Raw genomic sequence first — 72,089 nt, forward strand, 5'->3', positions numbered from 1 at the left:
TACTTCATAAGGAAGAAAAGTGAGGTGATCAAGAAAATTGTGGAGTACAAGAACCTAGTGGAGACTCAGACGGGCCTAAAGCTAAAGGTCCTGAGATCCGACAATGGGGGAGAGTACGAAAATGGAGAAGTAACCGACTTTCTAAAAAGGCATGGCATAAAGCATCAGCTGACGATGGCCTATACGCCTGAACAGAATGGCGTAAGTGAAAGGGCGAACAGAACAATCGTTGAAAGAGCACGAGCGATGGTGAATGATGCTGGCCTAGAGAAAAGTTTTTGGGCAGAAGCTGTATCTACTGCAGTATACCTGAAAAACAGAACACCTACGGTGGCCGTGAAAGGGAAAACCCCCTTAGAGGCCTGGTCTGGGAAGAAGCCAGACATCAGTCATCTCCGTGTCTTTGGGAGCAGAGCTTATGCGCATATACCAAAGGAGAAAAGGAAGAAACTTGACCTAAAATCAAGACAGTGCATATTGCTAGGCTATTGTGAGGAGAGCAAAGGATACAGACTCTGGGATGCAGAGAACAGAAGTCTTCTGAAATCAAGAGATGTGATATTCCAAGAAACAGCATCACCCACAAAAGCAAAAGAACAAGAAAAGCAAGCACTAGTAGAGGTGTGTGAAATAGAAAGCATACCTGAAACAGAAAATACTGAAGAAGGAAGCGAACCAACGAACAGAGCTTCTATAAGGAGAAACAAGGGCATACCAGCTAGAAGATATGAGGAAGAATATGCGAATATTGCTTTCAGTGAACCTCAGAGTATTCGAGAAGCGAAAGCGTGCAGTGATTGGGAGAAATGGAAATCTGCAATAGACACAGAGCTATCAGCACTGAGAGAGAACGATACTTGGACCATAGTAGATAGGCCAAGCAATCGCAAGACAGTCAAGAACAAGTGGGTCTTCTGCAAGAAGTTAAATTCAGACGGAGAAGTTGCCCGTTACAAAACCCGCCATGTTGCTAAGGGATACACACAGAGATCCGGAATTGACTATGGGGAGATATACTCACCTGTTGCGAGGTATAACACTCTCAGGTTAGTAATTGCAGTCGCCACCTTACAAGACTTACTGCTATACCAACTAGACTTCGACTCAGCGTTCCTAAATGGAGAACTACTTGAAGAGATCTATATGGAATCGCCAGATCATTATAATGAGGATGAACTTCAGACAGAAAAGGTGTGTCTTCTGAAGAAATCCATATACGGCCTGAAGCAGAGTGGTCGTTGCTGGTACATAAAATTGGACACAGTACTACTTGAAATGAATTTTATTAGATCAGAGACTGACCACTGCCTTTATCACAAAACTCTGGGAGAAAAGTTGTTCATCATAGCAGTCTATGTGGATGATATACTTATAGCAGGTCACGAAGATCACATTACAAGTGTGAGAGATCAACTAAAGCAGAGATTCAAGTTGAAAGACTTAGGTCCAGCCAATCATCTGTTGGGAATGAGAATTGTTCAAAACTTGCAAAAGGGAACAGTCACAGTCGACCAACAAATGTACATCGAGGCAACAATCTTGAAGTATGGGATGGCGGACTCCAAGTCAGTAAATACACCAATTGACAAAAGCATCAAGATTACAAAAGGTATGTCACCAACCACACCAGAAGAAGCAGAGGAAATGCAAGATGTTCCTTACAAGAGCGTGGTTGGAAGTCTTATGTATGCAAGTATTGGAACCCGTCCAGACATTACTCATGCAGTCAGTCGGGTGAGCCAATTTGCAATAAATCCTGGAAGACAACACTGGATCGCAGTGAAGAGGATCCTGAGATACCTAAAAGGTACAAGTTCCTTGAAATTAAAATTCGCCAAGACAAGCAATTCAAATTTGAAAGTCTTCTGCGATGCCGACTGGGGAGCAGATGAAGATGATCGTCGTTCCCACACCGGTTACCTGTTCACACTGGCCGGAGCAGCAGTTAGTTGGGCGAGTAGAAAACAACCAACCGTTGCCCTCTCAACAACTGAGGCCGAATACATGGCTCTTACAGAGACATCAAAGGAAGCACTCTGGATCAAAGAGACTTTGTGTGAGTTAGGTCTACTTTATGAAGAAGAGACTATCAGTATCGCATGTGACAACAGGGGAGCAATAGATCTTTCCTGCACCACCAAGCATCATGGAAGGTCGAAGCACATTGCGATAAGACACCACTTCATCAGAGAACTAGTGGAGAACAAGTCCATCGATGTTGAATACATTGCAAGTGAACAGAATGTCGCTGACATGCTTACTAAAGGACTGTCGAGAAACTTGCTTATTAAGTTCGTGAAGGACTGTGGACTTGTCTAAGTTCAAAATGTTGATTTAAAGTTTTTGATGTTCTGAATGTCTCTTCTCTCTAACCATATTTTCGGTTACAGGTATCACAAAAGGACAAAGCATTGTATTAAGTTCTTTTATGTAGCCGAAGACAGCCTTGAGCGAGGGGGAGTGTTAGATTGTAGCGCTCAGCGCCTGTCTCCATACACTGTCTAGTGTAAGGCTCACAGTCTGCCTTGTCCCCTTGCAGCAACGTAGCTAGGCGTCACCCTGAGTGACAGCTCGCTTAAGCGAATAGCAGGGCAGAGACCCCTGACCCTGCTGGCAGCGTTCCCTTTCCTGTTAGGAGGTCCCCGCGTAGTGTGTGCCTCAGAGAGAGCGTGTGTGACTCCATCCATGCTGTTTGTAGCTCCACGTGCACCGGAGCGCGTAAGAGCAAGCCCCGCTGTAATCCCGTTACAAGCGTGACCTTTGCACAGGGAGATCCATCATCATTGGCAGCAGCGACGACTGGGAGAGATACCGCCAGCGTAAACCAGCTAATAGCCATTAACCCTGCATAAGCCAGACGCTACAGCTAAGTAACAACCAGACACTGTGATTGCCAATGTATCAGTTGTATTACTGCCTGAAGTTAACTGCATAAGTACTGTTGTATCCTACAAGCCTGCCACTTGAATAAATCCTTCAGTTGGTTATATCTTCGGAGTGTGTGTTTAACAACCACCCTGCACGTACTTATAGACACTCTGCCAATAGTTTTATCATATTATTGCCCATATATGAATTGGACCAATTGCTGAGGACAATTACCCCCAGTGTGTCTCCCTGTTTGTATACCCCTCTGTATGTGTATACCGGTACTAGAGCCCACGTATGCATAGATAATCTACATGTGCATGTTTTTTACATGAATTTTTTTATATTATTTTATTTAGGCAATTAATGCCTTTTAAAACTACCTATTATATTCCGTGTTTTGTGTTTTAATTAAAATACGCATGTACATTTAAATAAAAAATTATTATTCTTTCAAAGAGAAACTAATAGTGGTGATTGTATCAATATAGGAGATATATAACCTCGACAAACATTTCCAAAAGGTATACCCTTAGCGCAGAGTGTACACCGTAAGGTGACCCCCCCCGCTGTAAAATGAAAGTTTAAAGTACTACACAGCCCAGCAAGCACAGAGTGAATAAAAAAAAACACATGTGCACTGCCTAGCCAAAGTCTGTGTGTCTGAGTGAGAATGTGAGGTCATGCTGCACACCTGTCTGTGATACTATGCTGCTTCTGGTACTGGGTACACTCCTGTGAGCAGCATCAAATCCTCTGCTGGGACCTGTGGTGCTTCCAGATTGTTCTGCAGCAGCCCTGTTTCTAGAGAACAAAGCGGATCTTTTGAACGGATCCCATAAAAGGCTGAGGGAGCCGCCGATCCCAAAAAGGTCGTTCTTTTACTTTCAGTTTCATTTTTCATTACAATGCATTTGCCTGATCTCAGCACTGCCACCTGTGGCAGCTGAGATGTACTAACTGCGACTGCAAGTGAAAGAAAGAATAACAAGGCTGCTGCTGCTAGGGATGGCCATCGGTGCAAATGCCATCGATGGTTGCCATTGATGGCGATTCTGCACCCAGCCATCGGTCAGTTTTACTCGGTCATGTATGTTCTTATTTGTTCAGCTCACTGTTTAAATAAAAAATAATGGAAAAAAATGATTGTAAAACAAATTATGCTTCTTTATTATCAAATAGCTGATCCCCCGGCGTTGCCCGGAAAAACCTTTTTTTTTTTTTCAAAATTGCTGTAAAATGTTGTCTTAAAGGCTCAAGACTGTAATTTATTAAAACCTCCACCATAATGTTAGAATGTGATTGCATTGATACTCAATGCCAGCAATGAAATCAGGGCTTCATAGCTTGTATGTGTGGAATGAATTCCACATCCACTCCTGAGATTTAGCACCTATGATGCATTTATTTTTGTGTGTTTGTGTGCGTGTTGTACTGTTTTTGTGTGTAGTAGTGTATGTGGGTGTGTGGTGTGTTGTGTTGTATTGTATCTGTCCAATGTGTAAGTGCATCAATATGACTACGAATTGCCGTATTTTCGGGATAGTAAATGTAAAAAATAAGTGTATTTCTGGATACAAATACACCTATTTTTTTTACAAATTTCCTTTAGTAAATTTCCCCCATAGTGGCCAGAGGCCAGAATTCACAACCCTAGCTACCATCTTTGGGCATCCCAAGAGTTGAAGGAAAATAACTTGAAAATGTATCCTCCTATGGACTAACCTCTGGACAATCTGGACAATTTTAAATTGTCTGGTCGCACTATATGTCTTTTTGTTGCTTTTTATTGTTGTTTTTATAATATATGCCAATTGTGTCATTAAATTTCCTTTTTTCTGATATGAAAACTCTATATATTTGAACATGGCGCAGTCATACCTCTTCCCATTTTTCTTGCTCCATTGTATTGGGACCGAATATCCCTTTTTCTTGATTGCTGCTAGGCCAAGCACACTCATACCAAAGCGCCCAGTGATATATTTTATATATCCTACCACTACCTAAAATTCACAATATGCCACATGGCAGGGTAACGCATGGACAGAGACGTTGGGGTGATACAGGGACAGAGATGGTGGGGTGATGCAGGGACAAAGAAGGTGTGGTGATACAAGGACAGAGATGGCGGGGTGATGCAGGGACAGAGATGGCGGGGTGATGCAGGGACAGAGATGGCAGGTAATGCAGGGACAGAGATGGTGGGGTGATGCAGGGACAGAGAAGGTGGGGTGATGCAGGGACAGAGAAGGTGGGGTGATACAGGGACAGAGATGGCGGGGTGATGAAGGGACAGAGATGGTGGGGTGATGCAGGGACAGAGATGGCGGGTGATGCAGGGCCAGAGATGGCGGGGGGATACAGGGACAGAGATGGCGGGGTGACGCAGGGACAGAGATGGCGGGGTGACGCAGGGACAGAGATGGCGGGGTGACGCAGGGACATAGATGGCGGGGTGATGCAGAGACAGAGATGGCAGGTAATGCAGGGACAGAGATGGTGGGGTGATGCAGGGACAGAGATGGTGGGGTGATGCAGGGACAGAGAAGGTGGGGTGATGCAGGGACAGAGAAGGTGGAGTGATGCAGGGACAGAGAAGGTGGGGTGATGCAGGGACAGAGATGGCGGGGTAATGCAGGGACAGAGATGGTGGGGTGATACAGGGACAGAGATGGCGGTGTGATGCAGGGACAGAGATGGCGGGGTGATGCAGGGACAGAGATGGCGGTGTGATACAGGGACAGAGATGGCGGTGAGATACAGGGACAGAGATGGCGGGGTGACGCAGGGAAAGAGATGGCGGGTGATGCAGGGACAGAGATGGTGGGGTGATGCAGGGACAGAGAAGGTGGGGTGATACAGGAACAGAGATGGTGGGGTGATGCAGGGACAGAGATGGCGGGGTGATGCAGGGACAGAGATGGCGGGGTGATGCCGGGACAGATATGGCGGGGTGATGCAGGGACAGAGATGGCGGGGTGAGGCAGGGACAGAGAAGGTGGGGTGATGCCGGGACAGAGAAGGTGGGGTGATACAGGGACAGAGATGGCGGGGGGATGCAGGGACAGAGATGGTGGGGAGATACAGGGACAGAGATGGTGGGGAGATACAGGGACAGAGATGGTGTGGTGACACAGGGACAGAGATGGCGGGGTGATGCAGGGACTGAGATGGTGGGGTGATGCAGGGACAGAGATGGCGGGTGATGCAGGGACAGAGATGGTGGGGTGACGCAGGGGCAGAGATGGTGGGGAGATGCAGAGACAGAGATGGTGGGTGATGCAGGGACAGAGATGGTGGGGTGACACAGGGACAGAGATGGCGGGGTGATGCAGGGACAGAGATGGCGGGGTGATGCAGGGACAGAGATGGCGGGTGATGCAGGGACAGCGATGGTGGGGAGACACAGGGACAGAGATGGTGGGGTGATGCAGGGACAGAGATGGCGGGGTGATGCAGGGACAGAGATGGCGGGGTGATGCAGGGGCAGAGATGGCGGGGTGACGCAGGGACAGAGATGGCAGGGTGATGCAGGGACAGAGATGGTGGGGTGATGCAGGGACAGAGATGGCGGGGTGATGCAGGGGCAGAGATGGCGGGGTGACACAGGGACAGAGATGGCAGGTAATGCAGGGACAGAGATGGCGGGGTGACACAGGGACAGAGATGGCAGGGTGATGCAGGGACAGAGATGATGGGGTGATGCAGGGACAGAGATGGCAGGTAATGCAGGGACAGAGATGGCGGGGTGACGCAGGGACAGAGATGGTGGGGTGATGCAGGGACAGAGATGGTGGGGTGATGCAGGGACAGAGATGGCGGGGTGATGCAGGGGCAGAGATGGCGGGGTGACACAGGGACAGAGATGGCAGGTAATGCAGGGACAGAGATGGCGGGGTGACGCAGGGACAGAGATGGCAGGGTGATGCAGGGACAGAGATGGTGGGGTGATGCAGGGACAGAGATGGCGGGGTGATGCAGGGGCAGAGATGGCGGGGTGACACAGGGACAGAGATGGCAGGTAATGCAGGGACAGAGATGGCGGGGTGACACAGGGACAGAGATGGCAGGGTGATGCAGGGACAGAGATGATGGGGTGATGCAGGGACAGAGATGGCAGGTAATGCAGGGACAGAGATGGCGGGGTGACGCAGGGACAGAGATGGCAGGGTGATGCAGGGACAGAGATGGTGGGGTGATGCAGGGACAGAGATGGCGGGGTGATGCAGGGGCAGAGATGGCGGGGTGACACAGGATCAGAGATGGCAGGTAATGCAGGGACAGAGATGGTGGGGTGATGCAGGGACAGAGATGACGGGGTGATACAGGGACAGAGATGGCGGGGTGACACAGGATCAGAGATGGCGGGGTGACGCAGGGACAGAGATGGCAGGGTGATGCAGGGACAGAGATGGTGGGGTGATGCAGGGACAGAGATGGCGGGGTGATGCAGGGACAGAGATGGCGGGGTGATGCAGGGACATAGATGGCGGGGTGACGCAGGGACAGAGATGGCAGGGTGATGTAGGGACAGAGATGGTGGGGTGATGCAGGGACAGAGATGGCGGGGTGATGCAGGGACAGAGATGGCGGGGTGACGCAGGGACAGAGATGGCGGGGTGATGCAGGGACAGAGATGGCGGGGTGATACAGGGACAGAGATGGCGGGGTGATGCAGGTACAGAGATGGTAGGGTGATGCAGGGACAGATATGGCGGGGTGATACATGGACAGAGATGGCGGGGTGATGCAGGGACAGATATGGCAGGGTGATACAGGGACAGAGATGGCGGGGTGATGCAGGGACATAGATGGTGGGGTGATGCAGGGACAGAGATGGCAGGGTGACGCAGGGACAGAGATGGTGGGGTGACGCAGGGACAGAGATGGTGGGGTGATGCAGGGACAGAGATGGTGGGGTGATGCAGGGACAGAGATGGTGGGGTGATGCAGGCACAGGGATGGCTGGGTGGTGCAGGGACAGAGATGGAGGGGTGGTGCAGGGACAGAGATGGCGGGGTGACGCAGGGAAAGAGATGGCGGGGTGACGCAGGGACAGAGATGGCAGGTAATGCAGGGACAGAGATGGCGGGGTGACGCAGGGACAGAGATGGCGGGGTGATGCAGGGGCAGAGATGGCGGGGTGACACAGGGACAGAGATGGCAGGTAATGCAGGCACAGAGATGGCGGGGTGACGCAGGGACAGAGATGGCAGGGTGACGCAGGGACAGAGATGGCGGGGTGACGCAGGGACAGAGATGGCGGGGTGACGCAGGGACAGAGATGGCGGGGTGATGCAGGGACAGATATGGCAGGGTGATGCAGGGACAGAGAAGGTGGGGTGATGCAGGGACAGAGATGGCGGGGTGATGCAGGGACAGAGATGGTGGGGTGATGCAGGGACAGAGATGGCGGGTGATGCAGGGACAGAGATGGTGGGGTGATGCAGGGACAGAGAAGGTGGGGTGATGCAGGGACAGAGATGGCGGGGTGATGCAGGGACAGAGATGGTCGGGTGATGCAGGGACAGAGATGGCGGGTGATGGAGGGACAGAGATGGTGGGGTGATGCAGGGACAGAGAAGGTGGGGTGATGCAGGGACAGAGATGGCGGGGTGATGCAGGGACAGATATGGCGGGGTGATACAGGGACAGAGATGGCGGGGTGATACAGGGACAGAGATGGCGGTGTGATACAGGGACAGAGATGGCGGGGTGATGCAGGTACAGAGATGGCGGGGTGATGCAGGGACAGAGATGGTGGGGTGATACAGGGACAGAGATGGCGGTGTGATACAGGGACAGAGATGGCGGGGTAATGCAGGGACAGAGATGGCAGGGTGATGCCGTGACAGATAAGGTGGGGTGATACAGGGACAGAGATGGCGGGGGGATGCAGGGACAGAGATGGTGGGGAGATGCAGTGACAGAGATGGTGGGGAGATACAGGGACATAGATGGTGGGGTGATGCAGGGACAGGGATGGCTGGGTGGTGCAGGGACAGAGATGGAGGGGTGGTGCAGGTACAGAGATGGCGGGTTGATGCAGGGACAGAGATGGCGGGGTGACGCAGGGGCAGAGATGTCGGGGTGACACAGGGACAGAGATGGCGGGGTGATGCAGGGACAGATATGGCAGGGTGATACAGGGACAGAGAAGGTGGGGTGATGCAGGGACAGAGATGGCGGGGTGATGCAGGGACAGAGATGGTGGGGTGATGCAGGGACATAGATGGTGGGGAGATGCAGGGACAGAGATGGTGGGGAGATACAGGGACAGAGATGGCGGGTGATGCAGGGACAGAGATGGTGGGGTGACACAGGGACAGAGATGGTGGGGTGATGCAGGGACAGAGATGGCGGGGTGAAACAGGGGCAGAGATGGAGGGGTGGTGCAGGGACAGAGATGGCAGGGTGACGCAGGGACAGAGATGGCGGGGTAACGCAGGGACAGAGATGGCAGGGTGACGCAGGGACAGAGATGGCGGGGTGATGCAGGGACAGAGATGGCGGGGTGATGCAGGGACAGAGATGGCGGGGTGATGCAGGGACAGAGATGGCGGGGTGATGCAGGGACAGAGATGGCGGGGTGATGCAGGGACAGAGATGGCGGGGTGACACAGGGACAGAGATGGTGGGTGACGCAGGGACAGAGATGGCGGGGTGAGGCAGGGACAGAGATGACGGGGTGAGGCAAGGACAGAGATGACGGGGTGATGCAGGGACAGGGATGGCGGGGTGATGCAGGGGCAGAGATGGCGGGGTGATGCAGGGACAGAGATGGCTGGGTGACGCAGGGACAGAGATGGCTGGGTGATGCAGGGACATAGATGACGGGGTGATACAGGGACAGAGATGGCGGGGTGATGCAGGGACAGAGATGGTGGGGTGATACAGGGACAGAGATCGTGGGGTGATGCAGAGACAGAGATGGTGGGTTGACACAGGGATAGAGATGGCGGGGTGATGCAGGGACAGATATGGCGGGGTGATGCAGGGACAGAGATGGCAGGGTGATGCAGGGACACAGATGGTGGGGTGATGCAGGGACAGAGATGGCGGGGTGATGCAGGGACAGAGATGGCGGGGTGACACAGGGACAGAGATGGCGGGGTGACACAGGGACAGAGATGGTGGAGTTATGCTGGGACAGAGATGGCAGGGGTGAAGCAGGGACAGAGATGGTGTGGTGATGCAGGGAAATGCACCTCTATGTCACACTACATTTCACATTCATCCCACCTTCTACCTCTCTCGTTCATCTGACCCGGATCCTGTTTACATCAATGGGGGGAAGTCCAACCTCCAGACCGCAGCATCAGTATGGAGGCTGGATGGGGGGTCACACACAGCCTCCGCTGTTGTCTGCTGTACTTTGCAGACAGCAGCAGAGTCAGGGAGGAGGTGAATGGATGTCTGTGTGCGGCATCCATTCACCTCGCAGACAGGGGCTGGAGGGGTGCACGGGGCTGGGGGCAGGCCAGCAGCTTACTTTGGTACTGGGCTAGCTCCCAGCAAAATAATCGGCGGTCCTGGTGGGGTTGATCGTGGTCCCAGCGCTTGGATATGATGTCATCTTCAAGCGCCACCTCCTTCTACACTGCAGGTAGGCCCCACAGTGTAAAAGGTGCAAATCCCGGATCCGACCTGGCTTGGATCAATGTTCCAAAAGCCATGTTGGATCTGGGATTTTTGGTGTAAAATAGGTGTGTGTGTGTGTGTGTTCTGTTTGTTTGTGTGTGTTGTACTGTTTTTGGGTGTGTTGTAGTGTATATGGGTGTGTGTTGAACTGCTTGTGGTGTGTTATGTATGTGTGTGGGTGTTGTGTGTATCTGTCCAATGTGTAAGTGCATACCTCCCAACATTACCCTCTCCAGGAGTAACAAAATGCTCTGTTCCTGGACTTCCCTCTTAATTATTGATTACCATCACCTGTAGTGAAACATCTTTCTCATCAATTACCCTGTTCAACACAGGTGATGGTAATCATAAATTAAGAGGGAAGTCCAGGAACAGAGCATTTCGTCCCTCCTGGAGAGGGTCATGTTGGGAGGTATGTAAGTGTGTGAGGTGTGCTACGTATGTATGTGTGTGTAGTGTGCTGTGTGTGCGTATATGGTGTTCTGTGTGTGTGTGTGTGTGTGATATGTGTGTGTGTACAATGTGTACGTGTGCGTGATGTGTGGTCTATGTATTTCCCCAATAATTCCCAATTGCTGAAACCCTAAATGCAACAGACACGCACACACGCACACACACACACTCTTCAATTTATTATATAGATTACCCCTTCTTTCAAAGTGAACCGATGAGCCGTGTAAACGATCTGTATCTTTTCATGGACTGATCTGCTGGCTCCCAGCTCTCGTTAGTGACCTGTTTCGCCCATCTCTACCTGTTTCAGCAGCAACACTCAGCAGCTCCTCCTCCAATGCAATACTCTCCAGAGACAGTACATCTCAGCACATCTCAGTACATCTCAGCTGCCACAGGTGGCAATGCTGACCTCAGACATGGTGTGGATTGCACTCTGCAGAGCTGGATGAACTACAGCCCTGGCTCAGTCAGTACAGTTTCTGTAAGCTACCATGTGTGGCATTGATGTGCTCAGGCAAATGCATTACGAAAACAAAGATGGAACTAACTGAAGAATGACCATTCACCTTGTAGTGAGCAGTGGCTCACCGTCTCTTACAAATGAGTCATTCAAAAGAACTGTCTCACTTACAGCCAAACCATCTCTATTTAGCACACTACAGGAGTATCTGGAACACTACAGGGCATTCGAGCACAATACAGGGGTATTCGCACAATACAGGTGTATTCAGGCACACTACAGGCAGGGCCAGTGCTAGGGTGTTCGGCGCCCTCCTGATTACTATAACTTTGCTCCCTCCCATGTTTTACAAGGGACAGCGCACGCCGAAAGAAAGATGTGTGGTCTTACAAGGAAGGGGCATGGCCGCACAATTTACTCCCATTGCAAATTACACAAAATTGGGTATAATTTTGCAGGAGACATAAGGAAAGATCGATGGCTAGATCAAAAAGAAGAGGGAGAGGGGGCAGCCCTTCACACACATACACACACACACACACCTCCAGGCCTGGCAACAGTAAAGGATGGGATGTTAGAATATTACGTTCCAATTATGCACATACACAGTCCTGCAACCGGTTCCATCACTCACATTCACATTGTTTGAAGTTCGCTGTATGAGAATTTTCATTAATATCTCTCTGCATGTGCAGCTGTCTAACACCCACCTGACCAACCAAAACAGCAGTTTCTGGAAGATTTATTTGCCTTCTCCCACACTTCTTATCTTCTGAAATCTCCACCATCATCATGGGTGATTTCAATATCGCTATTGACAGCCCACTTTCTCCTCATGCCTCTAATCTCCTCTCTCTAACCGCCTTTCTTGACCTCCCCCAATAATCTGACTCCTACTCACAAGCGACAGATATAATATAACCAAGCGCAGGGCACTAATTATAGCCCCGGCTTCCGTTTATAAGGGATACTCAACACTTAGACTGGACCAAAAATAAGACAAAAAATGTAAACGGCGCTAGGAAACTATAACACAAGTATCCAGGTAAAAAATATATTATATTACAAATTTATTAACACAAACATTAGTTCACAATACCACTGGCCGGTAGGACAATCTCATATATTGTGTGCACATATAAAAATAAGTAGGCAGAAAAAAACAGATAATTATTAAAAGCGATATCTATATCATAAGTACAGCATGCTTGGCTTAGGATATGGCTAAATAAGCCGATACTGTATATGCCCAATTGGGCTTTAGCAATAACCCAGAGGCTGGATGGTTAGTATTTGTTAGAACTGTGTGTGATGCACACAGTGTATGCTTTTAGTTGACCCTTTTGATTAGGGAAAGATTTGCCCAGAGTCACACAGTTATGCAGGGTTAGTACACTCCAGCTCTCAAGCGTGTTAGTCAATCAAACCTGCGCTCAATTAAGCGGGACCCCCTGGTCACTTAGGGTTAATGTTAGGGCAGTGTGCTGCAAGCCTATAAAGGTATGTTCTTTGACACTGTATCTTGTAACCTGATGACAATTTTCTCATAAATTGAAACATTGCTGCTAATTGGCTGGATTGTATTTCTTTGGAAAAGCCACGCATGCCCCACCGTTATGCTCCTGTACTTCTCAGTGTAGGCACCGGCACAGCTGTAACCAGTAACAGGGAGTGCCAAAACCCGGTTGGATATATTTGCATTTGCTCTTATGGCTAAGGAGCTTGCCAGTTGAGGCACCCTGCATCTTTTTTATTTGTTGCATCAGCGGAGTATCTGTACACTGACTGTTTGGGACCCCCTTTTTTTCTCTTTGGCTGTGTGGTTCTTTTCACAAGGTGTGCGTGCTCCTGAACAAAACAAAACTCATTTGATCCAATTGCTGGGATTTTTGTGCATTGGGCACTGTATATCATACACACTATCCAATATGGTCGACGAGGACAGCATTGGTCAATTTAATTTTCCCATTGGAGATATACACTCATTTTCAGATGCGGAAATACAAGCTATAATCATTGAAGGTGGCATTAATGATGAGGAGGAATCCTTGGCTACTGACATTATCTACAGGAATCTCTTGCGCCTAAAAAAGAAAGAGATCAACTATCATCTCCATGCACTCTCTTTGAGTGATTATTACAAGACCAAGATGATCCCTCGCGGTTTACTCGCGTGAGAAATTTTCCTACAATTGGCAGATATGATCCACAGTTTTGTAAATGTTGGATTGGGACACTAAACAAATGCTCCTTCAATTTGATGGTCCTGGTTGTGGAACAAGCGTCCAAAGAATTGGTATTGATTAAGGAGAAGATTACAAAATGTGAAACTATCATTCTAGCCACCTTGGGGGCTGAGAAAGAAACTGATTGGTTGGAGCACCTCAAAAGCCAACTGGCATCCTACAAAAGAGAACTCATCATGTTTAAAAAGGAAAAATAGCTTTAAGTCCAAGGTGATTATGACAGGCACACTGTTTATAGATGGCTTGCGGGCAATGCCAGTGACTACAATAAAAGACCGTTCTTCCGTCGGAATTGACGGCGAGCACAAAAAAACACTGACCAATTTGAAACTGAATCATCCCTGGACAATATGAGCTCCAACAGTGATTTGGAACATGGTAAAGCCAGAGGAGTCCCTTTAGGGGTCAACCCATGGAGAGGAAAAGGTGGCCTCAAATCAAATGCAAGAGGCGCTACACCAGAAGGGGGCAAAAGTGGAAAAGGAGGTGGACGTCCGGGTCGTCCCCCCACGAACAAGAGAGCCTAATTTTTAATCTTTTATTTTATGAACTTTCTAAGAGCGAAATTAAATTGCTCAACCATGGACTCTTTTTTGTGCCCTCAGTCCCCTTTAGTGACTTACAGTGGCAAATTGAAAAGCACGAATTAATCAGAAAAATTAAACTACAAGAATTTTTTGCAAATCAACCTTAGACTACCATATCTGTGAAACCTAAATTACCTCCAGCTCTTAAACAATTTGGTCCGGTTTCATCCTTTGAGCCTAATTCTTCTAATTCAAGCATCAAATCAATCCTTTGCCAGGATGATAGATGTGGGACTACCAGCCATTGTGGAACGTTCTACCACTGCCCACCCTAATCTCCTGCCAGCTGAGAGATTAGTTTTGAAAAACCTTAGTAACAACAAAAACCTTGTAATCCGACAAGCGGATAAGGGCGGTGCAATCGCCCTTCAGGACTTATCCGACTACCACGCTGAAGTGATGAAACAACTTTCAGATACTAATACAATCCAACAATTGTCAGCCAATCCCACCATACAGTGTCAACAGAAATTATTGAATATACTACAGATGGGAGTGGATGCTAAAATTATTACAGAAGGCATTAAAACAGCATTATTGCCAAATTTTCCCATTACCCCATGTTTCTATACACTCCCCAAAATACACACAGGGTTGTCCCACCCTCTGGGACGCCCCATTGTGTCAGCTCGCGGCTCTTTGTTGCAGCCTGCGGCTACTTATTTGGACAACATTCTACAGTCACTCATTAAAGTTCAACCGACTTTTCTATTGGACATGACTACTTTTCTTAGTACATTTTTTATTAACAGACGCGCGGCTGTGCAATGGGCAGTTCGGTAGCTCCATCATATGCAAATCTGTTTATGTTTTCCACTGAATTTGATATTTTTTTGTCTGATACAATGTTTTCTAACCACTTTATTATTTTCAGAAGATATATAGATGATCTGTTTGCCATTTGGCAATGTGATGAGTAGATAAGGCACACTTTTTCTTCAAACTAATTGGTTTTGACAGGTCCACGCCCCTTTTATACAGTTTGTCCACGCCCCATTTATACAGTTTGATATCAAACTTGATAGATCGTATCACGTTTGATATCAAAGTGGTATAAATAACATTAACCCCCGTATTAAAATATAATTGGTTTGATACTGTAACTTCATACACTGATATTGGTTATGTGAAATAACACATATATAAAGTACGCTTAATGTTATCTTAATCAGCTGGTAGAATTTCTAAACATAATGCTAAAAAAGTTGTTAGAAAAATATGGTATACAACAGATATATAATTCGTAGAACTGTAGATCTTGTTTTATATCAAATTTGATTTGTGTAGGATGTCGCGCAACGCCGATCATCAAAACAGCCGGCTGAAAGCCAGTTATTATAACGTATTAAAGCCGGGGAGTTTTTGCGGCTTTGATAAATATTATAAAGCTTTGAAAAATAAATTTAAAAGATCCGATGTGAGAAAATGGTTACAAGAGCAAGACGCGTACACATTGCACAAACCGGCTAGAAAAAACTATAAAAGGAATATGATATGCGTATCGGATATAAATCAACAGTGGCAATGTGATTTGGTATCGCTCATAGATCTGGCAAAGCACAACGACGGAGTAAAATATATACTAACAGTCATCGATATATTCAGCAAGAGGGCCTGGGCTGAAAGTCTGACTGCTAAGAGCGCGACGACTGTCGCTAAGGCTTTTGAAAAATTATTCCAACAGGGGGACGTACCGCGGAAACTACAAACCGATAATGGTAAAGAGTTTCTAAACAAAGTCCTAAAAAAGTTGTTAGAAAAATACGGTATACAACATTTCACAACCAATAATGATGTGAAAGCAGCCGTTATAGAACGCTTCAATAGGACTTTAAAAACACGAATGTGGCGATATTTCACGGCGAATAATACATACCGATATATAGACGTTTTACAAGCGTTCATTACCAACTATAATAACACTTACCTTAGAACGAGCCAAAAGCGCTACAACGATGTGTCTGACCAACCGTGTATCAAAAATAAATAAAATAAAAATAAAAAGTTATATTCCACACGATAACTTCCACAGCATCTAAGGACCTTCTTGCTTTTAAAATAAATGAAATATCCGCGTACATAACAAAGAGGTCTGGGTATACATATGTTATGCATTTAAAGATACAGGAGCTAAAAAGTTATATTCCACACGATAACTTCCACAGCATCTAAGGACCTTCTTGCTTTTAAAATAAATGAAATATCCGCGTACATAACAAAGAGGTCTGGGTATACATATGTTATGCATTTAAAGATACAGAGCCATTCAGTCTGGGCCTGACATGTTGTAGGCATTTAAATTTAAAGACACACAGCGTGAGAAGTATAGTGTTACTTTTAGAAAGACATCAGATATGACGGATGATTGTAATTTTCAAAAGTAATTTTAAACACCGGATTCCATAGTCTTTGAAGACGTTGACATTTACGTATGACGCAATTAGCGTAGACAGCACAGCAGGGCTGGTAACAATTATATTCATTAGAAAGCACATACCTCTGAAAAAAACATTTTCACACGGCTAACCGTTTAATTAGTTTAGACAGTACAAAGAAAGGCCATGAAATCTTTGCAACAGAGCATGAGTGGCATCTAGTGGTCATGTATTGCAGTTGCAAGCAAGTTCCAGACGGAGCTAGAGACTACAGAATTAACTTATATATATACTGTATTATATTTAACTGAACATTATCAATGCTGATAAATAAAGGATTTATATAAAGTATATATATATATATATATATATATATATATATATATATATATAGCTATATACAGTATATATATATATATATATATATATATATATATATATATATATATATATACAGTATATATAAATATATATATGTGTAATGTGATGGTATCATTATATTATGTGATGAATAAAATATGGATAAAATGCTATATTATTTAAATCAGATATATATATATATATATATATATATATATATATCTCAATCAAATTACACAGGGGTGGTGGATAAGGTATATATTTTAAATTAAAAAGCATACACATGTATATATAGGTCTTATGTAGGCTGTTGATGTTGAAACATATCTGTCATTTATTTAATAATAAGGATAAGTATTTTATACATCACATTTTTGGTTTTATTTTATCAAGCAATATATTCTGAAAACAGCTGTGTTTTGGGTAATATGCTATATATTTATTTAATAATAAGGATAAGTATTTTATACATCACATTTTTGGTTTTATTTTATCAAGCAATATATTCTGAAAACAGCTGTGTTTTGGGTAATATGCTATATATTTGTTATGCCAGTCTTTAACTTTGGAACACAACTCATGAATATTCAAATGAAACAAATGCAACACAGATGTGCTAACTGACTGATGTGTATATATATGTTATCCATGAGGAACCAGTCCACACATTTTGAAGGCAGAGAACTTGAAAACTTTTGTCCACACACTGTTCAGAGAATACTTGAAGATTTTGTTCCAGAAATATTCAGAGAATACTTGAAGATTTTGTTCCCAGAGGGTAAGTCTAATTTAATTTTCTAAATAAATATATATATATATATATATATATATATATATATAGTTGCTGCTGCATGCATTGTATTGTAATGTATTAGGAGTACATGCTGGCATACTGGATGCTTGTGGTTAATCATTTATTTAGGAAGTGGTTAGTGTATTGTGGTCTGTACATTATACATATTGCTTTTAAAAATACTTTAAACAATCTTAAAATATAGTTTGCTGCTGCATGCATTGTATTGTAATGTATTGGGAGTACATGCTGGCATACTGGATGCTTGTGGTTAATCATTTATTTAGGAAGTGGTTAGTGTATTGTGGTCTGTACATTATACATATTGCTTTTAAAAATACTTTAAACAATCTTAAAATATAGTTTGCTGCTGCATGCATTGTATTGTAATGTATTGGGAGTACATGCTGGCATACTGGATGCTTGTGGTTAATCATTTATTTAGGAAGTGGTTAGTGTATTGTGGTCTGTACATTATACATATTGATTTTAAAAATACTTTAAACAATCTTAAAATATAGTTTGCTGCTGCATGCATTGTATTGTAATGTATTGGGAGTACATACATGCATACTGGCTGCTTGTAGTTAAACATTTATTTAGGAAAGAAAAATATTGAGCCTATGGTACTTTAACTGTCCATTTGCATGTGCAGTGATTAGTGTATTGTGGTCTGTACATTATACATATTGCTTTTAAAAATACAGTATATTGTGTTATTACAATTTACAGGTCATTAATGTTAGTCATCGCAGATTACGGTATTACGGCTTTGATATTTATAAATAGCTTCATTTTAATATTGTATCATTGTATTATACATAATGATTTTAAATTTTATGCGATTTTGTGCACGCAAATTCTTTTATGATTGCTGAATGATGTATGTTGTTATCAACAGTGACATCTAGTGGTTGTTGCAGAAATTGACTTTGAACTTAAGCTATCAACAAAACACCAACATGCAGGTGTGTATATGATATTTACAATAGTTTAACAATATCTTATTGTATTGTTATTTCAACTTATTATTATTTATTACAGAGAAAGGAATACAAAACCATTAATGCAAATAAAATAAGTCTCAGAGATTTTCAAGATTTACCCAGCTTCCAACAGCAGTCAAATGAGCAGACAAATACATGTAAGTTTACAGACCAAAGACACATTGTTGTTGCTAGGGGCATGATTTGTTAAGGCACAGGGGCTATTGACAGGTTTTATAAATGTTACGTTGTTGGTGTTAATTATTATTACAAGGCTCAGTTGTGTTAGTCACAGGATCTGTTAAGACAAGCGCCCTATTGGTATAAATGTTACACGTGTTGATTGTATTTTTCGTTCTACAAAATTGTTGTGTTAATTTTTATTTTATTTTTTATGTATATATTATTTTTTATTAAATTGTTAATCCCATAAATCAGTTTCAGATGTCACAAATGACGCATCTGAAGTTGGATCATATGGTTCGGATTTCACAGTCGGTCCGGATCTGACGACATTCGAAAACCCATACGCAGCATACTCTGATTTGTCCGAATCGCAAAAATGTAGGTGATCATAAGCCGTCAAAAAAAATGTGATGTATGTTAAAAAAAAATGTGATATATTATTATTTCCAAAAATATGTCTCTCTCTCTCTCTCTCTCTCTCTCTCTCTCTCTCACGCTATCTCGCGCGAACTCTCACGTTCTCACTCATATATATATATATATATATATATATATATCCTGTTATATTCATTTTTATACCGCCTGTGATATTAATGTGTTATTTGTTCTCTGTTAGTATCGCCGATTATGTCGAAATCTGATGCAGAACACATAATGGATGATCTCTGGAATTTACCATCGGCAAAACACTATAAACAGCTATACCAGACCCCGGCTATACAAGGTGAATTTTGACGATTGGCTAGCGGTGTTTTTATAATGTGTTTTTGTGTTAAATGTTGCATATCGTCGCAAAATCATGAATAGTGTCCACAGGAGTTGTTGTTATCATGACTTAAATGACGGTTTTTTTTTTTTTTTTTTTTTTTTTCTCAAGTCGGCGAATGTGTCGTTAATTGATAATATATGTATTACAGATGACATAGCTAGCCGGTATGAACCTACGGTACCTAGGGCCGATACGTGTGAAGCGGGACCATCCGGATACAGAGAACCGACATCGGATGTTGGATCAAACGCCAAACAACCCAACAGTGCATTGGCTAAAGGAGCAAAAAGAGCCCAGATCAGCGTTCAAGCTTTCTGGTCATTGTTTAAAGGAACCATGCCGGCGCAAACCTTTGACAAATACCCGTGTATGTTTATTTATTTGGTTTCTTATATAGCACAACATTTACCATTGTTCTTTACAAATGGAAACCACATGTATTAAACAGCCTGTGTAGACGTAAGCCGACAAGGAAGGTGGAGGGGGGTTGGGAGGTGATCCTGAAGTTGTTATAAAGCGACTGTCTTTGTGGCCGCGTATGTGTAACTTAAACGGTGTGATTTTTATTACAGTAGGAACCACGCCGATGGAAAGATCTGGCAAATATTCAGGTGTGTAATGTATTGTTTATTTATTTAGTTTCTTATATAGGACCGCGTTCATCATTGTTCTTTACAAATGGAAACCACAGGTATTAAACAGACTGTGTAGATGAAAACCGACATGGATGGGTTGTGTGTTTTGGGAGGCGGGTCTGAAGGTGTTATAAAGCGGTTGTCTTAGTGTCCGCGAATGTGTAACTAAAACGTTGTTATTTTTTATTTACAGCGGATCCGCGACGATTCGCAAAAATGATAGCAGCGGCCGGGGTTGCTCAACCACTCAATGCTGAAATGGATGGGGGTGAATCAGCTAAAACGGTGATCGACCCACAACTTCAAGAAAATGTATCAAGGGCCGAGATCATGGCCACCGAGCGCGACGATTTCAAGCCAAGCAAGCGGAGAATTACAAAAAGTCGAGTCGGTCAAGAAAACAAGGCCGATTTATCAGATCTTAAAAGAAGATTGAAATATTCGGAAGGTAGGCCCGTGAGAAAAAGAATTGCATTACAAACAGTGCCAACCGTGAGTAATGTGGATTACCCGCACGCATTTACAACACCTGCAACACCTACTGAATCCAACATTGACATTGCCGGTAATACAAAGACTGTGAAGACTCGTAAAACTTTACGACTGTCAAGAGAGAGATACACGCCGCTGACGGATGATGATGTCATCGTGATTTCAGACACGCAGGAACATCATACTGCAGAAACGCAATGCGTGGTCAGTAACACGCCTGCAGATACATTATCCGCTAATGATGAGGACTTAAATGGGCAAACATTTTTTATCACCCCTAGTGAAGAGGCAGTCTCAGATACACCACAGAATGATGATGAGGCTGTAACATCTGTAGCCGGAATCCCTGATAAAGTAATGGGTGATGATTACACAAAACTGCCCAGTGTTTTTACCACGGTCGGCGAGGCAACCGCATCGGGCGGTGCGGATGCCCCGCCGACCGTGGTATCGACAGACATAGTTGATGGGGGTCAGAATGTGGAACAATTAGGACAAGATGCGGAAATACAATACTACGCGGTCATGGGGAGGATGCGTGAGCATATAGGGTACATGCGTAGAAATGTCAATACCATGTTGAACCGTATAAAAGATGAGCTTTATGGTTCAAAAAAGAAGCCAGAGATCATTAAAGAACTTGTAGAAATGTACATGAATGTAACATCAAATCATATAGCAGAGACCGTGAGGACTAGGGATTTTATTAAAGCGAACATGTATCATTTTGCAGAGATAATTGAAACGGATCCGTGACTAGGCATGGTGGGTTATGGATTGAAACGTAATTTACATGTGTGTAAAAAAGTCCCAAGAATTAAAGCAAATGTACCGTGCAAAATCTCACACTTATTTCGCCGTTCGAAAATAAAACAGGCTTTAAAATGCATATACAGACTGAGAAAGCGTAAACAACACAGGGTGCGAGGCACACCCCCAACCCCGTGTGCACAGGCTGACAAATCACCGGACCAACCATTACCGGGTGACGCTGCGTCACCTGACAATGTTGAACACCCCGCAACGCCTATGCATAATGACATAGCTGGGGGTGCGCCACCCGGTAATGGTGAAGGACGGCGAGATGTGTACTTAGAAGCTGTTAACAGGTATGAGCGACACCATCCTAATTTCAGAGCTATTGAGTATCATAATCATTTTCAATTTGTTAATTTGGAAAGAGTTACATCATTTGCAGAGGGTGTTGAAGCCGTACACAACGCTATACAGGTTATGATTGATGAATTCATGGTTGGTGTTGACCCTAATGATCGTGTACAGTTAAGATTGGAGGGGGGTGGTTTACACAACGCCATCTACTCACACCGAAAGCCGCAAGAATCATTAGACGCTGTCAGTTTCTTGAATCAAATTACAAACACTCTTCAAAGTAACGCTGAATTCTTATTAGGCACGGGTTTAAGGTTTGTGATCACTGTTTTTAGAAATAGAGCGGGTGGGGCCCTAACTGGTCGCGGCCTTAGACGCATTCCATACAGCTTAATTATAGAAAGGCGCAGAAGACACCTGTATGATTTCAACAATACGCACAATTATTTGTGCTTTGCGGCATCGATCTGCAAACTTCTGGATAAAGGTAATGCCACAGACGCTGAAATACACGATCGGGCGCTTCAAATTCATAAGGATTTGAAACTATCGATCGATAAAGCAGTCAGCTTTAGCGACGTTGTTGTTTTTGAAAAACACTTAAAAACAAAAATTACAATATTATATCATAATAATCGTTCTTGGCATTACTATTCTTCAGATTCGTGCTACGGTGATACCCTGTATGTATTATATCACGATTCACACTATTATGGCCTGATTAATATCTGCGCATTTCTCGGATCGAGATTTTTCTGTTCCTTATGTAATCGAACTTATGAGCGCAAAAATAGCCACGATTGTCTTTTCTTTTGTAAGGCTTGTCACAGACAAGCGTGCGCTGATGATGGGGCTTCCGCATTAAGATGTTCGGTTTGTAGGGTGTTTTGCAGATCGCGTGAATGTTTAGAGGAGCACAAATCCTTAGCTTTAGATCGCAAAATATCCTGTCTTGAACATGTTTATTGCGACAGGTGTTGTCTCTACCGTCGCAGGTCTCATGAGTGTCAGGGGCTAAAGTGTTCTACTTGCAAGGCATATGTTGATGGGTTTGCGGATCATTTGTGTTACATACAGCCCATCAAAGCGGAAGAACCCACCACCAAATACATCTTTTTTGATTTCGAATGCATGCAGGAGACAGGTATACATATACCAAACTACTGTTACGCTCTCACATTAATGGGTGAGAAATCCTGGGAGTTTAAGGGCAAAGCTTGTATCGATGATTTTGTAAAGACGTTCATGAAACCAAAATTTGCGCATTACACATTCATAGCCCATAACGCTGGGCGGTATGATTCGTATTTTGTATTGAACAAGATCATCAAAGAACGGTATACAGTATCCCTCATCTCTAATGGCGGAAACATAATGTGTATCACAATAAAAGATCTGAAGATTAGGTTTATAGACTCTCTCAATTTTCTCCCCATGAAATTGAGCAGATTTCCAAAGGCCATGGGATTTGATGGCGTTAAAGGTCATTTCCCGCATTTTTTTAACACAGCCGATAACCAAAATTACATAGGGGGCATGCCCTCAATAGAATATTTTGGCCTACAACACATGATGCCTGAGGAGGCCGCTGATGTTACAGAGTGGTACGAAAAAAACAAACACAAGGCGTTTAATTTTCAAAAAGAATTAATACGATATTGTAAAGAGGATGTCAGAATATTGCAAAAAGGGTGCGCAGCTTTCAGATCAGCCGTTATAGCCATGACAGAACAGGAGTTTGTAATAGCGGCAGAGAAAAAAGATGTAGCCGTTAAACGTCACGTTGATCCATTCCAACTGACGACTTTAGCGTCGGTTTGTATGGCTATGTATCGTTGTAAATATTTACAGGCAAACACATTGGCTCTTGTACCGGGTGATAACTATCACAAGACCCAGAAGCGTTACTCAACACCAGCCATACAGTGGTTAATGTACATAGAACACAAAGAAGGTGTGAGTATAAGACACGCTTTACAAGGTGGTGAGAAGAAAGTCGGTAGATACAGTCTGGATGGTTACGCCGTGATTAACGGCGTGCCAACAGCTTTTGAATTCCAGGGGTGTTTTTATCACGGTTGTGACAACTGTTACAAAGCCGATGATGAAAACAATCTGACTAAAACAACCTACGGTCAACTGCGGCACAAGACACAGTTAAGGATACAATTCCTTAAACGGTGTGGATTTCAGATAAGGGAGATGTGGGGGTGTGAGTGGAAGAAAATGAGGGAGACTGATGAGGAGCTTCAGGTTTTTCTGAAAGGTTTGGAAATCCCTGAACCCTTGGATCCTCGTGATGGTCTTTATGGCGGACGCACTAACGCCATAAAACTTTATCACAAGACAGAGTGCGATGAAAAAATACACTATTTTGACTTTACTAGCCTATACCCATTTGTCAACAAGACCAAAACATATCCTATACGTCACCCACGCATCATTTATAAGGACTTTGATGATGTCACAAAGTATTTCGGTTTTGTTAAATTAAAAATTAATCCTCCGCGAGGCCTTTTCTTTCCAGTTTTACCGGTTAAAATGAATGGTAAGTTAATGTTTCCGCTGTGCCGCACATGCGCCGAATCTGGACAGTGTGAGCCGTGTGTTCATGACTCAGAAAACCGCGCCCTAACCGGTACATGGTGCACAGTGGAGATAAATCTTGCTATAGAAAAGGGGTACAAAGTGTGTAAAATCTATGAGGTGTGGCATTTTGATGAGAGATCTGATGATCTGTTTTCAGGTTACATTAAAACACACCTCAGAGATAAACAGGAGGCTTCTGGTTACCCTGATTGGTGTACAGACTCTGTGAAACAACAAGAGTACATAGACGCGTATCAAAAAAATGAGGGCATAGCTTTAAGACACGAACACATAAATGTCAACCCCGCCAAAAGACAAATTTCTAAATTGTTTTTAAACTCATTATGGGGTAAATTTGGTCAACGTAGCAACATGCCCAATACTTGTCTAGTGACAGATCCTGATAAGCTTTTTGAATATGCCTTTCAACCACACTATGAGGTGTCTGCTTTAGACTTCATAGACTCAGAAACTGTTATGGTCAACTGGAAATACGCCAAAGACCATTATACCAGGTCTTCAACAACAAATATATTTATAGCAGCATTTACCACAGCGCACGCCCGCGTCGAGTTGTACAACCTATTGGATAGATTACAAGATAGATGTCTGTATCACGATACAGATTCTGTAATTTTTGTCAGCAGGCCCGGTGACTGGAATCCGCCATTAGGCGATTATCTAGGGGAGTTGACCAGCGAACTACCATCTGGTACGCATATAACAGAGTTTGTTTCAGCCGGCCCCAAGTCATACGGCTATAGACTAAGCAACGGCAAGACGAGCCTCAAGGTCAAAGGTATAACGTTGAATGTTTGTAATGAGCAGCACGTTAACTTTGACAGTCTGAAAGAACTGGTCTTAGATTATCCTTTAAACCCCAAAGGCGAGGATCAGAAAAAAATTGTGACCAGGCAGCCCGGTATAGTACGTGTGAAAAAGTACTGGCAGATTGAAACCCGTATGCTGCAGAAAACGCAAAAGTGCGTTTACACTAAACGTAACCTCACGGATAATTTTACAACCCTACCATTTGGTTATTAAGATGGATATCCGTTTTCAACACCCCTTCTCCTGTATTTTAGCCGGACCCTCCAATTCGGGGAAAAGTTATTTTGTGAAAACGCTAATACAACACGCATCCACACATATGACGCATGTACCTGATAATATTGTTTGGTTTTACACCTGTTGGCAACCGATATATGACCAACTTCTGAGTGCTCACCCTGGTATGCGTTTTATAGAGGGGTTGCCCGAGTCATTTAGCGACGACCAGCTTTTTCCCCCTGATAAGATTAATTTAACGGTGATAGATGACTTGATGGATGCAGCGAGTAATAATTCTGAGGTTGAGAAAGCGTTCACAAAGTATGTGCACCATCGTAATCTCAGTGTCATGTACCTTGTGCAAAACATATTTTGTCAAGGTAGAAAGAGCAGGACTATACATTTAAACACAAAATATATGGTCCTGTTTAAAAACCCCAGGGATAAAATGCAGGTTAGCATTCTGGCTAGACAAATGTACCCATCAAAATATCGTTTTTTTCTTGAAGCCTATGAGTCCGCTACGGAGCCTCCATACGGTTATTTACTGGTTGATTTAAGAAACAATGCCCTTGATGATTATCGTTTACGAAGCGGTTTATTTCCCCCCGACACACCAGTAGCTTATGTTGTTAAGAAGCGGGGTTCTAAATAGCTATAACCGCGCATCCTATAGTCATTCATTACCACTTCTAACAGCTGTGAACATGTCGACCAGGATAAGGCGTAATTGGGCCCTTTTAAAAACCCTCATTAAAGCCAAACCGGCCCAAAGAAACGCTATATTATCCAACGCTTCAAACGATTTGGTGACAGCCATATGTGAGATTGCTCTCAATACGCTTAAAGGTAAAATACCCCTGTCACAGCGCCAGTTGAACTACCTTAAAAAGAAGAGGTCCCTTATAAAATCGCTTTGTAATAAGAAATGCGCCATTGGGAAAAAGAAGAGGTTGGTGAAACAGTCGGGTGGGTTTATCGGATCGTTGCTAGGATTTGCCATTCCATTAATTACCGGACTACTGTCTAATCGGTGATGGAATACGCTGAGAAAATGTATCTGGTCCCCCAGCAACAGATAGACCGTTTAAACAACAAACCAAACAGCGATGATATACGCAAAACAGCCACGCAAGGCCTAGATGCTGAGATCATAAGTATACTACATAATAATGCTTTATCAGAGTATGAAAAGGCAAAACGCTACACAGCTGTGTTACAGAGATACCTGGTGTTGAGTAAACAAACTGATAGAGAAATGTCAACTTTAACGCTTTTATCACCCGGTGCAAATGCTGTTGAGGATACAACTAACCCTACACAAGACGACGCTACCGACGCTGTTTACCACGATGTCTTGAACAGTGTTAATGCGCGGTATAAAAAGAACTGTGAAATACTAATGAGTAAAATGGTTCGCTCTAAAGACATTGCGAATTGGGACCGCAAGGGTGTGTTTATGTATAAAGGCGTCACAGTGCCAGGATCCAATGTGTTAGACTTGATAAGGGGTATCACGCAAAATCACAGCGTGACGAGTCATAAAATGCCTAACGGATGGATTGAATTTATGCGCGCTATGGCTGAGTTGAATATCCCGTCCACTGTAGTTGGTAATGCATCAAACAGATTACAGTTAGATCGCTTAAAAGCTGAAATCTACGATGATGAAATTGGCAATGTAAATATAGCCTCCCCAATACACAACATTAAAAAAAGTCGTATAAATGCTTTAAATTCCCCCGGGTTAACAACGCCCCACGGATACTTACTACCGAGGAAAAGATCCGTAAATCTGTTTCAGGATTCGCAGTGGTTGAACCTTTAACATATAACTAATTTATAATGTTTTTATACGATGTATTTTTGTGTGTTTAATTTATACGATGACGTTTAATTTGTAATGTATCATGTATTTAGTGTATTGTTTTAACTGTAAAGTTTATCGTGTTATTCGTGATTATTTTGCTGTAAATACATTTTGTCTGTACCAATAAAATATGGTTATGATTTATAAAATGCTGTTTTGTTCTTTGATTCTAACCAGTTTGTCTGCAAAAATATGCAATCACACGATATAAAGTTCAATAAGCAAGATTTTTTAATAGAAAGTAACCATAAGCAATGTACATACAGCATTTCAATCACAACATTAGTTACAAGTTACACAAACAATTTTGTATTACACATTATTTTTATCAAACACATGTTGGTTACTGGTGACACAGGACTGTATACAGTTACCCGTATATCGACTCAAACAATGACTTCTAGGGAGACGTCTTACAAAGTTTGATACATAGCGATCATTACGTTTTGTATCAAAACTAAAACGGACCAACACATCTGTATATTTGTAATTTTTACACATGAAAAATATAAAGTATATACAATATTGCCCACAAACGGTACTGTTAAAACCTTGCAACTGCTTATTTTGGTGGTAAATTCTTTTTGAATTTGAGTTTAAAAAATTTATTATGGCCTTTGGGAATAGGGGATTGTCAGGTTCTAAACCGTAAGAGTCCAAAAAGTAACACTCGCGCTGGTTGTTAAAATAAACGGCCAACCAATGCTCCCCCGGTTGGGCGCTGGTGTGTGTGTTGATTACAAACGCGCAGGGGTATTGCGATAGTTTACCGCTTGGAAGCATATCACACGGGTAGGTCCCTTTAAAAAACAGGCGCGTCACCGGATTAGCGTACAGTATACAATTTATCTGTAATGTGTTCATATCGCTGATGGGGTGATGAATATTGGTAAATATACGATAAATATAAAAATTATTTATTTCATTTATAGATAATCATACAGCACATCGCACCGCTGGTTGATCTCGATGATATTATCAAATAATGCGTATATTATTATGTTGACTGTCCGGTCTAGTGCTCCTGCAAACCGGAATTCAGCTCGTAGATTTCCGGTTCTGATTAGAGACAGATGCTCCGCGCATTCCTGTTCAGGCGACAGATCAAAAGCAAATAGTGTGTAGCCGTTGAGGTACTCTTCACGGTCAATTAGTATACCCGAATCTGATTTCTGTTTATTTGTGATCTGAATGAGCGACATATACTCGCGAACCGCATTACCGTGTTCAAAGTCTGGTTGAAATGGTTTGGCCGGATGCGGTGTTCCATCCAGGTATAGGGATGCGAAGTTTACATTTTTATGTTCAAACCGTAGAGGGTTTTTGTCATAGGCTCCTGAAAACGCTTCATTATCTACAAAAGCGGCTATAACGGTTTTTGGCACCTGTCCTAAAAACAGATTTTCTAAATTAAATACGCGACTCCCCGTCGGTATGCTATAGATCTTCATGCCCACTCTATCGATCGCATATTTGGCGTTGGTGGTCAGTAAGGCCTGGGCGTGTCCAATCCGGACGGCGGGTGAGACCTGAACCCTTTTCACAAACAGGGACGCTGCAACAATCTGAATTTTAAAGGCCTCCGCTTCAGCAGACATTAAGCAGAAAGCATCTTTGTTTCTGATGAGTTTTATCTTCAAGTCCACGGCGTTCAATATTAGTTTATGTTGATGAAAAAGGTCACAGTGTAGCGGCCCCAATAATTCAACCGTTCGACTTTGTGCCGTTGTTCTTGCCCTTTTTATAAACCCTGTGTTTACACCATCCAGGGTTCTTGTGTTGTGTTCTCCAGCCACATCTTTGTAGAATAATCCAGTTGTGTGTTTTGTGGATAGCGCATCTGAGCTATAATTCAGTATGGTCTCTATGTAGGCCCTATAAGCGTAAAGATTATTGGACTGCGATATTAGCCTATCGCCCAAAGTGACATCAACCTGACTAAATAAAGTTGCTATGGGGTAATTAATAAGAGCGACCTTGGCGTCTTGAGGTATAGCCGTGTTATCAGGCCGTACGATCTTGCAGGTCACGTACAGCAACGTGTTGTTCAGATCGTAGTAGTGTTCACCGCTGGCCGCTATGTAGAATTCAAGCGGCGCGGTCTCGGATAATGCCGCCAAAGGTTGAACTTCGACGTAGAGGCTTTTCTCTACGCTGGTCTGCGTCGGTGGTACGTCAAAAAGGTCAAGTTCAGATTTTGCGCATTCCATGGATTCATTGTGTATGAAAGACATGCTTAAAAAATATCACCGACCCTTCGCTTCGGTTTCCTTTTTTTAATTAAGCCGCGTCTGCTCCGTTTTTTGTTTAAAAGGGGTCTGCACCATGTCGGAAGTCGTATTGCCCGCTTCCGTTTATTTTTAGCCGCCCCTTTCCTGGCATAGATTAAACCTGATCCATCTTGCTTCGCTTGATTTGCGTCGTGTATTTTGCTCACAACAGCCGCTGTGGCTTGTCCGATGACGTCTTTCGCGATGTTGCGTGCTGCATTCTTCACGTGGGGCTTTGCTATCGCCAGCCCTCTTCGGAAAAGCGGTACCGCTTTTCTGAACAGGCTTCGAAAAATTCCACCTAAACCGCACCCGTACATATACGCGCTGCCGTGAAAACCGGGTAATCCATTACCGGCCTGTGTTTTATAATATTGCGCGTAGAGCCCCGGGTCGCCATAATTTTTAACGGCAACCATTGTCTTTAATAAAATTCGGATTTGCGGCGTCTGAAATGTAGTTTCACGTTCGCTTTCCCAAACTTGAATGACATGTTTTCGTTCTGATCATTCTTTATCTCTATGGCTATAGTGTCAAAATGCGTCTTGCACAACGGAACATAATCGGGCTTCTCATACCGTATAGTGACCATCTCGTTGTTACGGCCCTTTATTTCAACGGTACGCAACAACGGAACATAACTATCACCGACCCTCTGATGTTCGATAATATCTGTGTACACGAAGAGCGTATATTGCCCGCCGCTGATGTCGGCGCACGGTTTTAAAAACTTAGTTTTCGGGTATAACCCCAGTATTCTCGACAATTTAGGACCGGCTGTGATGTTGTACATCGCCTTGTTGTCGATGATTATCTCTCGTTCAAGCGGATCGTACAATAGTTTTAAACCATCCAGTTTATGTCGGTCAATTTCAGCGTTGAAAGAAAACAGTAACGCCCCGATGGTTTCATAAAACCCCGGTTTAACGCAAACCCTCGTTGCTGTACCGCTCGTCCCATCCCACTTTGTTATTTTCAACACACAATCACGCACATCGATTGTATTCCAGGTGTGTGGGTATTGTATTTCTGTAAGAGCTACTTCCCAATCTCCACTTAAGTCTATCGGCCTTGCTAACTTTGTGGTATAGTCAGAAATCTTATTTTGTGGAAATGTATCGGCTGAGGCGTTACTCGGCAATGTTATGTAGAATGGTTTGTCATCCATCTTCCTCTTTGTTTATATATCTTTTATCTCCGATGCAGCGACCCAACTGTTAAATTTTGTGGGGTATCCACGCCACTTGACTAATACGTGTTTCCTCCCTCTAACCGTCTTATTTTTTAAAATCTTCTCCACTTTGTAAATCCTATTATAGTTTTTCGGTATACTTTGAAGTTCTTCGGGGTAAAAACTACCCGTTATAGCCTCCCCGTAGAGATCCTCCAACGTGTAAAGCGGCTTAAGTCCTTTAGTGTTCACTCCGCGTATTACAAATATTTCCTCAGAAAAACTCTGTTCGTAACCTTTCTGAAATATATCCTTATATTTTGAGATACGAACGTGGTCCCCGACCGCTAAACAAGCCTTTGTTTTCTTACTTCTAAAGTAATCGCCATATATCGTCTTGAAGACATCCAGCGCATTAGAGCCATCCACCTCATTCGGCGCCCGCTTAATCGTTCTATGGTATGTGTTATTATAACTGGTAATGAACGCTTGTAAAACGTCTATATATCGGTATGTATTATTCGCCGTGAAATATCGCCACATTCGTGTTTTTAAAGTCCTATTGAAGCGTTCTATAACGGCTGCTTTCACATCATTATTGGTTGTGAAATGTTGTATACCGTATTTTTCTAACAACTTTTTTAGGACTTTGTTTAGAAACTCTTTACCATTATCGGTTTGTAGTTTCCGCGGTACGTCCCCCTGTTGGAATAATTTTTCAAAAGCCTTAGCGACAGTCGTCGCGCTCTTAGCAGTCAGACTTTCAGCCCAGGCCCTCTTGCTGAATATATCGATGACTGTTAGTATATATTTTACTCCGTCGTTGTGCTTTGCCAGATCTATGAGCGATACCAAATCACATTGCCACTGTTGATTTATATCCGATACGCATATCATATTCCTTTTATAGTTTTTTCTAGCCGGTTTGTGCAATGTGTACGCGTCTTGCTCTTGTAACCATTTTCTCACATCGGATCTTTTAAATTTATTTTTCAAAGCTTTATAATATTTATCAAAGCCGCAAAAACTCCCCGGCTTTAATACGTTATAATAACTGGCTTTCAGCCGGCTGTTTTGATGATCGGCGTTGCGCGACATCCTACACAAATCAAATTTGATATAAAACAAGATCTACAGTTCTACGAATTATATATCTGTTGTATACCATATTTTTCTAACAACTTTTTTAGCATTATGTTTAGAAATTCTACCAGCTGATTAAGATAACATTAAGCGTACTTTATATATGTGTTATTTCACATAACCAATATCAGTGTATGAAGTTACAGTATCAAACCAATTATATTTTAATACGGGGGTTAATGTTATTTATACCACTTTGATATCAAACGTGATACGATCTATCAAGTTTGATATCAAACTGTATAAATGGGGCGTGGACAAACTGTATAAAAGGGGCGTGGACCTGTCAAAACCAATTAGTTTGAAGAAAAAGTGTGCCTTATCTACTGTGATGAGAACCTGCTCCGTGATCTCATTTTGAAACATAACACCACTGAGAATGTAATTAAATTTACGTTTGAGATCTCTAAAAGTAATGTACACTTTCTTGATGTTGAGGTCTCTTTAAATGCAGGGACCATATCAACCAGCGTATATGCAAAAATGACCGATCACAATACAATGTTGTCACCAACAAGCTGCCATCCACGCAGCCTGGTGAGATCACTGCCATATTCACAAATGTTGCGATATTACCGCGTTAATAGTGATCGTGTCAATTGTGAGTTGCAACTGGATGCATTAATTGAGAAATTTCTCCTGCGAGGCTACAATAGAGAAGACTTACTTGCTTGTAAAACCAAAGTAAGTCAATTAGATCGAGCATCGTTATTACACTCTAAAACAAAAGAGAAGTCGATGACTAAGATAATGCCATGGATCAACCGCTATAATGTAGCCTCAAGTGACACAACGACACTTGTTAAATCGAATTGCCGTTAATTAAGAGCGATACATCGTTACCCCTTGGTGAGCATCACATTTTGCCGTGTTACTCCAAAGGGCACAGCCTCAAGGATTTACTGGTGAAAACCAATGTTAGTCTAAACCCGGAGCAAATATCACGGACAAGGCTTGGGGGTTCCAGAAAGGTTTGTTTTAGGTGTTCGTGCACCACTTGCCAACTTCTGCTCACAGGAGATGAGATTTAGTCATCCCCACACAGGTCAGACCTTTAAAATACATCATAATTTCACTTGCAATTCCACCTTCATTATTTACCAACTGATATGCCCGTGCAGCCTTTCCTATATAGGCAAAACTATCAGAAAATTTTAAGAAAGAATGACTATGCACCGGAGCACTATTCGCCAAGCCCTGGCCTCTGGCGTTAGTGAGCATCCGGTGGCTACACATTTTGTCGAAAACCATTATCCACTGAATAGTTTGCGGTACAGGATGATAGACTGTGTGCCACCCAATATTCGAGGAGGTGATCGGGGCACTCAGCTTTTAAGCTGCGAAGCACGGTGGATACACCGTCTCGACACCATTGCGCCGAAAGGCTTAAATGAGCAGATCTCATTCTCAGTGTTTCGTTGATATCATTTGTTAGTACTTAACTAATTCTTTTCATAGAGATTTTTTGCAAAATCTTCTTTCTACTCTGTGGAAATTGTCTGGTATGATGTTTTATAGTTCACAATCTGTGCATTCCTATATCTTGATCGGTTCTGATGAGGGCCGTTGTTTACTATATGGCATCAGATATCTATCCATCTCTATTATAATAGTGTGATTAGTGATATCTGTAGTTTCCATGTTTGAAAGTGAGGTTGAAACCAGGGGAGTTTATATCCAGTTATTATCATTATTGTTAACATATTTACGTAGGTATTGTTTAGGTTCACCTTCCCTTTCACTTGTTTGTTTCTTTCTGCAGCGCCGGAGGTAGCTTGTTTGCTGTTTCTATGGCAACCAGGTCCTCCTCACGCTGCACACTAGCCGAGCGCATGACGTCACTGTTTTGCGTCTCGTGGCCGGCCTCCTCAACTCTCAGCCTCACTTCCCTGGTGTGATAAGCCTATAAAGGTATGTTCTTTGACACTGTATCTTGTAACCTGATGACAATTTTCTCATAAATTGAAACGTTGCTGCTAATTGGCTGTATTGTATTTCTTTGGAAATGCCACGAGTGCCCCAACGTTATGCTTATATATATATATATATATATATATATATATACACACACACTCCACTGGACCGGCACTATCCTTCAATGGTTCAGCGTTACTGCGTGCCCTTGTCACGATACATATAGGACAGGGTTCCCAAAGTCACTCAGGAACAAACACGGTACTGCAGCGTCTTCATCAATCGTAGTTTTATTATGCCTCGACGGGCCGTTTCGGGGACGACACCCCTTTATCAAGAGGATAAAAGTTGTGTTGCTTTTATCCTCTTGATAAAGGGGTGTCGTCCCCGAAACGGCCCGTCGAAGCATAATAAAACTACGATTGATGAAGACGCTGCAGTGCTGTGGAATAATGAATAATGGCGTCACTCCAGGGGTCTCTTACCAAGCCCCCTGGAATGACGCCATTATTCCACACCACTACCTCATCTGCATGGAAGGAACCCGGGGCGTTTGATTGTTTGCAGGGAGTGCCGGCTCGTTTCCACACGCATATATATATATATATATATATATATATATATATATATATATATATATATATATTATAAGGACGAAATATAAAAAAAAACGACCAATTGGGAGCGATCTAAACTTCCAACTGTCAGTTTTTTTTTCTGCCACTTTAGAAATGGCAACTTGCCACCCATGATAGTCTATGAGGGTTTTTTAGGGAAGGCATAACTCAGGGTAGAGGAACAATTGAGACTTGGGGTTTGTTTTATTAGGTAGATATTGTACCAGTGTAGGCTTTTCAGATAGGTACAGTTTTTTTTTATAATTTAGTGAAACATGCCCCATTATAGAGATAGGGATTTTCAACTTGTTGCGCATGCGCAGAAGCCACCAGCAGGGGGAGTACTCTGAGAGGCTTCACTTGGGTGTACCAAGATGGCCGAAGGATATGCGAGGGCTCTGCAGGGAGAAGTGTACTTACTGAGTGCTACAGCTGCTGAACTCAGACATGTCTCCTGTTACACTGGTAAGAAGCTCCCCCCTCTCGAAGCTCCTACTCCCCGGCGTCCTTCGTCCCCTACCATCAAGTTCGCCCACCCGCCCCTCTCTCTCATCCGCCCGCCCGCCTGTCTCTCTCACCCACCCGCCTCTCACCTGCCCGCCTGCCTCTCTCACCGGCTAGCCCGCCTCTCTCACCCACTTGCCTAACTCACCAATGGGCGGCCGGCATCTAGGTACACAGGTACTATGCAAACTGTTTGTCCCCATCTCCTGGAGATGCAGAAATGCCGGAGCAGCAGCAGGAGCCGTGCTGGGCAGCATGGAGCATCGCATCCCGGGACCTGGCCAGGGCACGGAGCACCTGATCTTAGGGCCGGGTCCTATCATAGATGCGCCTCATTACCATTCACAGTGATGGCAGTCATATAACACGGGCACTGGGTGCTGCTTATGTACACAGGGCATTGGTATAATAAGGATTATATAGAATGAGAGCTGCATAGGCTCAAGAGCATTTAAGAGCCTGGGAATTTGTAGGTGACTAATAAAGTTGTTGAAGAAGCAAGTTGCTGTGGGAGAAATCCAAGGCAGCAGCGTCATGGGACTTTGGTCCAATCAGGCAGCTTTGAGGAGGTAGCTGGAGGAGGGGTATATAAGGGATAGCTTGAGGGGTAGCACTTCCTCTTGGAGTCAGGATCCTAGCTGGACAGCGTGACACAGGCGAAGCTAAGTACATTACTTTCTTTATATCAGTGTGCAGTAACTTCACACACGCAGCCCATCATGTCCGGCCGCCCCAAGAGGTCTGCACCACCTCCCAGGTGGCTGGCAGACACATCTCGCCCGCTGGTCACAGTGCCAGCGTGCGGTGGGGGGAGGGGAGCGGGCAGGACGGCCACCCCCGCGTCATCGCGGGCCCAAGCGCCACCTCCTGCTGGCACAGATATCGGGGGGGGCAAGTGTCCCCAACCCCAGACAGAAGCTCCCCGGCCGTGCAGGTTACCGCAGCAGGCGGGGAGCGGGCTGCCTATACAGATGCCCCCATTCTCCCAGCCGCGAGTAGCGCTGCTGGGAGCAGTCATGGCGCACCAGCTGGCGGGGGGAGGCAGAGCACACCTATAGTTGTGCTGGCCAACCCCTTAGCCAGCAGTTCCTCAGCCCATTCCACCAGGGCGGGGAGCGGTGGAGTGGCAACTCCCACCAGGCCTCCCGGGGCCCCTCCAGGAGGTGTTTCCGGGTGGCCAGCGGGGGGGTACCTCCAACCCTTAGGGGATGGAGCTGGATCCCCCAGAGTGTCCACTCCGCTGTACCGGGTACAGGGCAGCCCCATGCAGGTTATCACGGGGGGCCCAGCGGGGGGACCCCTGCCCCTGCCGGTGGCTCTGGGTGGGGGTCTGGGCACCAGCGGGGCTTTGCCCCCCCCCCCCCCGCTGGCAGCCTGGCTCCGGCTAGTTTTGCTTTACGCCCCTTGGTCTGGGTAGGCGGGCGCACTGGGGTATTTGTGGGTAGTTGGCGGGACGGGGGTACTACCCCGTTACACTCCTGGCAGGCTCCCCAACAGGCTTGGCATCAGGGCCAGCCTCCGTCCCCATTTGCACAACAGGGTTTCGTTGGGGCTCAGACGGGGCAGCCAGGGGCCCAGGGCTTTGGGCCCCCAGGGTATGGCATGGGTCCCCAGGCCTTTATGCAGCCCCCAGTTCAACAACAGCAGCCGGCGTGGGCCTTTAACATGCCATTTCCCAGGGGGGCACCCGGGGTACCACATGCCGCAGCCGCAGTATGGTCCATACCCGAGCGGGCATCCAGCCCCATTCCCTTATTTCCCTCAATCAGCAGGGACGTCGGGGGGACACATTGGGGGTCCCTATGGCTGCGGTTTGCAGGGCTTCGGTACACACAGTCAGCAGGCGTCAGGCTCACAGCCACAGACGTTCCTGGGAGGGGCATACTCTCACCCCTCCGCGTGCCAGCAGGTCCCCCAGGGTACCCAGGTTTACGCGACTGGGGGCTCCGGGGGGCATGCGCGCAACTGGGGGGGACTCGGGTTTTGTCACGGGTTCTGGCGCAGGTCCTAACATTGTAAATTTGTCTCCCGAGGTGTCTACTGTCGGCGGGACTAGCATTGCATCCCGTGGGTCAACCCGGGCGGATGATATGGACCGATCCAGGATGGCATCAGGATCGAGACCCACAACACCGGTCGCAGCACCTGTCATTGCCAGCGGCACATGCACCATGCCACTCATGGAGAGTCAGCCGGCCTCTACATATCGGACAGCAAGGGCAGAAACAGCAGCACCTGCAGCCCCAGCAGTCCCTCAACAGGCGGAGCCAGTTGATCAGGGCGAGGCTTCTGGAGATGGTGAGCAGCACAGGAAATAGTCCCGCCAACAGGCAATATGGTGCAACCGAAGGGGTTAGAGTTTCCTCCAGCAGGAACCTTAAGTCGGCCAGGGATTTCCCCAAGGTGGCGAGACAGAAGGTACAGTCTGAGGTTGCCTTGGGCAGAATGGCGGGCCCTTTCGATGGGGAGCCATTGCCCAACATGTATTTTTCCCCTCTCGGCGTAGTGCCGAAGAAGGTCCCGGGAAAATACAGACTGATACAGCATCTGTCTCACCCCCACGGGAAGTCCATAAACGATGCCATACCGGACGAATTCTGCAGCGTACATTATCAGCTGTTTGACGAGGTGCTCAGCATCGTCCGGGGTTTCGGTGAGGGTGCCCTTATGGCCAAGTTAGACATCAAGGCCGCCTTCAGGCTCCTCCCTCTGCATCCCAGTTCATTCAGATACATGGGTTTCAGATTGGATGGGGGTGTATTTATAGACAAGTGCCTTCCAATGGGTTGTTCGGTCTCCTGCTCCTATTTTGAGAAATTTAGCACATTTTTGCATTGGTGCATTCAGAGCAACACCGGGTGCAAAGGAGTCGCCCATTACTTGGACGACTTTCTCTTTGTGGGACCAGGGGATGACGACACATGCTCGGGCATATTGTCCAGGGCCATTTCCATCATGGGGAAGTTGGGGGTCCCCATAGCTGAGGATAAGACCGAGGGGCCCACAAGGGTCTTGTCTTACCTGGGCATTGAAATAGACTCGGGCGGGGGGTGCTGCCGCCTCCCAGAGGATAAGGTGGTTAAGCTTCAGGGGCTAATTGGGGAATGTCTGCAGAGAAAGAGGATACAGCTGAGAATTCTGCAGTCCCTACTGGGGTCCTTTAATTTTGCTTGCCGCATTATAACTATGGGTCGGGTTTTCTGTCGAAAACTCGAGCGGGCCATTGCGGGGGTTCGTGACCCCCATCACACTGTGCGACTGTCTCGGGAAATGCGCGATGACCTCAGAGTTTGGTCTGCATTACTGGAACAGTTTAACAGGGAGCTCATATGGCCCACGGAACCTGCCTCTAGCACGGAGCTACAGCTTTTCACAGACGCTGCAGGCTCCACGGGCTTTGGGGCCTACTTTCAGGGGGAGTGGTGTGTCTCCCAGTGGCCCCAGTCATGGATTGACAGTAGTTTCACTGTCAATCTCTTACTGTTGGAGCTTTTCCCCATAATTGTGTCCGTAGAGCTATGGTCGGGGCAATTGGCGGATCGGAACATTGTGTTCTGGTGTAACAATCTGGGGGTGGTTCACGCCATTAACAACCAGAGGGCGTTCTCCCCCGAGGCACTTTGGCTGCTACGTTACCTGGTATTACATTACTTGCGGTACAACATTCAGTTCCGGGCTAGGCACGTCCCCGGGGTAGACAACAGCATAGCAGATGCCCTGTCTAGGTTCCAGTTCGTGAAGTTTCGCGAATTGGCCCCTGAGGCGGCACCCCTAGGGCTTAGGTGTCCACCTATTGTAAGGCATATCATAGAGCCGGCATGACGATTTTGGCCCTGTTATCCCTGGCACCTTCCACGCGTAGGGAAGCAGCTTAGCGGGACTGGGAGGAGTTTCAGGCTTTGCCGGAAATGTGCGGTAAGTCGGTCGATGACCGGTTACTCGCATTCGTGTGGGGACAATGCTTTTGAGGCTTCCCTCTTTAAGGTTGCCTTTTCTTTTGCCTTATTTGGGGCATTTAGAATTAGCGAGTTGGTAGCTGCCAGTAAAACTGCCCAGTCAGGCCTTCGGTTAGAAGACGTGATTTTCCACCAGGATAGTATCATGTGCTAGATCCATAGATCCAAAACCGATCAATTGGGCCGGGGCACTTGGGTCACATTGCATACCAGTGTTGACAAGGTAATATGTCCTGTTTCCTTAGGCAAGGAATATGTGTCCCGCAGGCCGCTTTCCGCCATTCAGTTTCTGGTGCATGCGGATGGCGTGCCTCTGACCAGATTCCAGTTTGCGGCTGTGTTTCGGCGCTGTTTGGCAGGCTTGGGTCTGCGGGTACAAGACTACGGGACGCATTCATTTCGAATAGGGGCAGCTACCTGCGCAGCAGCGGCGGGGCTTCCACCTTCCGCCATCCAGAATGTGGGAAGGTGGAGGTCATCGTCTTATAAGAAATATGTAAGTATAGATAAGTTACATAAGTCATAGATAAGTTAGATAATTTGTAGCATGCGCCTGTTGCGCCAGCCCAAAAACGCTTGTTTACAATCGGTTCGGGAATGGCTAGCGTTCTGGAATTGACGGTGTGGAGTGAATTTTTTACTTTTTCCTTCGCAAGTGAACTAATTTCAATTTGGCTGTCACCCAAAGTTCACCAGAGGTTTTTTTAGTTTTTCACCTTCACTTGGGCTGTATTCATGTCTTTTGGTTGTGTTTAGAGTATAGCATTATAACGATGGTAACTGTTAGGCCTTTTCTTTTTCAGCCCCCTTCCTTCCTACACTGACTCTGGGGAAAGTTTGGTTTGTGGGCTACTTTTACTTATTTTGGGCTGCTAGGCACCCTATGGCCAAATGGGCTTCAGCCCTGACTCGTGCCGATTCAGTTCGTTGGTTCGGGGTTAGGGGCCTTGAGTGGAGTGGTTTGTGGGGTCTCCTGTCAGCAAGGGCCCGCAAGTGGGGCCGCCCGGATGTGGTGGTCATACACCTAGGAGGCAATGATTTGGTGAAGACCACTGGGCTCACCCTTATATTGAATATAAAGGCAGACCTTGAGCGCATGGTGTCCTGCTGGCCAGGTTTGCAGATTGTATAGTCAAATATTGTTCCCCGCTTTCACTGGCGGGGATGCAGGAATGAGGTGGCCATAGAGAGGGCCAGGCGCAAAGTAAACCATGCAGTGTCCAGGAGAGTACTGGCCATGGGCGGCAGGGCGGTCCGGCACCCCACCATAGTCAGGGAGACAGCCAGTTATTACAGGCCGGACGGAGTTCATCTGTCAGATAGGGGCATGGAAGTTTTCCTGGGAGATATTTTTTCAAGTTTGGCTTAGGACTAGTTTAGGCATAAGGGTCTTTTGAGGATTGTGGGCCTTTGGTTCCGCGTGGAGACCCTTGAAGTGTCTTTTGGGAACCTCGGCAGTGGAGAGAAGGCGCTCTCGACCAGCAGTTGGGTGAGGTGTCAGGCGGTCACCGGTATGGCCCCCCTTTGCCAGGACGGTGGGCGAGTCCCCGATTGGGCGGCGACGGTGGACACTTCCTGGAAGTGTTCGCGTCTTACCTAGAAGGGGTGGTATGCCGTCACGGTGCAGGCTGTATCTCATGTAAGGGGTGTTTTGTTAGATTGGAGCGTCATAGTCGCTACCATTGGCATACACCCCTGACTGGTGCTGGTCTCAAGTGCTTTTCTTGGCCATCCCTTTTGGTAGACAAATAAGGGTCATACCACCTCAATAAATAATGTGACCAGTTAAACTTATGCCATGGTTGTCCGAGTCGTTATTTTAGTTAAGGTGTCCGTGTGATTTATTTCTAGGCACTTAAGTGTAAGTTAAGGTATAGGCCAACCAACATAATTCCTTAGGCCGCTTATATAGAACGAGAGCTGCATAGGCTCAAGAGCATTTAAGAGCCTGGGAGTGGGGGCATTTATGTAGTTGGCACTGTGTGGGGGGATTTATGTATTTGGCACTGTGATGGCATTTATGTATTTGGCACTGTGGGGGCATTTATGTATTTGGCACTGTTGCCATAATTTGAATATTGGAAACAACTGTGCTGCGTAATATAAATCAGTATTATTTTGTGGCCACGCCCCTTTCCCATGATGCCGCTCCCCTATATTTTTGGCTTGAGCACCCACCAGCAAAAACATAAATTGGCACCTATGACCAGAGGTAGACCGCACAGAGGAGACAGTAGTACTACAAGTACACAGTTAGACTACACAGCAGCACTGAGGGAGACAGCCCCAGCGAATAAAAAATATTGCGTTCAAGGTCAAGGTCAAGCTCAAGTTTAAGCCCCAGCAGCAGCACCAACACACCCTCGCCCAACCCACTACTAGACTGGAGTAAAGATGGAGGGTGCAGCAGCCGCTATTTAAAGTCTTGCGTAATCCGTCGCCGGGCGATGACGTTCTGACCACGCGGACGGACCAGAGTCAGGCAAGAATCTCCAAGCGCTGCTCGGAACCGGGCTCGGAATAATGACGTCCGTGGGGGCTCGGATCTCTGGAATCCGAGTCTGCACATCTCTAATACACACTTGCCAACTTTGAGCTGAAAGTCGCTCAAAACAACAGGTTTGAGCGGCTTTCAGCTCAAAGCCTCCCAGTGTGTATGGCCCGGCGATGAGCGGTGAGCGCTGCTGCGCGCTCCCGCAACATCACCGGGAAAGCTGGTTATACCAGCAGATGAGCGGCTTTCAGGACGGCTTTGCATAGCGCTCTGCTATGCATCGCCGTCCGCCCCCTTCTGTCGGCACCGGGCAGAGGGAAAGCCGCTCAGTATGTATCCCCTGAGCGGCTTTCCCCACAGCGATGAAAAAGTTTGCCATAGAAAAGGTTGACATGAGTTTTTATGTTTTTATTCCAGAACAGTTTTTTTTACACTTACCACATGGACATAAAAGGACAATATAACAGTGGCCGAGTATAGCAAGGCACTGTCCCCAAAGCATGGCGGCCAAAGTGGTACACTGACACAGTGTCCATGTCGACGCAAGACAACCAAAAATGTGAAAAACATTTTCTATGTTGGCATATTGCTTGTGTCGACCTTTTCCCATCGACCTGAGCCATGTAGACCTTTTTAAGGTGTCAACCTATGGCCTGTTGACCAATAGTGGCCGACCTAATGTATGTTGACCTTCATAGTGTCGACCCTATAAACAAGTGTTTTCCACCACTGTGCCGTGGTGCCCTAGTGTGCCCTGAGCTGTTGTCAGTGTGCCCTGAGCTGTTGTCAGTGTGCCCTGAGCTGTTCTCAGTGTGCCCTGAGCTGTTCTCAGTGTGCCCTGAGCTGTTCTCAGTGTGCCCCAGTGTGTCCTGAGCTGTTGTCAGTGTGCCCCAGTGTGTCCTGAGCTGTTGTCAGTGTGCCCTGAGCTGTTGTCAGTGTTTCCTCAGCTGTTGTCAGTGTGCCCTGAGCTGTTGTCAGTGTGCCCTGAGCTGTTGTCAGTGTGCCCTGAGCTGTTGTCAGTGTGCCCCAGTGTGTCCTGAGCTGTTGTCAGTGTGCCCTGAGCTGTTGTCAGTGTTTCCTCAGCTGTTGTCAGTGTGCCCTGAGCTGTTGTCAGTGTGCCCTGAGCTGTTGTCAGTGTGTCCTGAGCTGTTCTCAGTGTGCCCTGAGCTGTTGTCAGTGTGCCCTGAGCTGTTGTCAGTGTGTCCTGAGCTGTTCTCAGTGTGTCCTGAGCTGTTGTCAGTGTGCCCTGAGCTGTTGTCAGTGTGCCCTGAGCTGTTGTCAGTGTGCCCTGAGCTGTTGTCAGTGTGCCCTGAGCTGTTGTCAGTGTGCCCTGAGCTGTTGTCAGTGTGCCCTAGTGTGCCCTGAGCTGTTGTCAGTGTGCCCTGAGCTGTTGTCAGTGTGCCCTGAGCTGTTGTCAGTGTGCCCTGAGCTGTTGTCAGTGTGCCCCAGTGTGTCCTGAGCTGTTGTCAGTGTGCCCCAGTGTGTCCTGAGCTGTTCTCAGTGTGCCCTGAGCTGTTGTCAGTGTTTCCTCAGCTGTTGTCAGTGTGCCCTGAGCTGTTGTCAGTGTGCCCTGAGCTGTTGTCAGTGTGCCCTGAGCTGTTGTCAGTGTGTCCTGAGCTGTTCTCAGTGTGCCCTGAGCTGTTGTCAGTGTGTCCTGAGCTGTTCTCATTGTGTCCTGAGCTGTTGTCAGTGTGCCCTGAGCTGTTGTCAGTGTGCCCTGAGCTGTTCTCAGTGTGCCCTGAGCTGTTGTCAGTGTGTCCTGAGCTGTTGTCAGTGTGCCCTGAGCTGTTGTCAGTGTGTCCTGAGCTGTTGTCAGTGTGCCCCAGTGTGTCCTGAGCTGTTCTCAGTGTGCCCTGAGCTATTGTCAGTGTGCCCTGAGCTGTTGTCAGTGTGCCCTGAGCTGTTCTCAGTGTGCCCTGAGCTGTTGTCAGTGTGCCCTGAGCTGTTGTCAGTGTGCCCCAGTGTGTCCTGAGCTGTTGTCAGTGTGTCCTGAGCTGTTGTCAGTGTGCCCCAGTGTGTCCTGAGCTGTTGTCAGTGTGCCCTGAGCTGTTGTCAGTGTGCCCTGAGCTGTTGTCAGTGTGCCCTGAGCTGTTGTCAGTGTGCCCTAGTGTGCCCTGAGCTGTTGTCAGTGTGCCCTGAGCTGTTGTGTGTGTGCCCTGAGCTGTTGTCAGTGTGCCCTAGTGTGCCCTGAGCTGTTGTCAGTGTGCCCTAGTGTGCCCTGAGCTGTTGTCAGTGTGCCCTGAGCTGTTGTCAGTGTGCCCTGAGCTGTTGTCAGTGTGCCCTAGTGTGCCCTGAGCTGTTGTCAGTGTGCCCTAGTGTGCCCTGAGCTGTTGTCACTGTGCCCTGAGCTGTTGTCAGTGTGCCCTAGTGTGCCCTGAGCTGTTGTCAGTGTGCCCTGAGCTGTTGTCAGTGTGCCCTGAGCTGTTGTCAGTGTGCCCTAGTGTGCCCTGAGCTGTTCTCAGTGTGCCCCAGATCTAGAGATGCCCAGACCAGGTTACAGCCACCACCACCTGCTATTTCCTGGGCTCGTCTTTCGTGTAAAGGGCCAATGTATTGTATTTGTGTTACCTGTGGGGACCAGGGTGATTGTTTTTTATATGGGGGCCAATAGGTTTTTTTTTTTTTTTCCTGTGGGGGGCAATGTGTTTTGCCCTGTGGGGATCTCATGGAGTGCCTTGGCAATTTTTAAATCTTATTTAGTGTGCCGCAAGGTGAAAAGGTTGAAAAACACTTCTATAAACCATACTGAATATATTACACCGCCCCCTGCAATTGATACTGAATATCCCCCCATGACCTGAATGGTGACTGCCTTTTGAATATTACCCCCCACTGTAACTCTCCATTTGCCTACCTAATGTTACCCCCCTCTCTCCTCCAATTTTTTATTTCTTCTAATATCCTCAATGTCATGGATAAGGTGTACAGTGTGTTATCCAGCGTTTCGTGGGCGTTCCCATGGTAATGAGGCTGTATCGCGGGTGCTGGGGGGGGGGGGACACACCATTTCCATCCCAGCGTGCACGTATATGTAATATGTAAGTGACTTGAAAGTCACATTTTTATGCGTGCACCATCCACGACCATCGACATATGTGGGTGTTCTTCGTAGCATGCTAAATGTTAAGCATCCATTCGGGGGAACACATGCTGCGAGAGGGGGCAGGTTGTCAGTCATTCGCTGGGCGGGGTTTGGTGGACTTGCACAGCTGCGAATTCTCAGCCTTGCGAATCAACCAGAATAACCCTAAACCACAAAGGAGGGCCAGTGGTGCAGCGTTTATTTTTGGGGAGGGGTGCAGTGGCTGAGTGATGTCACATGCAGCCGCCATAATCCAAAACATGGCTTCCTATCATCTAGCTTCACAGCTGGGCTGCATTTACATGTGTACACATTACAGAGCAGTGGCGTAACTAGTATACTTGCGCCCCCCCCAACGATTTTGGCAGCACCGTCCCCGTCCGTCTGCTCACCTACCCACCCAAGTAAAGTTAAACATCCCCCTTTACCCCCTTATCCCTCTGCTTGCTGCTGCTGCCGCTGCATTCTTGGCAGGCTAGTGACCCGCCTCGGTCCGGTGCTCCGGCCCAAACTACTGATGAAAACTGACTCTCACAAAATGGCTGACCCTAATAGCGGAATGTTTTTGAGGATGCTAGAGGAGGCTGCCACCTCTTCTAACATCCTGAAAAACTGTCTGCTCTATGGGGGCAGCCATTATGTGTTGGTCAGTTTTCATTAGCAATTCAGCAGGAGCTAGGAGGAGAGGAGAGCCGGGACCGCACAAACAGGAAATCTGCGAGTCCCTGCACAGTGCAGCCCGGCGCCCACACTCAGCACCTCCCCGCCACCACAGGGTCTCACAAGGGGTGCTCACTGCATCCCTTAAAAATATATAGAATTGTTCATTGTTTTGTGCCATATCAGATAGGACATGTTTTTAAGCCATACCTGGAGCTGATTGCTATATATTATAAGGGCACGGTCGTGCAGCCCCGTGTGTACCCTGTGCTGCCCCGTGTGTACCCTGTGGTGCCCTGTGTGTACCTAAAGCGCCCCGTGCGTATGCTGTGCGCCCCCGTGTGTATCCTGTGTGCCCAGTGTGTGCGCTGTGCGCCTGTGTGTGCCCCCGCAGTGTACACTGTATTCTCCGTGTGCACCCTGTCCCCACGTGTGTACCCTGTGCCCCCTCAGTGCCTCCTGTGTGTGTGCTGTGCTCCCCTGTGTGAGTGCTGTGCCAAGCCATGTACACTGTGTACCCCAAGTATACGCTGTCTCCCCTCAATGCCCCTGTGTGTTTGCTGTGCCCCCCCTGTGTACACTGTGTGCCCCCGTCAGTATATAGTGCACGCTTTAACCCTAACCACACATACCCCGCAGCTATAACCCTAACCATACACACACCCCGCAGCCTATAACCCTAACCATACACACCCCACAGCCTATAACCCTAACCAAACACACCCCGCAGCCTATAATACTAACCATACACACACCCCGCAGCCTATAACCCTAACCATACACACACCCCGCAGCCTATAACCCTAACCATACACACACCCCGCAGCCTATAACCCTAACCATACACACACCCCGCAGCCTATAACCCTAACCATACACACACCCCGCAGCCTATAACCCTAACCATACACACACCCCGCAGCCTATAACCCTAACCATACACACACACCACAGCCTATAACCCTAACCATACACACACCCCGCAGCCTATAACCCTAACCATACACACACCCCGCAGCCTATAACCCTAACCATACACACACCCCGCAGCCTATAACCCTAACCATACACACACCCCGCAGCCTATAACCCTAACCATACACACACCCTGCAGCCTATAACCCTAACCATACACACACCCCGCAGCCTATAACCCTAACCATGCACACACCCCGCAGCCTATAACCCTAACCATACACACCCCCAGCCTATAACCCTAACCATACACACCCCGCAGCCTATAACCCTAACCATACACACACCCTGCAGCCTATAACCCTAACCATATACACACACACCCCGCAGCCTATAACCCTAACCATGCACACACCCCGCAGCCTATAACCCTAACCATACACACACCCCCCAGCCTATAACCCTAACCATACACACACCCCGCAGCCTGTAACCCTAACCATACAAATACACCCCGCAGCCTATAACCCTAACCATACACTCACCGCAGCCAATAACCCTAATCATACACACACACCCCGCAGCCTATAACCCTAACCATACACAAAGCGCAGCCTATATCCCTAACCATACACACACACACCCCGCAGCCTGTAACCCTAACCATACACTCACCGCAGCCTATAACCCTAATCATCCACACACCCCGCAGCCTATAACCCTAACCGGTACTTATGAGTTATCTGGGCGCCCAATTTTTTGATTGTATGCCTTAAGTTAAGGCATACAATCAGATGCGATGCGATATCGCATTGCATCGCATGCGACCATCGGATGCGATGACCCGATTTTTCCATAGGAATCAATGTTAAAATGGACGGAGTCCATTTTAACATGGAATTCAATGGGAAAAAGGGGTCCTTTTCATACCCCTACTATCCAAGTGTGCATGGAGTTGGATATAAACCTGTTGCGAGCGTAGCGAGCCACCGAGCCCGAAGCGTGGCGAGCGAAGCGAGCCCCGCGAGGGGACGGTATTCTGTGTCCCTTCGCGGGGCTCGCTACGCTCGCCACGCTTCGGGCTCGGTGGCTCGCTACGCTCGCCACAGGTTTATATCCAACTCCATGCCCACTTGGATAGTAGGGGTATGAAAAGGACCCCTTTTTCCCATTGAATTCCATGTTAAAATGGACTCAGTCCATTTTAACATTGATTCCTATGGAAAAATCGGGTCATCGCATCGCATCGCATCCGATGGTCGCATGCGATGCGATTCGATGTGCCCGATCCGACCCGATTTAGAAATCGGGCGCCCAGATAACTCACAAGTACCCCCTAACCATACACACACCCCCCAGCCTATAACCCTAACCATACACAAAGCGCAGCCTATATCCCTAACCATACACACACCCTGCAGCCTGTAAACCTAACCATACACACACCCCGCAGCCTGTAACCCTAACCATACACACACACCGCAGCCTGTAACCCTAACCATACAAATACACCCAGCAGCCTATAACCCTAACCATACACACACCCCCCAGCCTATAACCCTAACCATACACACACCCTGCAGCCTTTAACCCTAAAAATACAAATACACCCCACAGCCTATAACCCTAACCATACACTCACCGCAGCCTATAACCCTAATCATCCACACACCCCGCAGCCTATAACCATAACCATACACACAACCCGCAGCCTATATCCCTAACCATACACACACCCTGCAGCCTGTAAACCTAACCATACAAATACACCCCACAGACTATAACCCTAACCATACACAAAGCGCAGCCTATATCCCTAACCATACAAATACACCCCGCAGCCTATAACCCTAACCATACACACAACCCGCAGCCTATAAACCAAACCATACACACACCTCCCAGCCTATAACCCTAACCATACACACAACCCGCAGCCTATAACCTTAACCATACACACACCCCGCAGCCTGTAACCCTAACCATACAAATACACCCCGCAGACTATAACCCTAACCATACACAAAGCGCAGCCTATATCCCTAACCATACAAATACACCCCGCAGCCTATAACCCTTACCATACACACAACCCGCAGCCTATAAACCTAACCATACACACACCTCCCAGCCTATAACCCTAACCATACACACAACCCGCAGCCTATAACCTTAACCATACACACACCCCGCAGCCTATAACCCTAACCATACACACACCCCGCAGCCTATAACCCTAACCATACACACACCCTGCAGCCTATAACCCTAACCATACACACACCCCGCAGCCTATAACCCTAACCATGCACACACCCCGCAGCCTATAACCCTAACCATACACACCCCCAGCCTATAACCCTAACCATACACACCCCGCAGCCTATAACCCTAACCATACACACACCCTGCAGCCTATAACCCTAACCATATACACACACACCCCGCAGCCTATAACCCTAACCATGCACACACCCCGCAGCCTATAACCCTAACCATACACACACCCCCCAGCCTATAACCCTAACCATACACACACCCCGCAGCCTGTAACCCTAACCATACAAATACACCCCGCAGCCTATAACCCTAACCATACACTCACCGCAGCCAATAACCCTAATCATACACACACACCCCGCAGCCTATAACCCTAACCATACACAAAGCGCAGCCTATATCCCTAACCATACACACACACACCCCGCAGCCTGTAACCCTAACCATACACTCACCGCAGCCTATAACCCTAATCATCCACACACCCCGCAGCCTATAACCCTAACCATACACACACCCCCCAGCCTATAACCCTAACCATACACAAAGCGCAGCCTATATCCCTAACCATACACACACCCTGCAGCCTGTAAACCTAACCATACACACACCCCGCAGCCTGTAACCCTAACCATACACACACACCGCAGCCTGTAACCCTAACCATACAAATACACCCCGCAGCCTATAACCCTAACCATACACTCACCGCAGCCTATAACACTAATCATCCACACACCCCGCAGCCTATAACCCTAACCATACACACCCCACAGCCTATAACCCAAACCATACACACACCCCCCAGCCTATAACCCTAACCATACACACACCCTGCAGCCTGTAACCCTAACCATACAAATACACCCCGCAGACTATAACCCTAACCATACACACACACCGCAGCCTGTAACCCTAACCATACACACACCCCGCAGCCTATAACCCTAACCATACAAATACACCCCGCAGCCTATAACCCTCACCGCAGCCTATAACCCTAATCATCCACACACCCCGCAGCCTATAACCATAACCATACACACAACCCACAGCCTATATCCCTAACCATACACACACCCTGCAGAATGTAAACCTAACCATACAAATACACCCCGCAGACTATAACCCTAACCATACACAAAGCGCAGCCTATATCCCTAACCATACAAATACACCCCGCAGCCTATAACCCTAACCATACACACAACCCGCAGCCTATAAACCAAACCATACACACACCTCCCAGCCTATAACCCTAACCATACACACAACCCGCAGCCTATAACCTTAACCATACACACACCCCGCAGCCTGTAACCCTAACCATACAAATACACCCCGCAGACTATAACCCTAACCATACACAAAGCGCAGCCTATATCCCTTACCATACAAATACACCCCGCAGCCTATAACCCTTACCATACACACAACCCGCAGCCTATAAACCTAACCATACACACACCTCCCAGCCTATAACCCTAACCATACACACAACCCGCAGCCTATAACCTTAACCATACACACACACCGCAGCCTATAACCCTAACCATACACACACCCTGCAGCCTATAACCCTAACCATACACACCCCGCAGCCTATCACCCCAACCACACACACCCCGCTGCCTATAACCCTAACCATACACACACCCCGCAGCCTATAACCCTAACCATACACACCCCGCAGCCTATAACCCTAACCATACACACAACCCGCAGCCTATAAACCTAACCATACACACACACCCCACAGCCTATAATACACTTCCCACCCACCCCCCACACCCCCCCAGCCTATCAACCTAACCATACACACACCCCGCAGCCTGTAACCCTAACCACACATACACACCACACAGCCTATAACCCTAACCACAGATACACACCCCGCAGCCTATAACCCTAACCATACATACACCCCGCAGCCTATAACCCTAACCATACACACACCCCGCAGCCTATAACCCTAACCATACACACACCGCAGCCTATAACCCTTACCATACACACAACCCGCAGCCTATAAACCTAACCATACACACACCCCGCAGCCTATAACCCTAACCATACACACACACCCCACAGCCTATAATTCTAACCATACACACACCCTGCAGCCTATAACCCTAACCATACACACCCCCTGCAGCCTGTAACCCTAACCACACATACACACCACACAGCCTATAACCCTAACCACAGATACACAACCCGCAGCCTATAACCATAACCATACACACACCCCGCAGCCTATAACCCTAACCATACATCCAGCAGCCTATAACCCTAACCATACACACACCCCGCAGCCTGTAACCCTAACCATACACACCCCCCCGCAGCCTATAACCCTAACCACACATACACACCACACAGCCTTTAACCCTAACCACAGATACACACCCCGCAGCCTATAACCATAACCATACACACACACACCCCGCAGCCTATAACACTAGCCATACACACACCCGCAGCCTGCAACCCTAACCATACACACCCCCGCAGCCTATAACCCTAACCATACACACACACCCCGCAGCCTAAAACCCTAACCATGCACACACCCCGCAGCATATAACCCTTACCATACACACACACCGAAGCCTATAACCCTAACCATACACACACACACCGCAGCCTATAACCCTTACCATACACACAACCCGCAGCCTATAACCCTAACCATACACACACCCCGCAGCCTATAACCCTAACCATACACACACCCCGCAGCCTATAACCCTTACCATACACACAACCCGCAGCCTATAACCCTAACCATACACACACCCCGCAGCCTATAACCCTAACCATACACACACACCCCACAGCCTATAACCCTAACCATACACACACCCTGCAGCCTGTAACCCTAACCATACACACACCCTGCAGCCTGTAACCCTAACCACACATACACACCACACAGCCTATAACCCTAACCACAGATACACACCCAGCAGCCTATAACCCTAACCATACACACAACCCGCAGCCTATAACCCTAACCATACACACACACCGCAGCCTATAACCCTAACCATACACACACCCCGCAGCCTATAACCATAACCATACACACACACCCCGCAGCCTATAACCCTAACCATACACACACCCCGCAGCCTATAACCCTAACCATACACACACCCCGCAGCCTATAACCCTAACCATACACACACCCAACTATTTTCCGACGGCTCCATCACCATCCTGCCTGAGCTTCCAGTGAGGTCTGCTGCTGTTGCTATGTTCATTTCTTTTAATTAATTGGCACGCCAGCACCTTAAGTTTTGTCATTGCACAAAACCAAAATGGCCCTGGGAGGGCTGCTGAGCATGCACAGTTGTGTGTAGCTCCTCCCATGGATCTTTGCAGGGAGGACCATGGGAGGAGGAACATTTGCAGCAGCCCTGCATGGGGAGCCTGCCGCCCTGGTCACCCCATCGAGACTCCCCTTAACTCCGGCGATCCAGTCTGGAGACTGCACCACTGCCATGCCAGAAGGAGGAGGCCTAGCTCTGTGTTCCCACTCAGCATATGTGGACACTGGGGAAGAGCGGAGCGTCTGCCTGGAACTCGCTACTGGAGGGGAAACCATCAAGTCAGACAGAAGGAGCAGATTGGTTGCCATCCCCGGGAGGAACCCCTAGCATGGTGGAGTTCCATGACCTGGTAGGGTCAGCGTGTCATGTATAGGTAGGCATCATTGACTCTGTGTGTGTGCAGGGTTATAACACAGTTGCCAAACACACACACCCATAGCCTATCCATATATGCACACACACAAACATGTAGCCTTACCCTGTCTATACACACACCCATAGCCTAACCCTATCCATACACACACACACACACACACACACACACCTAGCCTAACAGTATCCATATACACATAGCCTAACACCATCCACACACACATATAGCTTACCCTATCTGCACACATGCCCATCCACACACTCTATACATACACACCCGCAGTCTAACCCTATCCATACACACACACAGCCTAACCCTATCCATACACACACACAGCCTAACCCTATCCATACACACACACAGCCTAACCCTGTCCATACACACACACACCCATAGCCTAACCCTATCCATACACACACACACACACACCCATAGCCTAACCCTATCCATACACACACACACACTCGCAGCCTAACCCTATCCATACACACACACACAGCCTAACCCTATCCATACACACACACACACCCATAGCCTAACCCTATCCATACACACACACACAGCCTAACCCTATCCATTTATACACCCATAGCCTAACCCTGTCCATACACACACACACACTCGCAGCCTAACCCTATCCATATACACACACACACACCCGCAGCCTAACCCTATCCATACACACACACAGCCTAACCCTATCCATACACACACACAGCCTAACCCTATCCATACACACACACAGCCTAACCCTATCCATACACACACACAGCCTAACCCTATCCATACACACACACACACACACCCGCAGCCTAACCCTATCCATACACACACACAGCCTAACCCTATCCATACACACACACACAGCCTAACCCTATCCATTTATACACCCATAGCCTAACCCTGTCCATACACACACACACTCGCAGCCTAACCCTATCCATACATTTGTAATTTGCATGGCCTCACCGGAGAAGACTACCTTACACCCTAGTTTTTGGCCCTGCACCAACAGACCTTTGCCACCACAGGAAGAACATTTTTTCACCATATTAAGCCCCATACAATAATGTCCCCTGCACCATATGCCCCACATTGCAATGCAATCCTTGAGCCTGAGGGTGAGTCCAAGAGTGAGGAAAACCCCTGACGCATTTCACTACTGGCTGTAGCACTTTCAGGCTCATTTGATCACTGCTCCAATTGTGGAGACCTACCACAAGACCCACAAGTGACCACTGGCCTCCCATTTGCCACCTCAATGTCCCTGGGATAACTTCCACAGGTGAAAATTACCGTCATCCACCACTACAAGTAAGGACAATACACCTACCTTGCTGTCCCATTGTGCTTCCTCCAGCGGCTCCAGGGGCACCGCGCCACCAGAGAGAACCAGATGTGTTCCTCAAGGAAAGGGTCATGTTGGGAGGTATGGTAACTTGCTCCTGGACTTCCCTCTTAATGCATACTTGCCTACCTGACCCTCTTCATGAGGGAGAAAGTGCTCTGTTCCTGGACTCCCCTGGCAATGTAGGATTGCCTTCACCTGTGATGAAACACCTTTCTTATAAATTACCTAGCTCACCACAGGTGCTGGCAATCCTACATTACCAGGGAAGTCCAGGAACAGAGCATTACAGTATCTTACTTATGGAGAGGGTCAGATAGGCAAGTATGTCTTAATGTATGATTACCCTCACCTGTGTTGAACAGGTTAATTGAGGAAAAGGGTGTTTCATCACTGGTGATGGCAATCATACAATAAAAGGGAAGTCCCGGAGCAGAGCATTTTGTACCTTATGGAGGGTATGGTTATTTACACTGACCCATGCATGCAATGTGTGTCTCTGTACATATCTATAGTGGCCACTTACCTGTGGGTACTGGTACAGACCCAGTAACTGGGCCATCGCATGGCTTGTATGGAACCCAGAATCACCTATAAATCCGGCCACCTCCCCGTGTCCCATACAGGAGTAATTAGGAGCCTCTCTCCCTTCTCCTGATAATATCTGCAGGACATAGTGTAAGGTTTTCTTGGCATCTCCACAAGTATCATACACATGATAACCCAGAGTCACATTGGGCAGAAGGTCGGGGTCCTTGTTAATCTCCTCAATAGCAAAGATAAATGCCAGGATGCTTCTGAACTCCTCAAAGTTAATGCTGCAAGATTTTGGATAAAAAAAAAAAAACTCCATGAAGCTTAATTTGGTTATATCTTATGAACAGTTTTAAGTCAATACAGCAGATAGAACGTGCAATATGGTCAGTGCTACCCAGGAAGATAATTAATAGAAGAGCAGATGCAACAACCCTGGCCAGCTGCTCCAAGAAGACAGATCTCTGTAGATCAGGGGTGCACCTGTCTTCCGGGGGCAGATGGCTGATCACCCGCCCGCCCAGTTCTCGAACCCGGATGCCACAAGTCTAGGTCAGCCCAGGGTAGAAATTATTCAATGGTCAGCAACTATCAAATGATTTCAGGCAAAACATCCATTTGCAAAGCTGGGGGGGGGGTGCATTTGCATGCCCGGCGGGTAGTGTTAAAAGGCTTGCTAATCCGCGAATTGTCGCTGCTTAATAAGCCAACCAGAATGACCCCTTTAGCGTGTACAGGAACAGTACACCTGTCAAACCATAACACAGGTGTCCTAAACCGAGCTCAGAGAAGACAAAAACCTCCCATGGAGCCTAAGTAGACTTTGGAACTTTCAGGTTCAAAGTCTACTTGGGCCTAACAGCCCTAGCGCCAGTAGCAGATCCAATGGTGAGCAACTTTATAATAAGAACATTAACATCGTTCAACATTCAATGTATACCATTTTTTTATTAAAAATAAACTACAATTAATTTTAACATTTAAACCAGACTTTATTGCAAAAAAAAAAAAAATTGGACTGCAAAAAGATTAACACTTTGTCTCAGTCTATTATTTATTGTCACCAGACCATTATCTCACTAGGGCCTACATACACTTACAGTAATCAAATGCAGTACTAAGCTAGGTAGGTACACACCTACAGATTTACTGTATCTGTCTAATATGTCTGTTGGGAACAAAAACCTGGTAATGTGTGGAAGCAAAGGACAATCAACCGTCCGCTCTCAAATGCTGTAAAATGCACAAAAACAATCATTGTTATACATCTGTTAACTCAAATGGATTTAACTTATTGGTCTGAATTAAATTGTCTGTTTTCCAGTGCTTGGGAGTTAAAGTTCAATTATCTTATGTTCTTTAACAGTACATTACTAGATTTCTGTTCCCACAAGATAAATTGGACAGATATATCTTTAGTTGTGTATCCAGCTTTAGTTGGACTCCAGATTCTTCTGGCTTTCAGGATTTCATTCTCTCATTCCTCAAGGCACACTGAGTCTGCACGTCGTAGTGATAGCTATGAATGAGCATAGGTGACATCATTAGAAACCATCTGTGCTGAATCATGGATATCAGTAAAACCTGCACTGTCACTTGCACCTGCCCTCTTCACTGACCACTTAACAAGCGGCGTAGCGTGGAGCACGAGATCCGGATGCCGGAAGATCAGAGGGTGCCGGAGCCGTGCTTGCACTGCCAGCTCGCCAACGGTGCAATTCCCTGCACCGCCAGCCTTGCACACTCTCCTGCCCGCTCCCGGCTCCCCTGCCCGCTCCCGACTCACCACTGTGCCGGGTGACATGCAGGGCTGCCGAGAGGGGGGGGGGGGTACATATTACCTGGGCCCGGGTTAGAGTTCACCAAAAGCTGTGAGCTGGTGGCAGGGAGGGGTAGGCTGAGGAGGCGCAGCGCTACTATGGAGGATGTGTGCTGCTGGTCCCCTCCTCTCCCCTCCACTGATTGGTGGCGTCATCTATAGTTTCCATGCTGGGTCTCCTCATGCCTCCCGCACTGCCTCTGCCAATGGATCACCGGCTCCTCGGCTTCCTGCTGCCACCCACCTCATGGCCCGCTGGCAGTATACCCAGAGCAAAAGGTAAGCCGGGGTTTGGGTGGGAGCAAACATGGGGGGAGGCACAGAGAAAGGAGCAGGCACAGGGGACACAGGATAGGCATCAGGCACAGGGGGCATGGGGTAAGGAGCAGGCACAGTGGTGGGGTGCAAAACATGCCCTTGCGTTTAACAAAAAACAGCAACAATATTTTATGACAAATTGGCCCTTTATGGCTGGCTGCCACACCTAACCTTTGCAGCTTCAAGTAGCCCTGCCAATACAGGCACAGATGGAAACGTTTTACAGGCTGACTAGAAAATGGACAGACCACAATCACAACATTTCTTGCCTCATACACCACTGCCAGTTCATCTGTTTTGTGTTCCTGCAATTTTGCAATGTCCGTGTTGGGCATCAAATGTGAAAAGGACTCACACAGACTGGATACCAGTAAAGTCTTTCTCTTTATTTGTAGCTGGTAGGCAGCATATGAGATAACAGCATGACAATTTTCAGTTACAGAGTAGTAGGTTTTCCTCAGTAAGAACATCTAACACAATCTCCATGTTCCCCACCTATCAACCAGCCACGTATAGGCATTGGGAGCAATGCTGGACAAACATATAAAAAGTAACAGGTGTTGTTAATCAGCAGAGAATAATTCACAATACATCTTAACCCCTTCACGACATTTGACGTATATATACGTCATGGCCGGGAAGTACTTCCCGACACATGACGTATATATACGTCATGACTTTAAACTGTCACTGCGTCTAGAGACGCAGTGACAGAGGGACGATGTCTGCTGTCCCTGACAGCAGACATGTCCCTGCATGCCCAGGGGGGGCTGCGATGCCGCCCCCCCGTCGGCGATCGCTGTGATTGGCTGTTCAGTGTGAACAGCCATTCACAGCGGTTTCCTGTGTTACTGGCGAATCAGACGCTCGGTAACACAGGTGTCAATCACCGCCGGGCGTCAGGGGGCATGAGGGGGTCATCGGTGACGATGACACCTTACCCACCCTCACCCCACCTGCCCCCAAGGCTGTGATTGGTCCGTGGGACCCACGGACCAATCACAGCCAAGGCGCGACATTTAAACTAACGGTGACTGTGCTGCAGACGCCATTCCGGTCTGGAATTGCGTGCAGAGCGGTCACCGTGCCTATCTGCCGTGATACTGACCTGATCCTTGCTAATACTTACCTGATCCTTGCAAATACCTTACCTGATCACTTGATCACTGCTTGTAGCGTGCTGGACGCTTCCTGGATCTGACTTCCTGAGACTTCCTGCTGCTGCTGCAGTGTGATAGAGAGATAGAGAGATAGAAAGAGAGATAGAGAGAGATAGAGAGAGAGATAGAGAGATAGTGACAGAGAGAGCTATATTTTGTGTCTGCTACCCCCCCTTTTTGGGGGTGCAGGTTTTTTTATATATAACTGTCAGTGCTGCTGCTGCAGTGTCATAGAGTGATAGATAGTGATAGATAGTGATAGATAGTGATAGATAGTGATAGATAGTGAGAGATAGTGAGAGATAGAGAGATTTGTGTCTGCTACCCCCCTTTTTGGGGGTGCAGGGTCAGTGCTGCTGCTGCAGTGTCATAGAGTGATAGATAGTGATAGATAGTGAGAGATAGAGAGAGATAGTGACAGAGAGTGATAGAGAGTGTATATTTTGTGTCTGCTACCCCCCCTTTTTGGGGGTGCAGTTTTTTTTTATACATATAACTGTCAGTGCTGCTGCTGCAGTGTCCTAGAGTGATAGATAGTGATAGATAGTGATAGATAGTGATAGATAGTGAGAGATAGAGAGAGATAGTGACAGAGAGTGATAGAGAGTGTATATTTTGTGTCTGCTACCCCCGCCTTTTGTGCTGATCACTATATCTGAGGTGATCAGCAACTTTTTGGGGGCGCAGAGGTTTTTTTTTTTATATATACCTGTCAGTTGCTGCCAGTTGCACTGTCAGTTGCACCAAAGGTTGTGCACCTGCTGCCCCTCACTGGTAATCAGTGTCGCATCACTGATCACCTTTTTTTTTTTTTGTGGGTGCTGTGTGGTCTTTTTTTAATTTTTTTTTTACACACACTGTGATTTTGTGGGTGTCCTGTGGCCACTGTGCGCTGATCAGTGACGTACATCACTGATCAGCTTTTTCGGCACAGGGTTGATCTATTTTATTTTTTTTTGATCAAATTCCTGTTGCCTTTGAGCGCTGTTCAGTGACGGACGTTACTGACCAACATCTGTGCTCAATTTTTGGCGCAGGACCTTTTTTTTTTTTTTTAACCCCTTCAATTTTTTTTTTAACCCCTTCAATTTTTTTTTTTTTAACCCCTTCAATTTTTTTTTTGTATAAAGTATTTTTTTTTCTGCACTACATACACACTACACACTACATACCCCCCGGGTTGAAATAAAGTTTGTACCCCCCCCCCTACACTATACACGTGTTGAAACATTTCACTACCAGTAACACAAAAATAAAAATGGCATCCCAAATGTCCTCCCAAATGTCCTCCCAAATGTCCTCCCAGTCATCCAGAAGAATGTATTCAGTGGAGGAGGCATATGCCATGCTTGCCTCTGATTCTGACACAGCCAGTGAGGCAAGCGGGGAATTTGAAGGATTCGTCTTAAGCTCCTCTTCCTCCTCTGGTGATGAGGGACCCCCTCAAAGATGCCCCCGTAGAGCAGCTGAGACCCCCCCCCAATAATTGATCTCGTATGGACCCCACCACCAGACAATTTTGAGCCCCAGGTTCCTGAGTTTTTGGCCATGCCAGGAATCCAATTTGATTCCACAGGTCTCAGAGAAATTGACTTTTTCAAATTATTTTTCTCTGATGATTTTATAAATTTAATGGTGGACCAAACTAATTTATATGCCCAGCAGTTTATTGCTCAAAACCCCACGTCATCATTTGCTAGGTGGACCCCTGTAGATGCAGTAGAGATGATGACATTTTGGGGTCTGGTGTTTCATATGGGCATAGTAAAAAAGCCACAAATTAGGCAATATTGGAGTACAGATGTTCTGTACAGCACCCCATTTTACCGTATGGCCATGACTCGGGCTCGTTTTGAGGCAATCCATAAATTTATACATTACACCGATAATGCACAGTGCCCACCCAGAGATGATCCCACCTTTGACAGGCTATTCAAAGTCAGGCCGGTCATTGATCATTTCAGTGCCAAATTTGCAGAGCTATACATCCCTGATAAATGTATTAGTATCGACGAGTCCCTTATACATTTTAAAGGAAGGGTTAAATTCCGCCAGTACCTTCCCAGTAAGAGGGCAAGGTATGGCATAAAAATGTATAAGCTGTGTGAAAGCACCACAGGGTACACCCACAAGTTTAGGGTATATGAAGGGAAGGATTCAAGAATTGAACCGCCAGAATGCCCCCCCTCCCTCGTAGGTGTTAGTGGAAAAATTGTCTGGGATTTAATGCACCCCTTCCTGGATAAGGGTTATCACCTCTATGTGGATAACTTTTACACTAGCATCCCCCTGTTTAAGGCCCTTGGTTCAAGAGGTACAGCAGCTTGCGGTACTGTGCGCAAGAACCAAAGAGGCCTCCCCAAAACGCACATTGCCCAAGTACTAAGAAGGGGTGAAAGCAGGGGAATATGCACCGAAAATATGTTGTTGGTCAAATATAAGGACAAGAGGGATGTCCTTATACTGACAACAATTCATGGAGACAGTACCACCTCCATCCCTGTACGAGGTACCAGTACCCACACCTCAAAACCAAATTGTATCCTAGATTACAATAAGTACATGGGCGGAGTGGATCTTTCAGATCAGGTACTGAAGCCGTACAGTGCCCTGCGGAAAACAAATATCTGGTACAAGAAGCTGGCCGTGTATATCATCCAGATGGCACTGTATAACGCTTACGTGCTATTCCGTTCTACCGGCCAGAGGGGGACATTTATGCACTTTCAAGAGGAAGTCATAAAGGGCCTAATATTTGGGAACCAGCAGGCAGAGGGCCCCAGTACTTCTAGTACTGGCCCCCGTATTGTACCAGGGCAGCATTTTCCCAACGAAATCCCCTCCACTGCAAGAAAGGGCAGGACACAACAAAGGTGCAAAGTTTGCTATAAAAAGGGAATAAGAAAGGAAACTATTTTCCACTGTGAAACTTGCCCCGACAAACCCGGCCTATGTATAAAGGAGTGTTTCAAAATATACCACACATCTATGGATTATTAGGTTCATCATTTCACCGTGCTTCGGGGGTCTTGCTAATGCCACATAGCACCCACCATTCATTCCACCAGAATCTGAGCTGCAAAATCCAAAAATCACTCATTCCCTTCTGAGTCCTGCCATGCACCCAACTGGTATTTTTTGGTCACATGTGAGGCATTGCCGTACTCTGGAGAAATGGGGGCACAGATTTTGGGGTGCTTTGTCTCCTTCATTCCTTGCGAAAATGACAAATTTTGAGCCAGAACTGCATTTTTTGTGTAAAAAAATGTAATTTTTCATTTTCACTGCCCAGTTGTATCAAAATTGGTGAAACCCCTGGGGGTTTGAAATGTACACTATACCCCTAGATGAATTCCCTAAGGGGTGTAGTTTGCAAAATGGGGTCAATTGTGGGGGGGTTCCACTGTATTGGTAATGCAACATAGCACCCACCATTCATTCCACCAAAATCTGTGCTCCAAAATCCAAAAATCACTCCTTCCCTTCTGAGTCCTGCCATGCACCCAACTGGTATTTTTTGGTCACATGTGAGGAATTGCCGTACTCTGGAGAAATGGGGGCACAGATTTTGGGGTGCTTTGTCTCCTTCATTCCTTGTGAAAATGAAAAATTTTGAGCCAGAAGTACATTTTTGTGTAAAAAAATGTAATTTTTCATTTTCACAGCCCAGTTGTACCAAAATTGGTGAAACCCCTGGGGGTTTGAAATGTACACTATACCCCTAGATGAATTCCCTGAGGGGTGTAGTTTGCAAAATGGGGTCACTTGTGGGGGGGTTCCACTGTATTGGTAATGCAACATAGCACCCACCATTCATTCCACCAAAATCTGTGCTCCAAAATCCAAAAATCACTCCTTCCCTTCTGAGTCCTGCCATGCACCCAACTGGTATTTTTTGGTCACATGTGAGGCATTGCCGTACTCTGGAGAAATGGGGGCACAGATTTTGGGGTGCTTTGTCTCCTTCATTCCTTGTGAAAATGAAAAATTTTGAGCCAGAACTGCATTTTTGTGTAAAAAAATGTAATTTTTCATTTTCACTGCCCAGTTGTATCAAAATTGGTGAAACCCCTGGGGGTTTGAAATGTACACTATACCCCTAGATGAATTCCCTGAGGGGTGTACTTTGAAAAATGGGGTGACTTGTGGGGGGGTTCCACGGTATTGGTGCTTTGGGAGTCTTGCTAATGCAACATGGCACCCACCATTCATTCCACCAAAATCTGTGCTGCCAAATCCAAAAATCACTCCTTCCCTTCTGAGTCCTGCCATGCGCCCAACTGGTATTTTTTGGTCACATGTGAGGCATTGCCGTACTCGGGAGAAATTGGGGCACAGATTTTGGGGTGCTTTGTCTCCTTCATTCCTTGTGAAAATGAAAAATTTTGAGCCAGAACTGCATTTTTGTGTAAAAAAATGTAATTTTTCATTTTCACTGCCCAGTTGTATCAAAATTGGTGAAACCCCTGGGGGTTTGAAATGTACACTATACACCTAGATGAATTCCCTGAGGGGTGTACTTTGCAAAATGGGGTGACTTGTGGGGGGGGGGTTCCACTGTTTTGGTGCTTTGGGAGTCTTGCTAATGCAACATGGCACCCACCATTCATTCCACCAAAATCTGTGCTGCCAAATCCAAAAATCACTCCTTCCCTTCTGAGTCCTGCCATGCGCCCAACTGGTATTTTTTGGTCACATGTGAGGCATTGCCGTACTCGGGAGAAATTGTGGCACAGATTTTGGGGTGCTTTGTCTCCTTCATTCCTTGTGAAAATGAAAAATTTTGAGCCAGAACTGCATTTTTGTGTAAAAAAATGTAATTTTTAATTTTCACTGCCCAGTTGTATCAAAATTGGTGAAACCCCTGGGGGTTTGAAATGTACACTATACCCCTAGATGAATTCCCTGAGGGGTGTACTTTGCAAAATTCAGTGACTTGTGGGGGGGGTTCCACTGTATTGGTGCTTTGGGAGTCTTGCTAATGCAACATGGCACCCACCATTCATTCCACCAAAATCTGTGCTGCCAAATCCAAAAATCACTCCTTCCCTTCTGAGTCCTGCAATGCGCCCAACTGGTATTTTTTGGTCACATGTGAGGCATTGCCGTACTCGGGAGAAATTGGGGCACAGATTTTGGGGTGCTTTGTCTCCTTCATTCCTTGTGAAAATGAAAAATTTTGAGCCAGAACTGCATTTTTGTGTAAAAAATGTAATTTTTCATTTTCACTGCCCAGTTGTATCAAAATTGGTGAAACCCCTGGGGGTTTGAAATGTACACTATACACCTAGATGAATTCCCTGAGGGGTGTACTTTGCAAAATGGGGTGACTTGTGGGGGGGGGTTCCACTGTTTTGGTGCTTTGGGAGTCTTGCTAATGCAACATGGCACCCACCATTCATTCCACCAAAATCTGTGCTGCCAAATCCAAAAATCACTCCTTCCCTTCTGAGTCCTGCCATGCGCCCAACTGGTATTTTTTGGTCACATGTGAGGCATTGCCGTACTCGGGAGAAATTGTGGCACAGATTTTGGGGTGCTTTGTCTCCTTCATTCCTTGTGAAAATGAAAAATTTTGAGCCAGAACTGCATTTTTGTGTAAAAAAATGTAATTTTTAATTTTCACTGCCCAGTTGTATCAAAATTGGTGAAACCCCTGGGGGTTTGAAATGTACACTATACCCCTAGATGAATTCCCTGAGGGGTGTACTTTGCAAAATGCAGTGACTTGTGGGGGGGGGGTTCCACTGTATTGGTGCTTTGGGAGTCTTGCTAATGCAACATGGCACCCACCATTCATTCCACCAAAATCTGTGCTGCCAAATCCAAAAATCACTCCTTCCCTTCTGAGTCCTGCAATGCGCCCAACTGGTATTTTTTGGTCACATGTGAGGCATTGCCGTACTCGGGAGAAATTGGGGCACAGATTTTGGGGTGCTTTGTCTCCTTCATTCCTTGTGAAAATGAAAAATTTTGAGCCAGAACTGCATTTTTGTGTAAAAAAATGTAATTTTTCATTTTCACTGCCCAGTTGTATCAAAATTGGTGAAACCCCTGGGGGTTTGAAATGTACACTATACCCCTAGATGAATTCCCTGAGGGGTGTACTTTGCAAAATGGGGTGACTTGTGGGGGGGTTCCACTGTATTGGTGCAACATAGCACCCACCATTCATTCCACCAAAATCTGTGCTGCAAAATCCAAAAATCACTCCTTCCCTTCTGAGTCCTGCCATGCACCCAACTGGTATTTTTTGGTCACATGTGAGGCATTGCCGTACTCTGGAGAAATGGGGGCATAGATTTTGGGGTGCTTTGTCTCCTTCATTCCTTGTGAAAATGAAAAATTTTGAGCCAGAAGTACATTTTTGTGTAAAAAAATGTAATTTTTCATTTTCAGAGCCCAGTTGTACCAAAATTGGTGAAACCCCTGGGGGTTTGAAATGTACACTATACCCCTAGATGAATTCCCTGAGGGGTGTACTTTGCAAAATGGGGGGACTTGTGGGGGGGTTCCACTGTATTGGTGCGTTGGGAGTCTTGCTAATGCAACATAGCACCCACCATTCATTCCACCAAAATCTGTGCTGCAAAATCCAAAAATTACTCCTTCCCTTCTGAGTCCTGCCATGCGCCCAACTGGTATTTTTTGGTCACATGTGAGGCATTGCCGTACTCGGGAGAAATTGGGGCAAAGACTTTGCGGTGCTTTGTCTCCTTCATTCCTTGTGAAAATGAAAAATCTTGAGCCAGAAGTGCATGTTTGTGTAAAAAAATGTAATTTTTCATTTTCACAGCCCAGTTGTACAAAAATTGGTGAAACCCCTGGGGGTTTGAAATGTACACTATACCCCTAGATGAATTCCCTGAGGGGTGTACTTTGCAAAATGGGGTGACTTGTGGGGGGGTTCCACTGTATTGGTGCTTTGGGAGTCTTGCTAATGCAACATGGCACCCACCATTCATTCCACCAAAATCTGTGCTGCCAAATCCAAAAATCACTCCTTCCCTTCTGAGTCCTGCCATGCACCCAACTGGTATTTTTTGGTCACATGTGAGGCATTGCCGTACTCGGGAGAAATTGGGGCACAGATTTTGGGGTGCTTTGTCTCCTTCATTCCTTGTGAAAATGAAACATTTTGAGCCAGAACTGCATTTTTGTGTAAAACAATGTAATTTTTCATTTTCACTGCCCAGTTGTATCAAAATTGGTGAAACCCCTGGGGGTTTGAAATGTACACTATACCCCTAGATGAATTCCCTGAGGGGTGTACTTTGCAAAATGGGGTGACTTGTGGGGGAGGTTCCTAACTTTTAGCACTTATGGTGCCTAGAAACCTACATGGTGCCTAAAAAAAAATCTCATAAAAAGGAGGCTCCAAAATCAAGTAGGTGCTCCTTCTATTATGAAGCCTGTGGTTTGGTCAACGTGCACACTAGGGCCACATATAGGATATTTTTGAAAACAAAAGAATTGGGGGAATCAATTTTTAGTCACATTTCTCTAGTAAAATCTACTGTATTCGTTAGAAAAATGTATTAAAATTGAAACTCTGCAAAAAAAAAGAAATTTTGAAATTTCACCTACACTTTGTTTTAATTCCTGTGAAACACCTAAAGGGTTAACAAACTTCCAAAATGCTGTTTTGAATACTGTGAGGGGTGCAGTTTTTGAAATGGCATCATTTATGGGGGTGTCTCACATACAAGTCCCTCAAAGTCACATCAGAACTGAACTGGTCCCTAAAAAAATCAGTGTTTGAAATTTTCTTGAAAATTTGAGAATTTGCTAGTCATATTTGAAGCCTCATAGTGTCCAAAAAAATGAAAAGGAGGTTGAAATAATGATTGCAACATAAAGTAGACATATGGTCTTTGTTAGTTATTAACTATTTTGAGTGGTATGATTATTTGTCTCACAAGCAGAAAATGTGACATTTTGCATATTGCTAAATTTTCCATTTTTTCACGATATTTTGGTATTTTTCACAAAAAAACACAGACTGTATCGACCAAAATTTACCACTAACTTGAAGTACAATGTGTCACGAGAAAACAATCTCAAAATCACTGGGATAAGTAAAAGCAAAAAAAAGTTATCCCCACTTAAGTGAGACATGTCAGATTTGAAAAAAAGGGCTCTGTCATGAAGGCACAAACTGGCTCTGTCATGAAGGGGTTAAAAACCCAGACTGTTGCAGACTCGCCACTTTGCCTCTTCCCTTAATGACTCCAAAAACATAAACAGACCACTAACGCTTATGTAATCAATGTGTACAACTGACTACCCACCCCAGCACACCATATCAAACCTATACCAGGTCCTTTTGTCTAGCCACCTACTAGCCAGGTCAAAGTTCCAAGACGATTGGGACAGAGACATGGCGGCTAAGGGAATCCAGCTGAATTGGAAAAAAGTTTTTCTATAGACAAACGCTTGTTCATCTAGCTTAGAGGTCATAGAAACACAGTATAAACGAATGACAAGGTGGTACCGCTGCCCAGACATTGTACACAAATATTTTCCTAGTGTTCCCTCCACATGCTGGAGATGTAATGGGGAGAGGGGGACACTGCTCCATATCTGGTGGGACTGCCCATTACTTAGACCCTTCTGGGATGGTGTAATAGAGAGATCTGGGATCTTAGGCTTTAACGTCCCAGAAGACCCTAGTTTTTGGCTCCTCTCACACTCAAACATTCCATTGTCCAAATATAAGAAATCTCTCCTTCGTCACATGAATAATGCAGCTAGAGCAGTAATCCCGGTCAGGGGGCGCTCCACTACTCCACCGTCGATACGAGACTGGTGCCAGAGACTTGACTTCTATATGAATATGGACGTTATCTTTCTATCCTCTCCAGAAAAACAACTGGATTTCACTGCCCGGTGGTTTAGCTGGTTGGAATTTAAACTTACTCCCACATACAGAGACCTTACCATCAACCCATAGCCCTGATGAGATTCAAGAATTTCCCGGATTCTGTTCCCTTAGACATACGGAAACACTAAACCTCTGGTGGACCCCCCCCCCCCCCCCCGTGATTTCCTTTGCCCTCCCACAGTTTTCTCTTCCCCTCGTGTTTTCTCCTTCAGTTTTTACTATGATCATTTGAGTTTAACAGAATGTAAATTTAGCAGACGGATAATTCCCACATCTAACTGCCACGTACTGTCTAATCGAAATGTGTTTATCCATGCATACTGTATTGTATTATACTGTTTGACTAAATATTTGACATACCAACATGTCGCATAATAAAAAACTCTGATGTTTGTAATGTATTTTTGAAAACTCAATAAATAAAGAATTTATTTAAAAAAAAAAACCAGACTGGATCTCTGTTAAACTGTGTACACACGCTTTGATTTTTCCCTGTTTTCGATTCGATTTTGCTTATAGAAGCAAAATCGAATAGAATCCTAATCGAAATCGAATGGTTTTTAGGACACTTTCGACTGGCATTCGATTCAATGCACACTCTCATTTTCTCTATAACAAAAAAAAAAATAGACTGTGCAGCAAAGGAGATATTGAATACAATCCAGTAATTCAAATGTGTACACTGTGTACACTATGAAATTGATATTGAATCGAATGTAAAAGTGAAGATCTATTGCCATATCTAATGGAAAGATCTAATGCCAGATCTAATGCCAGATCTAATAGAAAATCAAATCTAACATCGAATCTAAAGCAATTCGAAGTGTGTGTACACAGCTTAACCTGCTGCAGCTGTTCTAAATACTGGACAGGATCTCCCACGTTACCTTCATGTGGATGTATGCTGTCCATGACACACACTGTGACACTGTCACCTCTGCCGCACTGTCACAGCGTCAGCCACACTCACACCTGCAGACACCTGGTGGTAGCTGCACACATGTTGTGGGGTCTCAGTACATGTATGTAATAGGTGGCATGTCACTGATCATTATACAGTGTGTGTGACTGTTACACAGCATGTGTGACATACACAGCAATGACACACACTCTGACACTGTCACCTCTGCAGAACTGTCACAGCGTCAGTCACACTCACACCTGGAGACACCTGGTGGTAGCTGCACACATGTTGCGGGGTCTCTCTCAGTACATGTATGTAATATGGATATGTTTTTTCAGGGAAGTCTGTTTCTCTTTGGTTTAATTCTTATTTAACAAAACAATAAGTATTCACCCTGAAAACAAAATATATACAATATTATTCAATGAAATATAACTTACTCTGTGACAATACAATATATAAAAAAAGAGAAACTTACTATGTGCACAAAGAAAATAAAAATTTTAGACTGATATTGGTGCTCTCCATAGTTCTGGAATGAGCAGATATTAGTCCTCCGATAATGACGTCTCCATCTTGGTAATATTTATACTCAAACACAGACGAATGTGCAGCCAGGTGACACTGGGCGGCTGAGTCCAGCATTACAGCCCCATAACATGTCCCACACAGGATAAGGAGGAACAGATAAGAGGCAGAGTGTACAGGAGACCAGTCCATGGTATACGCAGGCTCTTCTCATACTGTGGTGTCACTGGCAGAGCTGCAGGTCCTCAGTACAGAAGAGGAATACAGAAACCAGCAGCTTATATACTGTATCTGGGACTGATATAGGCTCAGCATCACAGTAAATAACAATTTACATAATTATAATTCTCAAAAATACAATCTATATTTGATTATGGTAACTGTACAATCAGCCATCTTTCTTTTTTTAATATCTCTGTTCTGTTCCAGATGCATTTTAGACATTTCACTTAAAAAAAATTAAAAGGCTACAGGCAAAATGTAGACAATCAGGTGACCCAATGTCTCAATACAATAATTCAATGGCCCATGCTCCCCTTTGTCCAGGGGGGGGGTGTCTGTGCTGCACACTGGCTTCCTATCCTCTCGGTGGAGGGTATTGCTCTCTCATCTGGGTGGTGTGATCGAGTGGTGGATTTTCACCAGCACCGCCATCTTCCCACCCAGGAGACCAATCCTCTGCAGTAGAGCTCAGCAGCTAATTAGTGCAGGTCCCCTCACAAGCAGAAGACTCCAGTTCCACTCTTTAAAATTCTCTGCATTGGACATGTCCTGTGCTCCATCCAAGTGTCTTTACATCTGATGCAGCTTATTTCTTCAGTACTGGTCCACTTGTGTTGTAATCCTCAGGATTAATACTCCTCAGTCTTCAATTCCAGTTCACTCGTCTTTTAATTCTCTAGATATTATTCTCCAGTCTACACTCTTCACCCGGATCCAGTTTTCATCTCATACCTACATATACTCCGATGGTTTGTTCCAGCTTAGTCAGGGAGCCCAGGCAGGAGGCCTTGACCTGCAAATTTGGGCCTCTAAGGCTCACACTTTTTGGTGTAGGCCAGCCAACATGTTAGACTCTTTGCCCCTGTCCTGTGTCATGTCAATCTCTTTCACTAGTTCTGTTAGGAACCATGATTAAATGTTCTGTTCAGTTTGTGTTTGGCATTTGACTCTCTGGTGGCCTACAGTGGTAGGTCTGTGCCATTACAGCTCCATATTCTGTGAGCTTAATTTATTCACAAGTCAGCGAAGTAAGGATCTCGTTATTACAGCTTGGGAGCTGTCTGGATCTCTCTCAGCTTAATAATCACCTGAGCTGTTCATAGGGCATTCTCTCTAGCTCTGCCCTGCCAGTGATAGCTTCTAGTTTCCTGTTTGCAGTTTCCTGCTACTGCTGCAGGGAGATGCACTCTTTGGACTTTCTGTTGGTCACCTGTCAGTTTATTGTTCCATACAGAGTGTGGGGTGAACTTTGTTGTCCTGGTCCTGCCATGGTCCTGTGGAAGTCCTGTCCTGCTGCAGTCTTGGTCCTGTCTATTCCCAACTTCTGTCCAGACACTGTCCACCTGCCTGATCACATCTGCTCCTGTACCTGTCTGCTGCTGGGAATCCTCCTTGGTGGTCACCTTTTGTTTGGCAGTCCATTCCTGGTACTGTAAGTTCCCTCTCTAGGGACTTGGTTTGTTGCTTTTTGCAAGTTGCTCTCCTGGGCATTTTTCCTTTGTTTATTATCCCTCCACTTTGCTATTTAGTGGGAAATCTCCAGAAGTTGCTGTGTTCTCAGTTTCCCCAGCATGGGTGTTCCCAGTCGGGGTTTATTCTGTGTTTGTGGTGTCCGTGTGTGTCGTTCGTTGTTTGCTTTTTGGTGTGGTGTATTTTCAATTGTGTATGGGACATGGTCGCAGTTGGTGGGTGACTAGGTCGCTGGCGCTATTAGACGCGTTAGATAGTTACCGCAAGTTGCCTCTTTTCTTTAAATCACAGTTAGGCTTTTGTAGTTATATTATCCTTTTGGCTGTACCCTGAGGGGGTCCCTGGTTCCTTGTCTGCACATAACACCTGGCTGCACCGGAGCTATGGCGGGCTTAATTCGCCTGTTCAAATGTGGTGGCTACAGGCGAAGCCTAGTTCCTGCATGAAACGGTCACCCTACTCGGGGGGGTCAACAGAGTTAGAGTAGGATCCCGCCGTGGCTGTCCTAAGCAGCAGACCCAGCTGTGGGTGCATACCCGAAACCTAACAAGTTCCAGGCATCCCTACTGTTGATGTACAAGTGCTACACAAAGCCTTCAATACCCCAGCTTCCAAATATCAATTTTGTTAGAACTCAAGGCTTTTAATCGTGTCCACAAAAAAAAACACCTTACTTTACAATTCAATTATTAAAATTGCTGTTATTTTTTTAACACCTGCATATTCCATTCCATTGCCCTTTACCGTTAACACCAAAGAATAATACATCCCTACTGTATTGTTCTATGTATTGTACTGCAGCTAAGAATAATAGGCCTTGGCTCACCATGGCTATCCAGAGAAGGCTGGCTGAGGAAGGCGCATAGTCATAAGGTGGCATATTGTCACAGCGTGGCACATTGTCGTTTAGTGTGGTATAGGAAGTTGTGGGTAAGTTAAATGCTTTTGTTTGTTCCCTAGATGTCACTTTGGAATATCACCATTGCACATGCATGGAGTCGTACTGGCTCCCCTAGGGAGCTTGTTTGCACATCTGCACACCGAATAAATGTGGTATTTTTAGGAGAGGCCCCAAATAATCTGATCGATAGAGGGGGTGCTGTTCCCAGCAGTCAAGTATACAATGATTTTTAGGACAAGAGAAAAAAGGGACTGCTGTGTGGGGAACGCACTAAGAAAACAAAGAATCATAAAATTTAACTTTTATTTATTGAATCCTTAATATTCCCAGAATTTACTATACGGGAAATGGGATTTGCAGTGAAAAATAGGGGTTAAAAAACTTTATACATACAAACATACATTGTGTTCAAAGAAACAAATAGTGTTTTAAAATCACATTTTAATCCAATTCGAAAGATGTTAGTTTAATTTCTGTCAGTGACGTTGTGCAACATGTGCTTTTCTCCCTCTGTGGGTCACCGTTTATAATGGTGTAACAGGCTTCTACAGATCAGTAGTGGCTCCCCCCTCCCCTTATTATTTATTTATTATTTATTTATTTGCAGTTTCTTATATAGCGCAGCAGATTCCGTTGCGCTTTACAATAGTAGACAGTGATAAAACAAACTGGGTAACAGACAGACTTGGTGGTTAGAGGGCCCTGCTGCAAGCTTACAATCTATTAGGTATATAGGAGGGAAACACAAGGACAGGCATCAGTAATAGCATAGCAGTCCCAACAAGTTACAAGTCCAGAAGGGAAGCTATATAATACATAAGTGCCTCAGAGGGTTATGCGTGTAGAACTTAAATATGATAGGCTTGCCTGAAGAGGTGAGTTTTCAGGGAACGCTTGAAAGTTTGGAGTCTAGCGGAGAGTCTAATTGTGCATGCTGTGAATGATCGTGAATCGCGGCGCCAGGCATGGAAGCCCCCCCCCCCTCCCCTGGACCCAGCCAACCCCGCAGGAAGTCTCAGACCTTATCCTCAGACCTAGCAAGGGGGGATGATTTGGCAGCCCCGCCCCCTCCACCACTGCAGATTACGGAGGAGATTTCAGCAGGAGCAGAGGAGCAGTGGGACAGACAAGCAATCCCCTGGTCAGTGCTTCCATCCCCTATCTCCTGCCCAGTGCTCCCCATCTAACCAATCATCCTCCGTCCCCAGCCCAGTACCCCTCATCTAACCAACCATCTTTCAGCTCAGTGCCCCATCAAACCAACCATGATCCATCTCCAGTCTAGTGCCCCATCTAACCAAATATCCCCCAGCCCAGTGCCTCCCATCTCACCAACCATCTCCTGCCCAGTGCCCCCATCTTACCAACCATCCACTGTCCCCAGCCCAGTGGCCCCCACCATCTCAGTGTCTATCACCATCTCTCCCCTATAAGCAACTGCCCACATCCACTGCCCACCACAAAGCCCTGTGCCAGTACAGTCACAGTGCCTCCCATATAATTAATTCTCACACTTGTGTAACTATTTACTATTCAGACCCCAACCCCCCCCCCCCCCCCCCTTCATTCTGGAGAATTGCTGGAGGGGCCCTTTCAAAATGTAGCTATGGATCCCAGTGTCACACGCTGCCGCGGTGGAGCACGGTGGGTACAGTACTCACCCACCCATGCCCACCGTCGGCTAGCATGTGTGGTCTCCCTGCGTCCAGGGCGAGGCTCTGGTGGTCAGAGATGGCAGTAGGCGGGACAGAGGGTGCAGCACTGGCTCTGTTGATTGGCAGCGCGGTGAGGCCAGCGCCACCATCTTGAATGTG

At 46.1% G+C, this 72,089-nt stretch overlaps 1 protein-coding gene across 1 annotated transcript; it reads left to right on the forward strand.

Annotated features, from left to right (window-relative positions):
- Window positions 1-18,597: 18,597 nt before the first annotated feature.
- On the forward strand, window positions 18,598-32,879 carry LOC146025186 (uncharacterized). Its single transcript, XM_083155508.1, has 8 exons — window positions 18,598-18,754; window positions 18,831-18,930; window positions 19,211-19,336; window positions 19,575-19,682; window positions 19,876-20,094; window positions 20,300-20,338; window positions 20,556-20,810; window positions 32,512-32,879. The coding sequence occupies exons 1-8, from the start codon at window positions 18,749-18,751 to the stop codon at window positions 32,877-32,879; spliced, it is 1,221 nt and encodes a 406-aa protein (XP_083011634.1). The 5' UTR covers window positions 18,598-18,748.
- The last annotated feature ends 39,210 nt before the right edge of the window (window positions 32,880-72,089 follow it).

Source organism: Crinia signifera, chromosome 1 (assembly GCF_055691185.1).
Source record: "Crinia signifera chromosome 1, ASM5569118v1, whole genome shotgun sequence".
NCBI lineage: Eukaryota > Metazoa > Chordata > Amphibia > Anura > Myobatrachidae > Crinia > Crinia signifera.

What these genes read in the sequence shown, in the direction of transcription:
- LOC146025186 (XM_083155508.1), top strand. An exon ending in CCAGACCCCGGCTATACAAG is followed by an intron (nt 19,683 to 19,875) that starts GTGAATTTTGAC and finishes TATGTATTACAG; the next exon opens with ATGACATAGCTAGCCGGTAT. An exon ending in AAGATTGAAATATTCGGAAG is followed by an intron (nt 20,811 to 32,511) that starts GTAGGCCCGTGA and finishes CTTTAAATGCAG; the next exon opens with GGACCATATCAACCAGCGTA.